Source organism: Schistocerca cancellata, chromosome 5 (genome assembly GCF_023864275.1).
Source record: "Schistocerca cancellata isolate TAMUIC-IGC-003103 chromosome 5, iqSchCanc2.1, whole genome shotgun sequence".
NCBI lineage: Eukaryota > Metazoa > Arthropoda > Insecta > Orthoptera > Acrididae > Schistocerca > Schistocerca cancellata.
Window position 1 is genome coordinate 752,706,499 of NC_064630.1, and position 72,089 is coordinate 752,778,587.

Below are 72,089 nucleotides of genomic sequence, written 5' to 3' on the forward strand. Positions count from 1 at the left end.
TCAGTACGCTGTCATCAATATCTTCTAATACTGGGCCTCGACTGTTTTGGGTGGAGACAGTTGGTTCTCCTCTGCCTGGACTGTTCCTATTGCTCTGGATATGAACGTCGGGTACTGCTTGAAGGGCATTCAGGTTCAGGTTCTTCCTGCTCCACAAATTCAGGATATCTATCCACCGTAACGTCATTTATTTCTGTGTCGTCCCAATTATATCTCTGAATTATTAAGTTATATAATACACCGCGAACTCTGTCCTCAATCCCGATTTCATTTCCGCATTCAGCACGTTGCAACATTCTCCCTAATATTTGGATCACATTCGTAGGATTAATTCCATTCATGATATTCCCGTACATAGTATACACAGTAAACCGCATGCGAACACTCCAAGGGACTCATTCGTACTGCAAATGTACCATTCACGCAAATCGAGCACTTGTTAGTGCAGTTACACCACGTCACCACCTGATGGCGCTAGCAGGCGAGTCCGGAGTTTTGCATGGAAATGACACAGACCGCTTTTGTTATTATGGTCGAGTGTTAAGTCTAAGCATGATTTCGTATGGTTCTGAGCGTTCGAGCTCAAAATTTTCCTTCTAAGAAAGAAAATGTCTAAGGATGTGATGGTAGGAATTCCGCATTGTTTAAGCGTGTATAAAAAGCTGAAAGATAGAATTTAAAGATATTAAACTGTCATTGGAATAGGTGCAATTTGAATGTAGTGTGTCATCAGTGTATCCCGTATTTGAAAATGAACACATAACGAAAACCAGGATTGCAGCTTCGTTTTGCACAACTTATGAAATATATTCGCAGACAGTACCAAGCGAGGTGGTGTACGAGGGTCACTCCAAAAGAAATGCACACTATTTTTTAAATTAATCTTCTATTCTACCTGTTTGAAAGTTTTGCAGTGTGTAGATACGTCCTTTAGGAACAATATTTTCATTTCTCCACATAATTTGCATCCCTTTCAACTGCCTTACGCCATCTTGGAACCAGCACCTGTATACCCGCAAGGTGAAATCCTGGACCAACCCGTTGGAGCCACTGTTTGGCCGCGTGCACAAGAGAGTCATCATCTTCAAACCTTGTTGCACGAAGAGAGTCTTTCAGCTTCCCACAGAGATGATAGTCTCATGGAGCCGAGTTAGGACAGCAAGGCGGGTGTGTCAGTGTTGTCCATCCGAGTTTTGTGATCGCTTCCACGGTTTTTTGACTGACATGTGGCCGTGCATTGTTGTGCAACAGCAAAACATCCTGCTTTTGCCGATGTGGTCAAACACGACTCAGTCCAGCTTGAAGTTTCTTCAGTGTCATCACATATGCATCAGAATTTATGGCGGTTCCACTTGGCATGATCTCCACAAGCATGAGCCCTTCGGAATCGAAATACACCGTAGCCATAACTTTTCCACCAGAAGATGTGGTTTTGAATTCTTTTTCTTGGGTGAATTTGCATGATCCACTCCACTGATTACCTCTTGGTCCCTGGTGAAAAATGAAGGAGCCATGTTTCATCACCTGTCACAATTCTTCCAAGAAATTCATCTCCACCATTCTCGTACTGTTCCAAATGTTCGCTGCATACCGTTTTTCTTGTTTCTTTGTCAGCCACTGTCAACATCCTGGGAACCCACCCGGCACAAAACTTTTTCAGCGCCAACACTTTCAGTATTCTGCAAACCCTTCCTTCCCCTATTCCAACGTAGCGTGACAATTCGCTCACTGTGATGCGTCTGTCAGCAGTCACCAATTCGTTAACTCTCTGCACATTGTCTGGAGTGTGTGCAGTACGAGGCCTGCCGCTGCGAGGACAATCCTCAATATTGCCGTGCCCACTTTCATCACATAACCTGCTTGCCCACCGACCAACTGTACTGCGATCGACAGCAGCATCTCCATTCACCTTTTTCAATCTCTTGTGGATGTTTCCTACTGTCTCGTTTTCACAGCACAGGAATTCTATGGCAGCACGTTGCTTCCGACGAACGTCAAGTGTAGCATTCATCTTGAAGACATGCTGTGACGGCGCCACTCACTGGAACAGGTTGAGCTAAGTTTGAAAACAAGCGGGAAGGATGTATCCACACACTGTAAAACTTTCACACATACAGAATGAGAACCGTATTTTTGCAACAATACAGCGCATTTCTTTTGGAGTGACCCTCGTAGTTGTTAGAACACTGGACTCGCATTCGGGTGGACGACGGTTCAAACCCACGGCCGTCTATTTTGTTTTCCGTAAATGCTCTAAATCGCTCCAGACAGATGCCGGGATGCTTCATTTGAAAGGTCACGGCCGATATCCTTCCCCGTGCGTAAAAAATTGTGAGCGTGTTTCTGTCTAATTATGTCAACGACACATTGAAGCCTAACCCTTCCTACTTCCTTTCGTACGAAGTACAGAGAAAGTTCAAGAGCAGAAGCAGTTGTAAATTATGCACAAAAAGGATCCTGTAAAGGAAGATCTACACAGATCGTTTTCATCATAACACGGTTAACAGTCACTAGAAATATATTTTATTTTACAAGTTTAAACCAAATAAATTACTCGAAGATGTAAAGGATAAGGATCTTACGCTGCAGTTGGCAAGAGTAATGAAAAGTACATATGGCACAACATTCACTAAAATTATAACGGAATGTCGGAAGCTGAAACAACCCAGGGATTAAAAACAGTAACCTCTAAGACAGACTCTCTTTCATTTATGTCATAAATAAAGGAAATGCAGTATCAAACACTAAAAAATACATAACACTACTATAGGCACTACGTTTTTTCTGGATGACCAAATGATTTTGGTTGAAACGCAACATGGTGGTTTACAACGTGGGTTGCATCTGCTTGTGAAAGTAATGATGAACAACACTCAAGAATCAGGCGAAGAAGTGCCTTGGTAGCCATTCGTTTCGTAGATGCGTCTAGCGTCTGCAATTCCTACTATTTGTTCTAACTAGTCGTCTCCGTTTAAGGTTGCTATGGATCGTTTAAATATTTCACGGTGTGTGTTGTTTTCAGTAATTTGTCATCAGTAGTGTAGTTGTAGGATGGTGGATTTATTTTCCTATGTATCCGCAATGTGTTACATTTATTTACGTTCGGGGTCAATTGCCAGAGACTACACGACTGAAAAACCTTCTGTAGGCAATTTTGCAAATCGATACTGTCTTCTGGCGTTGCTACTTTATTACAGATAATTGCATCATCTGCGAACAGTCCCCAAGAGCTTCGGACGCTTTCTATTAGATCATTTATATACAGTGGAAGACGTAACAGAGTGTCCTGTCATACTTCCTTCTTCGCATGCAATTACCTTGACGTCTGTAGATTTTATTCCGTCAAGATCGACATGGTGAGTTCTATCTGCCAGAAAATAATGAATCATGTCACTACTCTGGCCCGATGCTCAGTATGCTAGTTTTTTCCCCACTAATTAACAGTGCGCGACAGTGTCAAATGTCTCCCTAAAATCAAGGAACACGACACCAACCTGAGCGCCGTTGTCTCTAGGGTTATAGATCTCATGGAGGAACAGAGCGCTCTGATTTTCGCAGCACAAATTCAGCTCGAGGTCCATATTAAATGCTAACCACCACGTGGGCAAAAGAATTACGCGTACGACATAATAATTGCTTTTCGGAATGAAATAATGCCCAGAAATGTGAAAATTGAGCAAAGTTACCTGAAATTATGTTGAACATCTCAGGGATTGGCCGGTAAGTGTACTCAGCATGGCTCTGTGCACTGGGCAACAGTGTTCAACTCGACTACCACTTCACAAACAGCAAAAAATAACAGTACACAATGAAAGATTAACAAGAGACGGTATCGATAAGACATCGACAACGGAAAAGTTTGGTGGTAATTTGGTAACATGAAAGGTTCGGGAGCAATTTACAATGGTAATATCTAGGCAGCTTTCACCAGTGATGTAATAGTAATAACTTGCTGTGACATCACCTCTTGTAGTACATTTAGGATTTAATTGCTCTGTACTGATGGATGATATAACGTTTTCGGATGTTTCATTTTTCAGTCCGTGCAGTGAGTCAGAAGTAATACTGCGGCGTGCTAGAAATAAAAATATGTACCGTTGTACAGCTTTCTCTGCGGTACGTTTCGGCCTCTCTTTGGTAACTGTACTACATTATCAGTCTTTGACTGAGTGTCGTATTTGTAACTGGTGCTACTTTTTACCCCCCTTGCGTAACTCACGTGATGAAAAGTTTCTCTTTCATTAACTGTTAAAATATTTTCAAGGATGTGACGTCATGTACATTATGCATCCTGCATTATGCATAGGTGCCTTGATCACTACATCGCTGGTCAAAGTAGACATATGGTGTAGGAATAACTAATTTATCCCATTAAGCTTCAGACACACTCTGAGAATACGCGAATCCACTACATATACACCATCATGATGTGGAATAAGCAGGTTACACAAATATATTCAAGGAAGTTTTTGAACTACGTGGCAAGCTGACAGTAATTGCTGCTCTATAAAAATCTCATCGAGAGATTTACCTCCGATAGGGAGAGCAGTCAGCAAACACGTGTCGGCAACTCGCATCAGCATTGGGAAACAAGGCTTCAGTGTGCCACGCTAATTCTCTACTTACAAGCTCAAACAGAAGGTCTACGTTATGGTGACTGTAATTACATTACATTACGTGCTGCAAGGCGAATACTGAGTGACAGCAAGACTGTGGGTCATACCTGTTAGCACTTGGGTCCTCTCTTGCCCTCAAGACTGGAGCTCAGACTTCTCGCGAAGCTCACAAGCTCACAATGAGGTTCTGACAGCTGCTCTTGTGCTGTAAGAAAAGGTCTATCACTTCACAAAAGAATATCGATAGTTTCTCCTCGGTTTAAGTAAGCGCACGATTTCGTAACGACACTGTTATAGCTTCGGCAGAAATCGCAATATTGCTAGGCAACGACACAGGTCGCTCCCACCAACTGTGCATTGTTGCGAACGTTCCCAGGGATCGTTACTAAACAACATCGCTATGAATTAGAGACCACGCCGCAATTGTTTACTGATAGTGTTATGCAGACATTTTGGAATCACGACTGTTTGGAACTGTAAAACAATTCAGAACCCGAACATCACTATGCACGGGATTCTGATGATGGTGGTCCTTAAATTACGTACTATTCACTGATATGTCATTATGTAAATGACCAAACTGTTTTTTGTATAAATTTTAAAAAATTCTAATTAACGTTCTAGCGCAAATTTTAAAATAGAGGCAACATTGACGCTTTTACACAACAGATTACACGTGCTATCGCATCGTCTGACAACCTCAGTTGTGGATTTCTGTAGCCACTCACACCGTTTGGTCTTTATGCGCAGTCTTATAAAATGAAATTCAATACGATGAACACATGATGTCAGTTAAGAGTAAGGAGGTGAAACACATGGAATTAATATAAGGATTAAAAATTTATTGCTGCGCGGGATTGGCCGAGCGGTCAGAGGCGCTGCAGTCATGGACTGTGCGGCTGATCCTGGCGGAGGTTCGAGTCCTCCCTCGGGCATGGGTGTGTGTGTTTGTCCTTAGGATAATTTAGGTTAAGTAGTGTTTAAGCTTAGGGACTGATGACCTTAGCAGTTAAGTCCCATAAGATTTCACACAATAATTTATTCGTCCAAGGGCCATCTTGCATTAATGTAGCATTTGTAACTTTGTATGAGGAAAAGGCAAGTCAAATGCAAAAAAATGGCCAATTGCTAATAGGATTCGCCATCTGAGGGTTCCGTACAAACATAATTATGCATGTAGATAGTTCATTTATCTCTATAATCGAGAAACTCGATTTTTTGCCTACTATCGATGTCGATACTTGCAAGAAATGTGTCACAGAAATACCGAGACTTTCGAAAATGTTTCAAGTTTGAATTTTTTGAGTAACTTCGCAATTGACGTAATTTCTGTGGGAAGCTGGTCTTAACAGGCTGGCAGAGAGACAAACGGATAACTAAAGTAAAAAACAGTTTTTTTGAGTGTTGTAACTGCAGATTAACAATTATAGGATTTTTTTTCACTTGCTTATACTGTGAAACTTTGCGTCTTGTCAAATTTCATGATTCAAGCTCAACGGGAAGTGGGGCCTGCTCTTTCCGGTTTGATGAGAGTTTTAGAGTAAAATTGGCGCCTCGTTTCATTACGTTGACTTAAAACCTCAAAATTTTTACGCTACCAATGGACTGTGGATCTCGTATGTAACATAAATTTATAGTTTACCCCCTCCTGATAAAAAGGAGTTTTAATACACAGAATATAGACAGATAGACGGATAACGAATGACATGAAATATTTTTTCCGTGTGATATAAATACAAATTAACACCTTTCGAATCTTACATTATGTTTTCTGTGAAACTTTGCTGCCTGCCATATTTCATGGTTCTAGGTCAACGGCAAGTGCCCTGTAGGTTTTGATGTCAGTTTGCGAAAATCGAAATATGAGACATAAATGACAGTATCTTTCGATTGTATTTATTCAGAAGTTTAAATTTTTTACTCCGTCAGGGGACTATAGACTTCACTTTATACATAACTTTCATCTTTATATGTTCACCCGTTTCTGAGAAAAAGGATTCGTAACACTTTGCCAGACAGACAGACAACAAAGTGGTCTGATAAGGGTTCGTTTTTTATCGACTGAGACAGAGAACCCTAATAACGTATAAATATTTATACATTTATGTTCAAAGGAGATGGAACAGGTGGTTGGCCGAGGCCTTCGTTACGGAATGAATCTGCATTTGCCAAAAGTGGAAAGCGGAAAGACCTAAATCAACGTGACCTTCCAACCCCCCCAATCTGATGCCATTGTCTTGATAAAAAGTGCACTGCCTCAGTACTTGTATCTAATTTACAGTTCCTCTGCGTTGTAATAATTGGCACAAGTTAATTAGTAACATAAAAAAGAATAACACACCGTTTTGTCTTTCCATACTTTTCACTGCCTACAACCACACACACACACACACACACTTGGATATCAGGACCACGATCACACATATGTACCCCTGTTAAATATTCAGGTCTTTGCGTCTGCCTCTCTGAACACCTGACTGAGCATTCCGCCAGGACCAGTGAGACGTTGAGCTGAGGAAGATAGTGATAAATTAGGATCATAACACCTCTGGACTTGGGTGTAAGATGTCTCTGCAAAAAAGCATTACGTTTGCGAAATACGCTAAAAACTGACATTGCTGTATTAGTAATCATTTTTCTTATCAGACGATAACCTAATCCATTTATCCAATCTTTAGCTCTGTGGCATGTATTATTTAAGACGTAGGCTTTGTTACCTTTTTAAATAAATGTCTTTGAATTACGTGTTTCACCTTTTCGAGCTGACGTTTTAACACCACCTTTCCTTACCAAATTGGCAGTCCCCGATAATTTCAACCTTCTGTGAGGTTTTTTTGCCTGACCGTGACTTTACACCATGACAATAAATCGGACTATAATTTCGTAATCGCGAGGTACGTGAAACAGTAACAACAGCAAAGCTAATGGGTTTTGATTTGACTTTCTGCGAATACGAAACTAGACTGCAATTAAATATACACGCGGTATCCATCCTAATTCAGCAATGAGCTATCAAGTTTTATAGCAAAGAGGAAATAAATTTCACCGAAGAAAGCTAACCTCACTTGATACACTGACTAACGTCTTCTTACACAGTAACTCTCAACATTATATTGTTAATTGTTCTGGCAAGCAATAGAACAGCTAACCCTTATGCAGAACACAGAATGACCAACAAATGCAACAGTGCACATTGTCTTACAATAACACTTGCTGTTGGTAAAATCTACTATGCAGTGTAATGAACAAATGGAGAAGGACATATGAACCTACTAACAAAGTCTGACTGGAAATAGCATGAACTACCATTATTTTAAGTATCTATCACAAAAATATAATGACTGCAAACAGGGCTGATTACTATGGGCTACAGAAATTTGCACGCGAAGTTACTCTCTACAAGTTGGTGGTACAGAAATTATTAATAAGAGAATTTTTGGGACAGAAAAAATGATTGTGCTGGTTGCTGCACTTGCTCAGAAAGTACCTTTACTTTTATCTATCACATAAACTAAGTAGCTGATGGGATCCCTCAAACTGGTTTGGTTTGAAGAACCATAACCAATTGTAAACGGTAACACACAAAATTATGAAAACGGCCAGTATCTTTACTAACTACTTTAAGCATACTGTATACGGCCAAATTAGTTATACGGTTAACAAGGGACCTAGAAACAACTATCCTCTCAATGAACTCAAAGTCGTACTGGCTTTGTAAATGTCTACACAAGTTGAAAAACTGCTTTAAAACAACATATAGAAAGAAACAAACAATTAAAAGTTTACAAACCTGTTCAAAGTGAAATAATACTGCTGTCTCTTTATAACCTTTACTTACAGAAAGCTTTAAGCACTTTATAGTTTTGTTACTGATTACTCTAATAGCAATTCTTATTTAGTGAAAAGCTTTCTTCATGAACACAATTTAGAAAAGTTTAAGATGAAAAATTATATGGGGTAAATCATCTTCTACAGTGCAGAAATCTAACCAAATTTTATACTCCACACAGGTAACAAAAATGCAAAAAATGGCTCTGAGCACTATGCAACTTAACTTCTGAGGTCATCAGTCGCCTAGAACTTAGAACTAATTAAACCTAACTAACCTAAGGACATCACACACATCCATGCCCCAGGCAGGATTCGAACCTGCGACCGTAGCGGTCACGCGGTTCCAGACTGAAGCGCCTTTAACCGCACGGCCACACCGGCCGGTTACAAAAATGCAAAAAGGTTTACGGCCAGAGTTGTCAGTTTAATAAAAAGAGGGCCTTATCTAGGAATATGACTGGGGACAAATATTGGTTTTCACTCGAAAATTATGAGTTCCACAATAAGTTATTATTCAATACTTAATACCCGTTTCATTAGATGTACATATTTAAATAACAGTTCTGCTGAAGGTGGTGGCGCTTGCGGAAAATTACAGTGGCTATAAAAATTGGCTGTAGGCAACCATGGTTCTTGATGTTAGCCACGCCCTGAAGTAATTCTTCTTGGCGTCGTAAATTTAACCAAACAGTGCCAAGAATGATACCACGGTCGACAGGCCACATTACATTCCATCCAAGGCTAATTTACATGCTCGCAAGCTCTTCTTGCTTCATTTTATACACCCAAATTAACCACAATAATTGACCAAGGCTGCCGCTGACCACTCAGTGTCTCAGTCAGAACTGGAATATGGCAGTCGCCGTAAAGCAATCAAAGCCTTGCGTGCCAAGTCCAGCTTTTCCAGTCCCGCCAAACCACTTCCTTAGCGGCGGGGCTTTGATACAGGTTTTACATTTAGCTTCCCTACTTATGAACCTGTAAAATATAGTTTTCACGAATTATTACGTTCACAGACTATTACACATAAAACGAGACGTACAGATACAACATAATTTCTTGAAACACCAAAATAATTAACGTAATTATTACGTTTATACACAACCAAAGATCTTGACAATGCAGATAAACTAGTGTACAATGTCAGCAGAGTACTTATACTAAACATGCATAAATCTATCGATTATTTGTGTTACGATGTCTATAACACGTTGGTCCGCTTCAAAAGAACGCCGAACCCTAGTATTAGTTTGTGATTCAGGTCAGAGAGCATCGGAACCTTTAGGACTTTGGAAGTTATGCACGTTGTTTAGAAGCCTGTAGCGGAGTATTTGTGTAGCAACAAGATTCACTGCCTTCCTCGTCGTGAGAGGGGGCCTAGAAAATGCAAAGTAATGGTGATGTAATGGAGCATGTGGCAAGGTCCTTGCAAAGCTAAACTATATGAGAAGCCGCAGGGTTTTCTGATATGTTCTTAATTTTGTCCAAAACAAATTTTGATTATGCGCTCACGTCAATGAATGAGAATTTTCAGAAGAAAGCACAGATCGTGCACCACGGATTAGGCAGTAAACGTCCAAATTACAGAGACCAGCAAAGACTGCGAAGGGCTGCTGAACTGGGATAAGTTAAGAAGAAAGTAAAGAGAAAGTAAACCAAGCGTGAGTATAAGGAGGAAGGATTGGTGTGATTTTCATTTCCTAACACTCAGGCTCTCTCATATCTTTTATGTTTCCCACTTAATCGTTTCAATGCTCTACCTTATTCCTTACTGAGATGTGTGCTAACCCAGTTAAATCAGGACAAATTGTAAGAGAAGAGAATTGAGTTTCATAAAATGACTTATTCATGACCATGTATCTGAAGGTTAAATCATTTGTAATAAATTCATGTCCGCACGTGAATTCTTCTTTTAATGATAATACGTGCCCACAGCAATAATGAAACTTGCGTTCTATCTTCGTGTGGTCGGTCGGATCTTGTGCTTCCTTTGCATCATTCCTCCGTTCAAAGAAAATAACATCTTTCATTAATTGACACTAAACGGATATCCGCTTGATATGGTGAAAGAGACTTCTTTGTTGGGAAGTTTATAGTGCAGTACATATTACTTAAGCTATTTTACGCATTTTCCTTGAGCATTTCCTGTAAAAACAAAATCCTTTTGATCGAAGGACATTACCGAGTAACAAGCAGGCACCTCTTTTAATTTTTTTTTTTTTTTTTTTTTGGCTGGTTAATACTGTTTTCGTTCTGTTGGCGTGTTACTTATGTTGTATAAATTTTGAGTATGTTTGTCTACTAGGTTATGAATGAGACTTCGAGATGTGTGTGCGTGCGTGCATGGGTGTGCTTGTGTCTGTACCTATGTGTAATTATTAGTATGGAATGTTAATGGAAGCAATCGAATACTGTTAAATTACTATGTGAATGCATTTATTGCTGTTCTGTCACCAGGAAATTTGTGAGTATCCGGTAGTTGGGCAACCGTTGACAGTTTGGGAATTGAATATTCGTGGAACTAGACGGATCGAATTTATAAAGCAAATAGAGTGTGAAAGTGCGTTCAGTCAGCGAACTACTGTAAGGTTTATCTAGTAGAAGTGAAGTAAGGCCAGCTGACCTCTGTTTTAACGTTGTAATAAAGTAATAAAACTATTGAAGAGGCTGTCCAGATTCGTGGATGAATTAATGAATTGCTTAAATGGTATGTTTATGGAATGAGTGACTCGTTTAAAGGTTCAGAAGGCCCTTTCCTGTATCTTTTCCTTGGTCGTTTATTTCAATGAGTTAATTGCTAAATGAAAAATCGATTTCCTGTGCTACACGCTGCCCTATTTGGTACTGTATCTTCTGCATAAACTTTTGTACCAGAGGTGCGGAGGTAGTGACAGGCAGAATCATGAGGCCGGGATGCCTCCTCTCATATTAATTCATATCTTAATGCCGTTTTGTAAATTTTGGAAACTAAGTAAACTCATGCTATGTTTCACGTATTCACGGAGACTGTCGAGTGGTTGCATGATCCATACATCAATTCTGTTGATCTCTTCTTTGTGACTTCTTTAGATCAAGCGTGTCTAGAGCATGTTTCCAGTAACGTCAGCTGAATCCTAGGTTTGCAGTCTGCGTGCGAGCTGTGAGAAAGAGTGGAAGGAATAAAGTCGGCCTCTGTTCACCTGGAATCTTCACTGGAGGGCAAAGTGCAGTCAACATAGGAGTCGGCGACCTCAGGATGACAAATACCTGTAGGCCCGCACGTTACCTGGCGCCAGAGGAAATGCTATTGGCTGGTCGCCCAGGCTGCGTTCCAGAACTACTGATTGCACTTCAGTCGGCCTTTTATTGCTCTTCAGATGGCACATTTCAGCCGTACATACGCGAAGGCAGTTACTTACTACGAGCGTGCATTCTTGAGGACTGGCTGAAAAACGAGTTTTTCAGATTACATCTTTCAGTGGTAGGTGGGAAGCCGCTTTGAGTGATATGTCTGTTTCTGCACCCTGTTGGTTGGGAAACTGCCCATAAAAGGTGGAAGAATCAGCTCTGATGAAAGGCATAAGGATTCAGAATCCAATGGAAATCACTGCAAAAAAGACACATGATGTGTGTCCACAGGATATGTGTCTTTTAATTGAAAATGTGTCATGATGATCTCTCCATTGGCAAAATATTTCGGTTCAATACCCCATTTTCCAGGCGAGGACTGACAGTGGGGAGGTAACAGTGAGGAAAAATAGGATAACCAACGATGGGGTAATATTCTATGAGTCGGAATATAGAATGTCAGAAGCCAGGAAATCTAAAAAGGGAAATGCAGAGGCTCAGCCTACATTTAGTGGGGGATCAGTAACGCGAAATAGAAAGAAGATAAAGTTTTATGTTCATACGAATATAGGGCATACACACCTATGTGGCAAGCAGAAGATGAAAGTATATGAGGATAGTGGACGGGTAATTGAGTATGTAAAGGGGAATTAAAATCTAAAAATCTTGTGGAACTGGAACGCAGTTGCAGGGGAAGGAATAGAAGAAAGGGTTACGGTGGAGCATATGCTTGACAACGGGGTCGAGTGAGGAAAAAGACTAATTAAATTCCATAATAAATTTCAGGTGGTAATTGCGAATGGCCTGTTCAATAATCACTAGAGGAGGAGGAGGAATACTTGGAGAAACCAGAGAACATGGCAAGGTTGAGGTGGATTTCTTCATAGTCAAGTAGAGGTTCTGAAATGAGATACGGATTGTAAACCGTACACAAGTGCAAATATAGACTCATCACACAATTTAGTAATGGCGAAGAGTAGACTGAAGTTTAAGAAAATCACCCAGAAGAATCACTGTGCATGGAAGCGGAATACTGAAGCATTGAGGAATCATGAGACGCGTTTGAAACTCACTAAGGATGTGGATACTGCAAGAAGGAACATTACAGCAGGCGGTTCAGATGAAGAGGAATGGATATCTGTAAAAAGGGCAGTCACAGATGATGGGCAGACTAATATGGGTACAAGGAAGGTAACTGTGAAGAAATCCTAGGTACCAAAAGAAATACACTCATGCTCATAAATTAAGGATAATTGCAGCATGTGGTGCCACGCACCGTGGCACTACAAAAAACTAGCGCTAATAGCATAGGCACATAGGCAACACACACGACACAGATATGTAAGTCCATGGTATTGGTGTAAGTTGAGAAAACCGTCCGAAACACATGTGCTACAAAACGGCACTGTTTCCTGCGCATGTACCCCGACATCAATATGCGATATGATCACGATGCACACGTACACAGGCCGCACAACGGGTTGGCATACTCTGAATCAGGTGGTCGAGCAGCTGCTGCGGTATAGCCTCCCATTCTTGCACCTGCACCTGTCGGAGCTCCTGAAGTGCCGTGGGGGTTTGAAGACGTGCAGCGATACGTCGACCGAAAGCACCCGTGCTCGATGGGGTTTAGGTCTGGAGAACAGTCAGGCCACTCCATTCGCCTGGTATCTTCTATTTCAAGGTACTCCTCCACGATAGCAGGTCGGTGCGGCCGTGCGCTATCATCCATCAGGAGAAAGGTGGGACCCACTGCAGCCCTGAAAAGGTGGACATACTGGTGCAAAGTAACGTCCCTATACACCTGACCTGTTACAGTTCCTCTGTCAAAGACATGCAGGGGTGTATGTGCACCAATCATAATCCCACCCCACACCATCAAACCACGACCTCCATATGGGTCCCGTTCAAGGATGATAAGGGGTTGGTATCTGGTTCCTGGTTCAACGCCAGATGAAAACCCGGCGGGGAATCACAGTTCAGACTATACCTGGACTCGTCCACGAACATAACCTGTGACCACTGTTCCAATGACCATGTACTGCGTTCTTGACACCAGGCTTTATGGGCTCTCCTGTGACCGGGGGACAGTGGAATGCACGTTGCAGTTCTCCGGCCGTATAAACTATGTCTGTTCAGTCGTCTGTAGACTGTGTGTCTGGAGACAACTGTTCCAGTGGCTGCAGTAAGGTCCCGAGCAGGAATACCTGCAGTACTCCGAGGCCGTCTGCGGCCGCTGATGGTGAGATATTGGTCTTCTTGTCGTGTTGTACACTGTGGTCGTCCCGTACTGTTTCCCCTGGGCACGTTTCATGTCTGCTGGAATCGTTGCCATAATTTTGAAAACACACTTTGTGGCAGACGGAGGGCCCGTGCTACGACCTGCTGTGTTTGACCTGCCTCCAGTCGCCCTAGTATTACACCCCTCATAACGTCATCAATATGTGTTCTTTGAGCCATTTTCAACACACAGTCACCATTAGCACTTGTGAAAACGTCTATACACTTACTCGCTGCACCGTACTCTGACATGCACCAACACACCTCTGCATATGTTGACTGCATCTAGCGCCACCGTGCGACGACCGCAGGTCAAATGCACCGCGTGGTCATACCCCGAGGCGATTTAAACTCGCAAACCGCCCACCAGAGCGTTGTTCACCATGTATCAGCATTATCCTTAATTTATGAGCATGAGTGTACTTCAACTGAGCGACGATAGAAGGAAGCACAAAACCGTTCAGGGCATGACAAGAATGTAGCAATATAGAACACTTAGGAATGTAATAAAAAGGATATGCAGGGATTTCAAGGCAAAATGGCTGGATGAAAAATGTGAAGAAATCTAAAAAGAAATGTTATACGAAGTCCTAAGTCAGGGAGTAGAAACGTCAGTCCAACCTTCGTTGAAATTAAAAGCAGTGGTGGTAATAAAAGAATGCAACGGGAATTCCACTGTTAAACACAGAGGAGAGAGCGGAGAGGTGGGAAGTGTACTTCGAAGGCCTCCATAAGGAGGAGACCAGTCTGACGACGTGATAGAAGAAGGAATTGGAGTCGATATGATAGACATAGAGAATCCAGTATTCGAGTCAAAATTTAAAAGATCTCTGGAAAGTATGAGATGAAATAACGCAGAAAAGATAGATAACATTTCATGGGAATTTCTGAAACCATTGGGGTTAGTAAGAGCCAAACAACAAATCAAGCTGACGTGTAGAATTTGTGAGGCTGGTGACGTACCATCAGATTTTCAGTACAGTATCATCCACACAATTCCGAAGACAACAAGGGCTGATTCGTGCGAGAACTACGCACAGTCAGCTAACAGCCCATGCATTCCAGCTGCTGACAGGTATTATATAGAGAAGAATGAAAAAGAAAATTTGAGGTCACTTGGATAACGATGAGTTTGGTTTTAGGAAAGTTAAAGGCACTAGGAAGGCAGTTCTCACGTTGCGGTTGATAATGGAAACAGGACTGATGGAAAAATCAAGATATACTAATAGGAATTGTCGATATAGAAAAAAGCGTTTGATGGTTGGAAATGGTGCTAAACGTTCGACATTCTCAGAAAAATAGGTGTAAGCTGTAGGGAAAGATGATGATTAATAGTATGTACAACAACCAAGAAGAAATAATGAGACTAGATAATCACGAACGAGGTGCTCGGATTTAAAAGATTGTAAGACAGGGAAGCTGCTTTTCGCCCCTGTTGTTCAGTCTATATACCGAAGAAGCAGTCACGAAAGAGAAAGAACGGTTCAAGAGTGGGATTAAAATACAGGGTGAAAAGATATTAGTGCCAAGATTCGTGGATGATTTTGCTGTCATAATTGAAAGTGAAGAAAGGTTACAAGATCTGTTGAATGGAATTAACAGTCTATCAAGTGCAAAATACTGAGAGCAAATCGATGGAAGACGAAAGTTAACAGAATTGAGACCAGTGAGTAACTTAACGTAAGAGTTGGTGATCACGAAGTAGATGAAGTTAAGGGATTCTGCTGCCTGGACAGAAAAATAACCAATAACAGACGGAGCACAGAGGACATAAAAAGCAAACTGGTACCGCCATAAAGGGCATGACTGGCCAAGAGAAGTCTACTACTATTAAACATAGGCTTTAATTTGAGGAAGCAGTTTCTTAGAATGTACGTTTGGAGCAGTACATTGTATGGTAGTGAAAAATAGACTGTGAGGGAAGGGGAACAGAAGAGAATTGAAGCATTTCAGGTGTTGAAAATTAAGTGGACTGACTAAAACACTGACGAGAAGGAGGGACGGGATGATTGGACTTGTGTTAAGACACCAGGGAACAACTATAATAGTACTAGAGGAACTGCAGAGGGCAAAAACTGTAGCAGAAGACAGAGGCTGGAATATATGCAAAAACTAAATGGGTGATGGTGGACGTAAGGCGCAAGTTCTACTCTGGGATGAAATGGTTGGTGCGAGAGAGGAATTCGTGGTGGGCCACATCAAAGTAAGCGGGAGACAGATGATTCCGTGCTTTAGTTCAGTGCCTGTGAAAAGTTTGGGGGTGTGTTCCCTGGGTGCAGAAGCATCACGTATTGGTTCAATGTACAAAAATTTCTATAGATGGAAAAAGTAATGTTGTTAGTAAATTTTCATTGGACAGCTTTGGAGCGATCCCTCAGATGGGTGAAGAACGTGATCAGAATTGTAACACTAAGCTATGGAGCAAAGAAGTGAGCAGAGTTTCAGGGATTAATCGTTAGGCACTCTTGGGGTGACGTCGTCTTCAGTCTTGGCTGTCATTAACTCTCGTGCTACCAAAAGGGGTATTCTCACTGACCCACGTCTTTTTTTTCCTTTAATGGTTTTACCTGAAGTGTTAGCTATTTTTGTCCCATTATTTTGTCCAAAAGTTTTTGGAATTGTATTTACATTTGTGATTGTTCCATTATTTCTCATAGTTATTATTAATGGACAAATTGGTGGGGACTGTTTACTATTCCAGTTGGTATGAAATGTCTTATTTTATTATTTGGCAAAAATGAAGGTTTTACAAAATATTTCTCTCATTCGTCTTCATTATTTAATTTTTGAATTGTTGAATTCCAACAAGAAAGAAATTTTGTAGAATAGAAAGTCATTCTTCAATGCTTGGTTTCGCAGATGACTTAACTGTAGTATCCTATGTTCAAAAGTAAGCAAGTCGGTAATCTCGCTCTGTACTCAGCATCATGAGAAGCAAGTGAGTGGTGAAAAAAACGGAAACAAACCTTAAAGCATTTTCCATTACAACCAAATCAAAGGTGCCATATATAATGGAGACAAAATGACAAGAGAACACAGCTGTGGTAGAGGAACCAGCAGGTGGCCACTAAGACTTTTCATGCCGACGATGGATACTGCAGCACCGAAGAGACATACTCTGTACACACAAAGATTTCCTGAGCAGCAGGAGAATAAGTGAAGCGCTGGTCTCTGTGGCCGAGCGGTTCTAGGCGCTTCAGTCCGGAACCGCGCTTCTGCTAAGGTCGCAGGTTCGAATCCTGCCTCGTGCACGGATGTGTGTGATGTCCTTTAGGTTAGTTATGTTTAAGTAGTTATAAGTCTAGGGGACTAATGACCTCAGATGTTGAGTCCAATAGTTCTCAGAGACATTTGAACCATCTGAATAAGTGAAGCTGACAGAAAGTCTTCATGTCTGAGATGGCATTTGGGCTTAGCAGATGCAAAACGGATGAAAGAATATCGATCCTCATAAGGGTGTTCACGATGTACTGAAATTCCGACGGCAAAGATCCAGCCTCTGTGTTCTAAGTTACCAACAGCGCAGCGATGTCAAGATTTCAATAGGAACGAAGATTAGAAAACAAGGTTCTGTTGTGTCATGTGCAAGAAAATATTTCTAATACACACAGAGAACAAACTGGTATTGTCAAGTACGTGATCTGAAAAACTGTACCACAATGAACAATTCAAAAAATTTATTTGTTATTCTGAGGCGAAGTAGCATGTTACTCCAGTGGCAGCCAAATTGGTACATGTTCTATTCAATAGAAGTTCGAGCCGGATTTCTGTTGTGAACGACACAAAATCTATTTTTCTTTGCATCTGTGTTCCGTTTAAATACTTTTAATTATCTGATAAATCGCATTTCAGTACTAAATAAGGAGATTCATACAAAATAACAGAAGTTAAAATAAACATCAAACTAAACCACAAAATTTTACTGTGGAGTCAAAATACCCAGCTTGGTAAAATTAAGGTGCCGAACGGCTTGACTACAGGCAAGTTCGGTTGCAGAAAATCTCGTGCTGATGAGCACTAGGAGCACGTCACCGGAGACGAAGTACGATCTCACAGCTGATGGCGGCAGCGGCAACGCCCGTCATGCTGCTGCACTCCAGAACAAGCGGTAAGATCTTTCGGCTGTGTGAGGATTAAGAAGTAGGTGAAGTCTAGGAGCGATTGGAACATGGACAGTACCCAGCAGGTAACTGTCATTGAACATTTGTGAATGTTCGCGTGTCTCACCACGGACTTACTGTGGTATATGTGGTGTCAGCGACTTGATACAACATGGCGGATAGAATCGTGTAAACATTCACGGTGTCAGTCGGGAAATTCCGTGATTGTTACTTGAATCCACTACGTTTCCATTTAAATTCTAAGATACACATTGAAAGACCGAAGCTCCACGAGAAATTATTCGAATGGGACAGAAATCAGTAGATGTGATGTACAGGTACAGATAAACTGGTTACAACTTGAGAAAATTTGAATGATTTATTCAAGAGAAAGAGCTTCACAAACTGGGCTATTCATTGAAGTGTGGACCCACCTCTGGCCCTTATGCAGGCTCGGCTTGGAAATGATTGATAGCGTTGTTGATGTCCTCCTGAGGAATATCGCGCCAAATTCTGTCCAACTGGCGTGGTAGATGGTCAAACTCCCTAGCTGGTTGGAGGGCCCTCCCATAATGTTCCAAACGGTCCCAGCTGATAAGGGATCCGGCGACCTTGCTGGCCAAGGTAGGATGTGCCAGCGCTGTGAGCCGGCCGGAGTGGCCGAGCGGTTAAAGGCGCTACAGTCTGGAACCGCACGACCGCTGCGGTCGCAGGTTCGAATCCTGCCTCGTTCATGGATGTGTGTGATGTCCTTAGGTTAGTTAGGTTTAAGTAGTTCTAAGTTCTAGGGGACTTATGACCACAGCAGTTGAGTCCCACAGTGCTCAGAGCCATTTGAACCATTTGAACCAGCGCTGTGACAAACAGCAGAAACTCTCACAAGGGAACCTCCCCATCGCACCCCCCTCAGATTTAGTTAGAAGTTGGCACAGTGGATAGGTCTTGAAAACCTGAACACAGATCAATCGAGAAAACAGGAAGAAGTTGTGCGGAACTATGAAAAAAATTAGTAAAATATACAAACCGAGTAGTCCTTGTGAAGATATGCAACATCAAGGCGAACGAACGTCTAGGAGCGCCGTGGTCCCGTGGTTAGCGAGGGCAGCTACAGAACAAGAGATCCTAGGTTCAAGTCCTCCCTCGAGTGAAAAATGTAGTTTTTTATTTTCAGTTTATGTGCCAAACTCTTATGTTTTCATCACTTTTTTGGGAGTGATTTGATAATCACAAGAAAACCTAAATTGGGCGAGGTAGAAGAATCTTTTTACCCATTCGCTAAGTGTACAAGTTAGGTGGGTCGACAACATATTCCTGTCATGTGACGCACATGCCGTCACCAGTGTCGTATAGAATATATCAGACGTGTTTTCCTGTGGAGGAATCGGTTGACCTATGACCTTGCGATCAAATGTTTTCGGTTCCCACTGGAGAGGCACGTTCTTTCGTCTACTAATCGCACGGTTTTGCGGTGTGGTCGCAAAACACAATCACTAAACTTATTACAGTGAACAGAGACGTCAATGAACGAACGGACAGATCATAACTTTGCGAAAATAAAGAAAGTAAAATTTTCAGTCGAGGGAAGACTTGAACCACGGACCTCTCGTACCGCAGTTACTCACGCTAACTACGGGACCACGGCGCTCCTGAGCTTCCGTACTCCTAGATGTTGCCTATCTTGCACATGGACTACTCAGTTTGTATATTTTAATAATTTTTTTCATGGTTCCATACAACTTCTTCCTGTTTTCTCCATTGATCTGTGTTCAGTTTTTCAAGGCCTATACACTGTGCCAACTTATAACTAAATCTGAGGGGGGAGCAATGGGGAGGTTCCCCTGTCAGTGTGTGCTGCTGGGGGGGGGGGTTATGGAGAGGGGGGTTTTATCTTACTGAAATGTAATCCCAGGTTTGGTTCCGAAAATGGACAATAAAATGGGGCGGACCGTATCGCTCTGCTGTAGGGGTGCAAGAGAGGACAATCAAATGGGTCCTGTTATGAAAAGAAATGGCACCCCAGGGCACTGGACCATCACACACGGTTGTCTGATTGGTGGGGGAGGGACGGGTGGTAGCGATGGCCACGTTGTTTTCCTACCTACTGCTGTCCGGGGCGTCTTCAGACAGGTCTTGGGCCTGGAATCTCATTGACTGGAGTAGAAATGTCTTCAGTAATCAGTCCCATATCGAGCTGGGCCCCAATGACCAGTGATAATTCCTTCGTGGTGCGTCGCTATATGTTTTAAGCTGAATTTGTCCACTTGCTACCAATGTCGTCTTTCCACCCTTGTTGTACGTGGAGCAATTGTATCACTGTTTGTTTCACGTAGAAAGACGATGTTGTAAAATTTTATTTCGTGATATCGACTTATTGCTCACTAATGTCGTCATGTGAAGTTGAATTATAAATGAAAAGTTTAAACTCGACCTTGAATTCAGTATCAGTACTTAGAAATTTTATCCCTCATCATCATAGGTACTGTACGTGCAGGAACCAACAACACAATTCAGTAACTTGGGGCTAGCTTGATATGAAACAAACAAATATCCATTAAAATAATTGGCGTTTCCATGGTGTAATACACCTCATAGGTGGCTGGGTTCACCTGACCTCTCTGAGACAGACTCTTTTCATCGCACATGGGTTCGTAGTTCGGATGGTACCTTGGAGCCTATGTGGGAGTTTTTAGTCACCTTGCTTCACTTTACGTTACTCAGCTTACTTTACTTACTTAGTCACTTTACTTATAATACACACATCAAAAACAGTTCTGCGTCACCTCGTTTCCGAGAGTTCCCGAACCCGTACAGAAAACTGGAATGGAGATCAAAATAAACATCATTTCCGTCCTTTTTATTGCTCATGAAAACCACACATAGCCTGTTGTACCAACACACAGCGAGACCTTCAGAGATGGTGGTCTTGATTTCTGTACACACCGGTACATCTAATACCCAGTATCACGTCCTCTTGCATTGATGCATGCCTGTATTCCTCATGGCATACTATCCACAAGTTCATTTGGTCCAGACTGTCCCACGCCTCAATGGCGATTCAGCGTAGATCCCTCAGAGCGGTTGGTGGATAACGTCGTCCATAAACAGCCCTTTTAAGTCTATCGCAGGCATGATCGATAGGGTTCATGTCTGGAGAACATGCTGGCCACTCTAGTCGAGCGATGTCGTTCTCCTGAAGGAAGTCATTTACAAAATGTGTTCGACGCCGGCGCAAATTGTCGTCCATGAACACGAATGCCTCGCCAATATACTGCCGGTATGGTTGCACTCTCGGTCAGAGGATGGCATTCATGAATCGTACTGCCGTTACGGCGCCTTCCGTAACCACCAGCGGCGTACGTCGGTTCCACATAATGCCACCCCAAAATAGCAGGGCAACCTCCACCTTGCTACATTCACTGGACAGTGTGTCTAGGCGTTCAGCATCGCCAGGTTGCCTCCAAACACGTCTCCGGCGATTGCGTTGTTGAAGGCATATGCGACACTCCTGAGCAGTCCATTAGGCATGTTGTTGGGCTCTTCTGTATCGCGCTGCATGTTGTCGTGGTTGCAAAGATGGACCTCGCCATGGACGTCGAGAGTGAATCTGCGCGTCATACAGCCTACTGCGCACAGTTTGAGTCGTGACACGACGTCCTGTGGCTCGACGAAAAACATGGTGGCGTTGCTGTCTGCCATAATCTGTAGATGGCGCTCATCCACTTCAGTAGAAGTCCTTGGGCGGCCTGACCGGGGCATGTCATCGACAGTTTCTGTCTCTCTTATATCTCCTGCATGTCCGAACAACATTGCTTTGGTTCAGTCCGTCACGCCTGGACATTTCCTGGCACAAGTAACAATGCGGACGCGATCGAATCGTGGTACTGACCGTCTAGGAATGGTTGAACTACAGACAACACGAGCCGTGTACCTGCTTCCTAGTGGAATGACTGGAACTGATCGGCTGTCGGACCCCCTATAGGTGCTGCTCATACATGGTTGTTTACATCTTTGAGTGGTTTCAGTGACATCTCTGAGCAGCGAAAGGGACTGTGCCTCTGATATAATATCCACAGCCAACTTCTGTCTTCAGGAGTTTGTAACCTCCCCCTCACTTATCGACCTTAATGACAGTGAAAAATTAAACCGCATGTACTTAATGGAAATTTGGGAAAAGCAATCGTCACCGAAGTTAATCTGTCGGTAAAGAGGGAGGAAAGGGTTACATCTTAAATGAAAGGAAAAAGGCAAATGAAACTGGTGGAAATTAATTTTGAAAAGGGGGTAAAGTTAATAAAGAAAGTAAATGTGCTGCCGTTATGTTAACAATTAACTAGCGATAATTAGATATTTGAGATTTGGGGGAAATTACGGTCGCCAGTCCTAAGGACAATTACTATAGTAACTGAAAAAGAAAGGTTATTACACATATAATTAGCACTAGAAGCGTGGCAAATGAAGGTTGACACGTGTAGTGTGAAAACTGAAAGTTTGTCAGAAGTAATAAATTTCGCTACACTCTGACTTAATTTAGCAAAAGAATTAATAAAACCGGAAAATCGAAAGTTAATTTAGTGACTGAAGTTAATAGTGAGCTTTCTTTCTGAAGCACATCGAAATTCAGTAAAATATGGTTAGTCTTGGACTACCTCAACAATCATTTCAAAAGCTACTTGAATCTACGCAGTTTAGAAATAAGAGATTTAACTCTGAACGTGAATTAAATGATTCTGAACAATTAACAATAGTAAAATTTAGTACGTACCAAGCTGAGCTGCAGTGACAGGTAAGCTAAAATACGGTAACAAAACTCGCACTCTTAATTTGTGCTTGTGTAATCTAAATATTGTAGCCAGCTATGAATACCTTAACTGAACATTGAAATTAAAGCAGAGAAATCGAATGATGCTGGCGTTTGAATTTCAACGACACTCGGGTTCATTTCGGAAAAGGAAGGGACCCTGCTTGGCAATGCAATTGGGACAATGAGCAACAAATGTTCATGCTAAGTTTCTGTAATTTTGTGATGCAACAATTTTAAAAGTTTGAAAAGCTGAGGTCTGCCATACAGTTCTAAAACTTTACGTGCTTCCAGTCTTCCTTGTTGTTTGATTGAAGGTTTGAAGCCGTCGATCGAGGAGGTGGCGACAGTCATTCATTGTCGGCCGTCGCTGTTGCAGAAGCTGGATGTTGGCGCGCCTTCTTCTCGACACGGTCACCAGACGAAACGGGTTCTTGATGTGCGCCAGCTAATGCTTCCCGTCCGCGACACCATGTCAGAAACTATCATCGAGCGCAATTACATGCTGCCAAACCCCGAAAGCGCGGCAACTCGCGGGAGCTTCACACAACACACCTGCTCCAGTGCACCACCCCAGCCAGGCCCCCTGCTCAGCCCGCGCTCCACCAGGCAGAGTTAACACTACCAAAGATCCTACACACTTTCATTCTTCACACGACCTATCGATGTAATCGTTCGATAGCAGTTTTCCCTAGGCAAGACCCAGCGTAAAAATACAAATAATATTCAAAAAACAAACCAATTTTACATCGACATAAATGCATATATATACAAATAGTAAAACAATTACAATATACAAAGACACATAGATGTTATATCTTCAGGTAACAAAATAAGGAAAAAAATTTGCAGTGCAATAGATGGAAATAGGAGGATATGCATTTCCGGCGTTACAAGTTCTAGGAACCGCGGCGATGCAAACATGTTTTTGGTGTGTGTATATTGATAACGAGGAAGTCCTTTAATTGCTACAGGTATTCTGAGAAAGCTGTCTAAACTTGGCTGAAGTAGTGATGCATCTTTAGCGGGGTGTTGAAAGAAAAATTTTCAGAATAAATTAGGTTCTTCATTTTAAAAACTCACATGGCTGTGAATACACATACTGCATATTTAGTTCTACAAATCACTGTATTCGTTATTCACCTGTAGATATCTCAGTTAGAGACGAATAGCTAAAAACATATTGAAAACCTGAGATGATTAAGGTTAATTTCATATACAGGGTGGTCCTTTGATCCTGACCGGGTCAAAAATCTCACGAAATAAGCGTCAAACGAAAAAACTACAAAGAACAAATCTTGTCTACCTTGAAGGGAGAAGCCAGATGGCGATATGGTTGGACCGCTAGATGGCGCTGCCATAGGTCAAACGGATATCAACTGCGGTTTTTTTAAATAGGAACCCTATTTTTTATTACATATCCGTGTAGTACGTAAAGAAATACGAATGTTTTACTTGGACCACTTTTTCGCATTGTGATAGATGGCGCTCTAATAGTCACAAACATATGGCTCACAATTTTAGACGAGCAGTTGATAACAGGTAGGTTTTCTAAATTAAAATACAGAGCGTAGGTACGTTTGAACATATCATTTCGGTTGTTCCAATACATTCACCTTCGTTAACTTAACATTTCTGAGAACGCATGCTGTTACAGCGTGATTACCTGTAAATACCACATTAATGCAATGCTCAAAATGATGTCCGTCAACCTCAATGCATTTGGCAATACGTGTAACGACATTCCTCTCAACAGCGAATAGTTCGCCTTCCATAATGTTCGCACATGCATTGACAATGCGCTGGCGTATGTTGTCAGGCGTTGTCGGTGGATCACGATAGCAAATATCCTTCAAATTTCCCCACATAAAGAAATCCAGGGACGCCAGATCCGGTGAACGTTTGGGCTATGGTATGGTGCTTCGACGACCAATCCACCTGTCATCAAATATGCTATTCAATACCGCTTCAACGGCACGCGAGCTATCTACCGCAGATGCGTCATGTTGGACGTACATCGCCATTCTGTCATGCAGTGAAACACCTTGTCGTAACATTGGTAGAACAATACGTAGGAATCAGCATACATTGCACCATTTAGATTGCCAATAAAATGGGGGTCCTTCCTCCCATAATGCTGCACCATACTTTAACCAGCTAAAGTCGCTGATGTGCCACTTGTCGCAGCCATCGTGAATTTTCCGTTGCCCAATAGTGAATATTATGCCGGTTTACGTCACCGCTGCTGGTGAATGACGCTTCGTCGCTAAATAGAACGCGTGCAAAAAATCAGTCATCGTCCCGTAATTTGTCTTGTGCATAGTGGCAGAAATGTACACGACGTTCAAAGTCGTCGCCATGCAATTCCTGGTGCATAGAAATATGGTACGGGTGCAATCGATGTTGATGTAGCATTCTCAACATCGACGTTTTGGAGATTCCGGATTCTCGCGCAGTTTTTCTGCTACTGATGTGCAGATTAGCCGCGACAGCAGCTAAAACATCTGCTTGGGCATCATCATTTATTGCAGGTCGTGGATGACGATTCACATGTGGCTGAACACTTCCTGTTTCCTTAAATAACGTAACTATCCGGCGAACGGTCCGGACACTTGGATGATGTCGTCCAGGATACCGAGCAGCATACATAGCACACGCCCGTTGGGCACTTCTATCACAATAGCCATACATCAACACGATATCGACCTTTTATGCAATTGGTAAACGGCCCATTTTAACACGGGTAATGTATCACGAAGCAAACACCGTCCGCACTGGCGGAATGTTGCATGATACCACGTCCTTATACGTTTGTGCCTACCCCCATGAACCATGGACCTTGAACTTGGTGGGGAGGCTTGCGTGCCTCAGCGATACAGATAGCCGTACCGTTGGTGCAACCATAACGGAGGGGTATCTGTTTAGAGGCCAGACAAACGTGTGGTTCCTGAAGAGAGCAGCAGCCTTTTCAGTAGTTGCAGGGGCAACAGTCTGGATGATTGACTGATCTGGCCTTGTAACACTAACCAAAACGGCCTTGCTGTGCTAGTACTGTGAACGGTTAAAAGCAAGGGGAAACTACGGCCGTAATTTTTCCCGAGGCCATGCAGCTTTACTGTATGGTTAAATGATGATGGCGTCCTCTTGGGAAAAACATTCCGGAGGTAGAATAGTCCCCCATTCGGATCTCCGGGCGGGGACTACTCGAGAGAATGTCGTTTTCAGGAGATAGAAAGCTGGCGTTCTACGGATCGGAGCGTGGAATGTCAGATCCCTTAATCGGGCAGGTAGGTTAGAAAATTTAAAAAGGGGAATGGACAGGTTAAATTTAGATATAGTGGGAATTAGTGAAGTTCGGTGGCAGGAGGAACAACACTTCTCGTCAGGTGACTACAGGGTTATAAACACAAAAACAAGTAATGGTAATGCAGGAGTAGGTTTAATAATGAATAGGAAAATAGGAATGCGGATAAGCTTCTACAAACAACATAGTCAACGCATTATTGTGACCAAGATAGATACGAAGCACACGCCTACTACATTAGTACAAGTTTATATGCCAACTAGTTCTGCAGATGATGAAGAAATTGAAGAAATGTATGATGAAATAAATGAAATTATTCAGATAGTGAAGGGACATGAAAATTCAATAGTCATGGGTGACTGGAATTCGTCGGTAGGAAAAGGAACAGAAGGAAACGCAGTAGGTGAATACGGATTGAGGTAAGAAACGAAAGAGGAAGCCGCCTGATAGAATTTTGCACATAGCATAACCGAATCGTAGCTAACACTTGGTTCAAGAATCATACAAGAATATTGTATACATGGAAGAGGCCTGGAGGTACTGACGGGTTTCAGATAGATTATATAATGGTAAGACAGAAATTTAGGCACCAGGTTTTAAATTGTAAGACATTTCCAGGGGCAGATGTGGACTCTGACCACGATATATTTCGTTATGAACTGTAGATTAAAACTGAAGAAACTGCAAAAAGGTGGGAATTTAAGGAGATGGGACCTGGATAAACTGACTAAACCAGAGGTTGTTCAGAGATTCAGAGAGAGCATAAGGGAACAATTGACAAGAATGGGGGAAAGAAATACAGTAGAAGAAGAATGGGTAGCTTTGAGGGATGAAGTGGTGAAGGCAGCAGAGCAGCAAGTAGCTAAAAAGACGAGAGCTAGTAGAAATCCTTGGGTAACAGAAGAAATATTGAATTTAATTGATGAAAGGAGAAAATATAAAAATACACTAAATGAAGCAGGCAAAAAGGAATACAAACGTCTCAAAAATGACATCGATAGGAAGTGCAAAATGGCTAAGCAGGGATGGCTAGAGGACAAATGTAAAGCTGTAGAGGCTTATCTCCCTAGGGGTAAGATAGATACTGCCTACAGGAAAATTAAAGAGACCTTTGGAGAAAAGAGAGCCACTTGTATGAATATCATGAGCTCAGATGGAAACCCAGTTCTAAGCAAAGAAGGGAAAGCAGAAAGGCTGAAGGAGTATATAGAGGGTCTATACAAGGACAATGTTATTGAGGACAATATTACGGAAATGGAAGAGGATGTAGATGAAGATCAAATGGGAGATATGATACTGCGTGACGAGTTTGACGAAGCACTGGAAGACCTGAGTCGAAACAAGGCCCCGGGAGTAGATAACATTCCATTAGAACTACTGACAGCCTTGGGAGAGCCAGTCCTGACAAAACTCTACCATCTGGTGAGCAAGATGTACGAGACAGGCGAAATACCCTCAGACTTCAAGAAGAATATAATAATTCCAATCCCAAAGAAAGCAGGTGTTGACAGATGTGAGAATTACCGAACTATCAGTTTAATAAGTCACGGCAGCAAAATACTAACGCGAATTCTTTGCAGACGAATGGAAAAACTAGCAGAAGCCGACCTCGGGGAAGATCAGTTTGGATTCCGTAGAAATATTGGAACACGTGAGGCAATACTGACCCTACGACTTATCTTAGAAGTTAGATTAAGGAAAGGCAAACCTACATTCCTAGCATTTGTGGACTTAGAGAAAGCTTTTGACAATTTTGACTGGAATACTCTCTTTCAAATTCTGAAGGTGGCAGGGGTAAAAAACAGGGAGCGAAAAGCTACTTACAATTTGTACAGAAACCAGATGGCAGTTATAAGCGTCGAGGGACATCAAAGGAAAGCAGTGATTGGGAAAGGAGTGAGACAGGGTTGTAGCCTCTCCCCGATGTTGTTCAATCTGTATATTGAGCAAGCAGTAAAGGAAACAAAAGAAAAATTCGGAGTAGGTATTAAAATCCATGGAAATGAAATAAAAACCTTAAGGTTCGCCGATGACATTGTAATTCTGTCAGAGACAGCAAAGGACTTGGAAGACCAGTTGGACGGAATGGATAGTGTCTTGAAAGGAGGATATAAGATGAACGTCAACAGAACCAAAACGAGGATAATGGAATGTAGTCGAATTAAGTCGGGTGATGCTGAGGGAATTAGATTAGGAAATGAGACACTTAAAGTAGTAAAGGAGTTCTGCTATTTGGGGAGCAAAATAACTGGTGATGGCCGAAGTAGAGAGGATATAAAATGTAGACTGGCAATGGTAAAGAAAGCATTTCTGAAGAAGAGAAATTTGTTAACATCGAGTATAGGTTTAAGTGTCAGGAAGTCGTTTCTGAAAGTATTTGTATAGAGTGTAGCCATGTATGGAAGTGAAACATGGACGATAAATAGTTTGGACAAGAAGAGAATAGAAGCTTTCGAAATGTGGTGCTACTGAAGAATGCTGAAGATAAGATTGGTAGATCACATAACTAATGAGGAAGTATTGAATAGGATTTGGGAGAAGAGAAATTTGTGGCACAACTTGACCAGAAGAAGGGATCGGTTGGTCGGACATGTTCTGAGGCATCAAGGGATCACCAGTTTAGTATTGGAGGGCAACGTGGAGGGTAAAAATCATAGAGGGAGACCAAGAGATGAATACAATAAGCAGATTCAGAAGGATGTTGGTTGCAGTAGGTACTGGGAGATGAAGCAGCTTGCAAAGGATAGAGTAGCATGGAGAGCTGCATCAAACTAGTCTCAGGACTGAAGACCACAACAACAACAACAACATACGTTTGTGACTATTACAGCGCCATCTATCACAAACCGAAAAAAGTGGTCCGATTAAACCAATCATATTTCTTTACATGCTCCACGAACATGTAATAAAAATGGGGGTTCCTATTTAATAAAACGCAGTTGATATCCGTTTGACCTATGGCAGCGCCATCTAGCGGGCCAACCATAGCACCATCTGGTTTCCCCCTTTAAGCTAGAAAAGTTTCGTTCTTTCAGTGTTTTGTTTGAGGATTGTTTGGCCCGGTCACTGTCAATGGACCACCCTGTATATGAAATGAAACTTAATCAACTTAGTTTTCCAGTACGTTTTCGGCTGTTCGTCACTAACTGAGATATCTAGAAATGAATAACGAATACAGTGATGCAGTGCTGTAAGCTTCTTCCTGTGGGAATGTTGCAGCTACCGGAAACAAACAATAAGAAGGATGGATGCCATTTGCGAATCCCTCTCTAATCTCTGAACACTAGTTAGGGACACCCGACGGTACGGAATGGTCCGCTGCGATGGTCAGCACATCTTTTTTACAAAAAAGCCTTAAAATGACTTTCCATATTCGTTAGTGGAAAATGGTGGTGTTTTTAATTCAATATAGTTGGCTCAAACGCTAAATATTTCGGTCATTTCTCCCACTGGCCCCATTTGCCTATGACAGTAGTATTACAGGGAGCGTCAACCAGCGTCATCGGGGTGTTAGGAATATATCACAAAAATGTGAGCCATTTTCAGGCGATAGCCGACTTGGAATCCATAGCACGGATTCGGTACCGAAAAACTAAGTTTTTGGGGTTTTTCTCGAAGAGGGACAAAGATTTTTTTAAACTGGAAATGGCATTTCTAGATGAATGCTTATAGAATATACCGTTAAAATCTGAACAATTTGCTGAGGTTAGTTATGTTGACATCCGCCTCAAAATGAGAAAAAGTGCTGAAAACCCTTTTCTTTTGAGTTGTCTCAGGAATCTTCCAAGAACTGAATGGTGCCTCAATAAGCCTCTTTAGGTGAATCGTAGATCAGATGCAATGCAAAAAGAACCAACAGGTTTCCTCCATTTCCCTAAGCTGGAAGACGAGTGTGATATTATTATTTGACGCTGTACTGTAGTACAGTTACAGTAAGACGATCCTTCTGTAGGGTATAAAAATGGACCGTAGTGCAATAGCTATTCAAAACACCAACTCTGCTTACGCGCGCCAACTTGTTTCACCGCTCGGATTATGTGACCTGCCGCTGGAGCACAGTGGGCGGGCAAAGCAGGAAATAAACCTGAGAGTGAGAGGGAAGGATTTACAAGCAAGGACAAGGTGAAATATTCTCCGCCCTTGATGGACAACCGAAGCAATACGTGAGCAACTTCCAGCAACTGACTGCTCCACCAGCAATACGTCACGGCCATACCGCAATACCGCAACTCTGCTGTATATTGCACCCGCATTGCAGCAATGTTAGCGACAACAACATTGGGGCCACACAACACTGTAAAATTTGATCGGTGGGAACGTACCTTTTTAGTAGATATAATGTAACTTGTTAACGCAGAGAAAATATCTGTTGTAGTTCAACTGTGTTATCGTTAATCGGTCAGTGAAATAGGCTTACAATGTGAATCTAAGTGTACAAGAAAATGAATAATTAAACCCTAAAAATTGCAGACGAAATTACGTAGAGGGCTCATCTTAATTTTCGCAGCTGGCGGAACTACGTCGAGAGACGAGTCGCTACAGCAGTAGTTGCTGCGGATTTGAATGTATTACGTGAGGTAAGGCAAAGTTCGTGGCGGTACAGAGAGCGCCTATCAGTTGCGGCCAGAGCGCTGTTAAATAGGGCGAAGAGTCATGAGAAAGCCAGAACTGGTCATGGTTAAGCAAAGGCACACGGTTTCATGATCACAGACATTGTACCTCTAACAGCTTGAAAAGGAGAATGCTTTACTTTCGTAAAGGCCACATAACATTCAAATAATTTGACTACATTATAAGTAGCCGTCAACGAATGATTGCAAACGATCTCAAATGTTACAGAAAATCCATGAAAGTTTTAATTTTAGAAGAAAAGCGAAGTGCTAACACGACCAACGTAATACTCTTACTAGTACTTTAAAATAAGATAGGGGCAGTGATTTACTCTTGGGCTCACGAAAATGATTAGCACAATTGGATGTCTTTTTCAAAGGTGTACAAAGTCACCTTCGAACTGGCCTGCCCGTGTCTCCGCCGTAACCATTGTGTAGCTTAACCTGTCGCAACGGAGACACAACATTACACTTGTACCGAAGCACAGTGCTTAAATCAGATCTACTCGGATTTCCGCTAGCCTGGCAAGCTTCACGGGACCCGTTTGGCCTGCTGCATCTGACAACAGGTTGTGCTATCAATCCAACGTTACTAGCCAGGTATTTGTTTGCGTTGGTAGTTTCACTGCAGCAAAGTTGTCTTAACGGTGAGAACAGCAAAATGAACAAACCAAACTTAAAGGAGATCGAGGAGAAGTTAACAATTGGGGAAAACACACCAGTCACGAAACAGAGCTCGCATCCAGCAGGGGAAAAGTTGTGGTGCGTTTATGGGGCAGTTTCAAATAAATCGGTAGGTCTGAATTTAGCGACCGTATACACATCATAGAAGAAGTAATCACAACTGGTATGACGGGGGATACACCTGGCTGGAACACACAAAGGTTACAGAAACTAGACTTACAAGACCTTATTGCAGTAGGCTTTGCACTACTACAGACGTCTTAGCGTTCTTAGGTTTAAAGGATATCAATTTTCAGAGATGCTTTTGCCTACTACAGAAAATGTATAACTGAGCGAGGTGGCGCAGTGGTTAGCACGCCGGACCCGCATTCGGGAAGACGGTGGCTCAAACCTGAGTCCGACCATTCTGCTTTAGGTTTTCCGTGATGTCCATAAATCATTTCGCTGGCTGCTGCGGCCGAGCGGTTTTAGGCGCTTCAGTGCGGGACCGCGCTGCTGCTACAGTCGCAGGTTCGAATCCTGCCTCGGGCATGGATGTGTGTGACGTCCTTAAGTTAGTTAGGTTTAAGTAGTTCTAAGTCTATGGGACTGATAACCTCAGATGTTAAGTTCCATAGTGCTTATAGCCATTTGAACCGTTAATCACTTCTAGCAAATACCGGGATGATTCTTTTACAAGGGCACTCCCGACTTCCTTCCCCATCCTTCTCTAATCCGATGGGATTGAAGACCTCACTGTTTGGTTCCCCCTCCCCACCCAAATTACCAACCAACCAAAAGGTATTTTAGAGGTGACCTTGTGATGGTTCGAACTGAGAATAGCCATTACTTGTGGAAAGAGGGTTAGGTAGCAGAGAAAACGATTCATATTGAAGTAAATAAATAAGTCTGGCCCACAAATATCTCTTCTCGCGATGCTCAGGTGAAAAAGACTTTTCATCAACTTGCTAACCCTACTCGTAACACTACAATGAAGGCCCGCAGAGTAAACTGCTGTGTAGCACAGCACAGCAGGAAGAAGGACAGGCAGAAGGATTCTTTTAGCTGTCCAGGGTTTGCATTGCTTGGCTTGGGTGGTTGTAAAGCAGCGTAACCGTTTCGCTGATATAGTGCATGCCTGGCTGGTTAACAAGCGATCATGGACAGGTTGAAAGCGGAGTGTGTACCCACGTGCGCCCATGTTTCCAAACTCACTGTGCTCCGTTACAATTTGAAATAAACATGCTATTTGAGAAATTACTCTGCAAGAAACATATTTTGTAAATAATGCGTCCTGCAAGAGACATAAGTGAAGCAAACTTGGAAATATGGTATAAGCCAGGAGCATGGTAGAGATCTTTCCCCAGTAAGTGCTGGAGCGTGAGGGAATGGCAGATCAGCGTCCATACCCTACCAACACTTGGGACAGAGTGGTGTTCCTTCCAGCAGATGATGCTCTCGCTAAGCCGCTGACTGGCTCTCCCAAGGCAAAGACTTCGAGCTCCGAAAGACAAACCACGTGCAGCTACATGATGCAATGCGGCAGCGAGCTAGCGAGGGCAGCCATTCAGAACTACGACACTTTGGACGAGAGTAGGAAGCTACCGAGCACCGCTCTTGTGTGTTTATTAAACAAACCGGAGAGGCTAATCGACGTGCGGCGAGATGATGTGTTACGTGAAGAGCCTTACTCAACAACTTCCGTGAGCGCATGTTACAAACGAGTTAAGAAATCAACCACTGCCTGTCACATGAGACTCCGTACAGACCACGACGGCAAAATCAGAAAAATCCGCATTCATTGTGTTGTGTTGGCAGAAGAGCCAACACCGTGTTGCAACTGGAGGCCGAAATGCACGCGTTTTAGCTCACGCAGGCTGGCGTGAGGAAGGATGAACTATACTGACGTGAGGTCTGGAACATGACAACGAATGAGTATTCAGAAAGCGGACGTAATTAGTTTCATACTTAACTTTAATCCATTAATGATGAACGTCGCTCTTGACGGTAGATGATTCACAATATTATCTGCTCAGATTATAGTAACTAAATATGGCGCCTTGCTAGGTCGTAGCAAATGACGTAGCTGAAGGCTATGCTAAACTGTCGTCTCGCCAAATGAGAGCGAATGTGGACAGTGAACCATCGCTAGCAAAGTCGGCTGTACAACTGGGGCGAGTGCTAGAGAGTCTCTTGACTAGACCTGCCGTGTGGCGGCGCTCGGTCTGCAATCACTGTTAGTGGCGACACTCGGGTCCGACGTATACTAACGGACCGCGGCCGATTTAAAGGCTACCACCTGGCGGTGACTGTTGTGGGTTGGCAAGAGAGCCAACCCGGTACTACAAGAGGAAGCCGAAAGGCACGCGTTTTAGCTCACACAGGCTGGCGTGAGGTCTGGAACAGGTAACGGAAATTAGACTAGCAAAAAAGGACGTAACTGTGGAATACTTAACTTTAATCTATAAATGGTGAACATCGCTCTTGACGGTACATGTTTTACAGCATCGATAGTAATTGGTAATGGCGCCTTGCTAGGTCGTAGCAAATGACGTAGCTGAAGGCTATGCTAAACTGTCGTCTCGCCAAATGAGAGCGAATGTGGACAGTGAACCATCGCTAGCAAAGTCGGCTGTACAACTGGGGCGAGTGCTAGAGAGTCTCTCGACTAGACCTGCCGTGTGGCGGCGCTCGGTCTGCAATCACTGATAGTGGCGACACGCGGGTCCGACTTATACTAACGGACAGCGGCGGATTTAAAGTCTACCACCTAGCAAGTGTGGTGTCTGTCGGTGACACCACACATTCTGTGGGATATCGCCAGTCTCTCTTCTCTTGTAACATCAACGGCAGAAACAGGAAGAAATGGAAAACACTACCGTCGCACTATGTACCGTCCGCCATCCACCCTGCACAAACTTACGAGGTATCGATGTGGAAGTAGATTGGCGTCCGGTTAGCAAAACCCACCAAAAAGAGTTCCCGAATTCATTTCCCGTGCTGCTTTCGAAAGCAGTTGGGTCTACCCTCTTCTTTCTATATAAATACGTCGCCATTTGTCATCTCTGGAATGTACTAGTCTAAAGATGTTACGAAGAAAGGAACTAATTCACCTGATAATGACACAAAATGAAGTGAGGGTAGCAATGAACGGGCGCAAATTCTGCTCGTGTGTGGCATAGTGACATCTTGTTGGAAACGTAAACGTCTCGTATACTCGTTCGCCATGCGTAAAACAGGAAGAAAAATGACGTCTCAGCACTGGCGAGGAATTCTCTGGCAGCCGCTGCTGGCTCGCTCGTGCCGACCTCGTCCGAAAACTCGGCCCAGTAGTTCAGTTTCAGTCCGTTACTCTCGACACTGACCACATCTGCTGTTACAGTAAGATTAGCGTCAATAGAGAGTTAACGTTTGGTGTGGGATGCTTGGTACTACAATTATTGGCCCCTTTTTTCATCAGTGGTAGTCTAAACTGCACAGCGTACAGCAACTTCCTCAGACGAATTCTTCCTACTCTTCTGGATGAAGTGCCGGTAAGAACCAGAATGCTTATGTGGTATCAACACCATGGATGTCCAGCACATCATGACTTGCGTGTACGTCGTGTTCTGAACCGAAGGTATCCTGCCAGATAGATTGGTCGAAGAGGAACAGTTACTTGGCCTGCTACGTCTCTTGATTTCAATCCTCCGTTTGTTTTTCTTTGGGGATGCAGTAAAAACGTTGTCTATCGCGATATTCCAACAACTCCAGAGGACGAGCAGGAACGTATCGTGCTTGCTGTAATTCTCTTCAATAGGCAACACTGGAGTGCAGCAGTGTATCGGTGTCCAAGGTCACCACTTCGAGCACCTTTGAATGTTCTACTCCTGGGCCATGGTACAGGAGAGTCAAAGTCAATTTTGTGTTATGTTTTTACTTGGTTTTCATTTGTTTCATGACAAAGCCAGCAAGTGGACGAGTTTCTGATCCCGGTCTCAAAGTCATTGTTGTGTCATGTAATTCATAAAGTTGTGTTTCAGTGAATGATACACTGTGATACATTTTTGAATAGGTTTTGGGAGAAGAAAAATACAGGGTGCCATTTAAAAAAGTCATACCGCTGTTCATATATCCCCCTCACGGTTAAAGGACATTTTCTAAAAACATTTTGTAATTTGCATCTGGACAAACAGTTCTTTAGGTGGTATAGATAAATGGGACACCGCGTATACTGTCTAAGCTACTCCATACCCAAATACCTGGTGCAAGCTACATCCATGTCAACCTGCTTACTAAATTCATGACTAGGTTTCCCTCTACAATAGTTGCCACAATTGTGGCCTTAATTACCCATCTGATTATTCTTCGAAGCTTTAGGCTGTGTCCTGTCAAACGATCCCTCCTTTTAGTCGAGTTGCACCATAGATTTCATTGCTTCATTATTTTATTAAGTATCTACTCATTAGATGTACCTATCTAATATTCGCCATTCTTCTATGGAACTACGTTTCAAAAGCTTCTGTATTGTCTGAATTGCTTATCGTGTGCGCTTCTCTCCAGTACAAGGCTACGTTCCAGATAAAATAGATTCAAATAAAATTCTGTAAAACGAAAATTTGTATTATATGTTAACAAATTCCTCTTTTTCAAAACTACTTTACTTCCTATCTCCAGTCTGCGTTTTATACCCTCTCTATTTTTAGCAGTCACCAGATTTTGTTGGCCTACTGTCTAAATTCATCTATTCCTTGTAGTGTCTCATTTAACAATCAAATTACCTCCAACAGTAAGGGGTTCCTACTCAATGGTCTGAAGATGACCACAGTAGTGGTCGAAACCGGTCACCTTGTTAAATAAATCGTGATAAAGACTGTTTTTAATAGTAAAAATTACCTCCGCACTTAATTCGACTACATTCCACCACCCGTTTTACTTTTGTTGTCGTTCATCTTATAATTTATTTTGAAGATGCTATCCACTCCATGCATCTGCCCTTCCAGTTCTAAACTATTACCTCCTAAAATGTTTACAATTCCTCGTGAGACACGGGTATAGAGAAAAAACGTCCTCGTGGCTCCTCATGCAACAAGTAACGTAGCCACGCAGAGTGGCCGCGCGGTCTAGGGGGCCGTGTCATGGATTGCTCTGCCCCTCCCGCAGGAGGTTCGAGTCCTCCCACGGGCATGGATGTGTGTGGTGTGTGTTGTCCTCAACATAAGTTAGTTTAAGTAGTGTGTAAATCTAGGACCCGATGACCTCAGCAGTTTGGTCCCTTAGGAATACATACACATTTGAAGTAAGCGTATTGCATTACTTACATCTACAATAAGAATTGTTGGAAGAAACCAGTGACCACTATGAAGGAAAGTGACGCAAAGGTGCCGTCGAACGGAAATCTTTGGAATGCGTGAGGCATCGACATGATCACTTCCAACTACTTTTCATTTCGTCACAAATTATTCCTTCTAGTTTCACTGTTAGAGAAAGGGACAATAAGTCCGAGGAATTTAACCGTCTTCTGGTAGCATCACAGCTGTTTCATTCACATACTGTGTCGGGAATCGTTTCAAAAGTGAAATGGTCGTGCGCGACTAACAGACGCCAAAAGTCACTTTTTGAGCGCGGGTCGTTTATTGTACTTATGTCTCCTGAGTTGAAAATTCGGAAAAAAATACGAACATGTGACATTTTTGGCTAGGAGACCCCTGCCGGCCTCTTCAGCTACCTTTTCCTTCCTAGCGGAAAATAACACCTTTGTTTCGCGATGTGCAAGTGTCTTAAGTTCTTCCGTTCGTTGTGGGCACAAGCGGGGATTTCCTGTAGACAGCAGTATGTAAACTTCCGTTCCCACTCCATGCAATATTTCAATGACATTTGGAATCGCAAATTTATCTTACGGTAACTTTAAACTACTTGTAGTGTAGAGCTCACATACTGGTAAATACGGCAAGGTCAGGAGCTCTAACCGTAAGCTAGCCCATTCTCACAGTTTGACTTAAATTCTGTCTATCGCTTGCGCCTTGTTCCGTGTTTACGCAGGGTCGGCCACGGTTAATTTGGCATGTTAATTTTTAAGGGGTAGCCGGATGCCCTTCCTGCCGCCACCCTGTACCCCCAGAACGGAATTAGTGTACCTCAGCTGTATGTGTCGACTATAGATCGTGAAATAGTGTGAATGTGTTTCAAATGTCTGTGAATCGTGTAACTGAGACGGAACGAGGGGACCAGCCGGTATTCACCTAGAAGGATGTGGAAGACCGCCTAAAAACCACATCCAGGCTGGCCGGCACACCGGCCGTCGTCGTTAATCCGCCGGGCGGATTCGATCCATGGCCGGCGCGCCTACCCGAGTCCAGGAAGCAGCGCGTTAGCGCTCACGGCTATCCTGGCGGGTTCACGGTTTGATTTAAATTGTTCCATTATTATTATATTTTGATTTATCACTCTGAGACTGTTCAGTTCTCGATAAATCAGACGGAGTAAAACATGTGAATATAATCTCTGACTGACTGATAATCATTTCAGTCCTCGCACTCACGACTATATCTGGGCTACCATTTTCACTGTGGTCAGTGTTGTTCTGGTTTGTACGCCATGAAAACCACGAAAAACTTAAAGTAATATCGTCTGTGAAAGTTACATTTTCTTCTAGTTCACACCCGATGGTTAATTTTACCTACCTGAGCTATTTTCAATCCTGCTTAATTCATCGCCAACATTAAAGTCATATTTCATACCTATTTCTGTTACAATCCAAAATTCCGTTTCCATCCACTCGATTCTAATGAATCACTATCACAACCAAAAATCATATGCACACCCGACTGAGAAACTGCTAACTATCAACACTAAAAGCCCGACGACTGTGTGGTCAGAGCGTCACTACAGCGCATACGTAGAACTACGTTCTCTTTGTCATCCTCCTGGCGAAGAACGGATAACGTTAATCCCTTGCGTCACAATTGACTGACAGAAGCAAGCTACACTCTGAGATAAAAGAGCGACCAAGATATTATCCGATTGGTACCGAAATCGATATACACTACTGGCCATTAAAGTTCCTACACCAAGAACAAATGCAGATGATAAACGGGAATTCATTGGACAAATATATTATAATAGAACTGACATGTGATTACATGTTCACACAATTTGGGTGCATAGACCCTGAGAAATCAGTACCCACAACAATCACCTCTGCCCGTAATAACGGCCTTGATACGCCTGGGCATTGAGCCAAACAGAGCTTGGATGGCGTGTACAAGTACAGCTGCCATGCAGCTTCAACACGATACCACAGTTCATCAAGAGTAGTGACTGGCGTATTGTGACGATCCAATTGCTCGGCCACCATTGACCAGACGGTTTCAATTGGTGAGAGATCTAGAGAATGTCCTGGCCAGGGCAGCAGTCGAACATTTCTGTATCCAGAATGACCCGTACAGGACCTGCAACATGCGGTCATGCATTATTCTGCTGAAATGTAGGGTTTCGCAGGGATCAAATGAAGGCCAGAGCCACGGGTCGTAACACATCTGAAATGTAACGTCCACTGTTCAAAGTGCCGTCAATGCGAACAAGAGGTGACCGAGACGTGTAACCCACACCATCACGCCGGGTGATACGCCAGTATGGCGATGACGAATACACGCTTCCAATGTGCGTTCACTGCAATGTCGCCAAACACAGATGCGACCATCATGATGCTGTAAACAGAACCTGGATTCATCCGAAAAAATAACGTTTTGCCATTCGTGCACTCAGTTTCGTCGTTGAATGCACCATCGCAGGCGCTCCTGTCTGTGATGCAGCGTCAATGGTAACCGCAGCCATGGTCTCCGTGCTGATAGTCCATGCTGCTGCAAACATCGTCGAACTGTTCGTGCAGATGGTTGTTGTCTTACAAACGTCCCCATCTGTTGACTCAGGGATCTAGGGGCGGCTGCAAGATCCGTTACAGCCATGCGGATAAGATGCCTGTCAGCTCGACTACTAGTGATACGAGCCCGTTGGGATCCAGCACTGCGTTCCGAATTACCCTCCTGAACCCACCGATTCCATATTCTGCTAACAGTCATTGGATCTCGACCTACGAGAGCAGCAATGTCGCGATACGATAAACTGCAATCACGATAGGCTACAATCCGACTTTTATCAAAATCTGAAACGTGATGGTACGCATTTCTCCTCCTTACACGAGGCATCACCACAACGTTTCACCCGGCAACGCCGGTCAACTGCTGTTTGTGTATGAGAAATTGGTTGGAATGTCAGCACGTTGTAGGTGTCGCCACTGGCGCCATCCTTGTGTGAATGCTCTGAAAAGCTAATCATTTGCATATCAGAGCATCTTCTTCCTGTCGGTTAAATTTCGCGTCTGTAGCACGTCATCTTCGTGGTATGGCAGTTTTAACGTGCCAGTAGTGGATGATGTACATTTACAGACAAATAAAGATTTCAATTTCAGGAAAAGTGGATCATTTATTCAAAAGAAAGAGGAAGTCAATAGCGCATTGTTACACCTCAGGCCCTTACGCAAGCAGTTATTCGGCTTGGCAGAGATTGAAACAATTGTTGGATGCCCTCCTGACGTGCCACATTCTCTCGATTCGGCGCGTTAGATCGCCAAAATCAGGAGCTGGTTGGAGGGCCCTGCCCATAACACTCCAAACGGTCTCAGTTGCGAGAGATCTGGCAGCTTCGCTGGCCAAGATGGGGTTTTGCAAGCACGAAGACAAGCGGTAGAAACAGTCCCAGTGCACGCGCGGGCATCATCTTGTTGAAATGTAAGCTTAGGATGGCTCTCCATGAAAGGCAACACAACAGGGCGTAGAATATCGTCGACATACACCTGCGCTCTAAAGTGCCGTCGATGGTAACCAAAGTCTTCCTGCTTTGAAAAGAAATGGCACCACAGACCATCGCTCCCGGTTGTGGGGTCGTATGACATGCGACCATTAGGTTGGTATCCGACCACTGCGCGGAAAGCAGTCACCGGACGCGTCTTTGGCCTGCAATTTATTGGACTGCAGTAGAATTGTGATCCGTAATGAGTTCCACTTCGAAACGAGCCCTGATGACCTGCGAAAAAGTGTCTGGAGACTGCCTGGACAACAGTGAGGCACCTACGCGACTGTCGCCCGCCATTTTGTCCGACAACTAAGAGTGATGGAGTGGGATGTCATTTCTTTTGAGAGCACGACCCCTTTGATTGTTGTCCGCGACACGCTTACAACACAGTGGCATGTCGACGATATTCTACGCTTCATTTTCTTGCCCTTCATCCTGAGCTCAAATTTCAGCAAGATAATACCCGCCCGCAAACAGCGAGAGGTTCCTCTCCTTTCCTTCGTGCCTTCGAGCTTGCCAAACCCCACTTTGGCCAGCAAGGTCGACGGATCTTACCCAATCGAGAACGTTAGGAGCGATATGGGAAGGGCACCTCAACCATCTCGAGATTCTGACGATGTAACGCACTGGAGATTTTGGCGATGTGACGCACCAATTAGACAGAATTTGACACGAGATTCCTTAGGAGGACATCCAACAGCTGATAATCAGTCCCAAGCCGAATAACTGCTTGAAAAAGGGCCAGAGGTGGGCCAAGCATTATTGACCTGCTGGATAATGAAGCTCTTTTTCTGGTAGAAATCATCAATTTTTTCTGAATCATGTTTCGTATATTTCGCAACTCGACTGATCCTGGCCCATATGTCCCGGAAAACCCCACTTCCAGCAAAGATTATGTCTGCAGAAACGGAGAGGGCGACATTTTAAATGAATTAGCAATCATAACTGTCTGCAGCCAGTTTAATGAAATAGTGATTTAACGTACGGTGATAAGAAGCTGTATGAAAATCCGTACTTAAATACCATAGTACCGCTCTTATACTATGTACGTTCTAATGGGTACTATGCCTCTGGTTATTCTTATTATGATTATTATTATTATCTTGAAGTACTGCAGATGTAGTAACTATATTATATCGATAACTCTTACTATGGACGTCTGGTCAGATGTAAGAGGAAGTCTAAAGGTGAACTAAATAAATTAATTAATTAAAGATAATTCCTAGAAGAAATTGGAAGTAATGGCAGAGAACAAGATGATTTTTAGGATATGGTAGCTGAAAGAAGAGAGACTAACAAATGAAATATTCGTGATGTCGGAAGTCGACAATGACTTTGATAACAGGAGTAAGCAAATAACTGGAAAGAAATTAATATCAAAAATCGGCAATTAAGGACAGAAAATGAAATACGAATGAAATACTAAATACAGAAGGAAGCCAAGAAGACTACAGGCAGTGGAAATAGAAAACATGGGCTGTACATAAAAGTGTACTGAAAAAATTTGTAGCAAATGAGAAAGGAGTTAATATTTTCTTGGACATGGGTTTCGTCTAACTCATCGAAATGAAAGGTTGTTTGCACAGCCACATGCATATCTCTGATTAACATAACCCCACTTCCACTTACAGTAATAACAAATCTGCAGTCACTATATGATTAACATGATGTACAACAGCAAACAAATATTACAGGTCACTGAAGATGCTTCACAAGTAAAAAGAAGCTAAAAGCATGTGGCACAATACAAATAACCTTTTATTTAGTAGCATTTGATCATAAACATTATTTATTAATCACAAACCTAGTTTTTTGAAACTCACAGCGATCATAAGCATTCTGTGCACTAAGTACAGTACTAGAACGGAAGACCGAACTGCCGCGCGGGATTAGCAGAGCGGTCTGAGGCGCTGCAGTCATGGACTGTGCGGCTGGTCCCGGCGGAGGTTCCGAGTCCTCCCTCGGGCATGGGTGCGTGTGTTCGTCCTTCGGATAATTTAGGTTAAGTAGTGTGTAAGTTTAGGGACTGATTACCTTAGCAGTTAAATCCAATAAGATTTCACACTCATTTTGAAGACCGAGCTAACACACACACACACACACACACACACACACACACACACACACACACGCACACACACACACAAGGAACAGAGATACTTAGGGTTTTATTAAGATCCAGAGATATTCCAAGATCTTTCTTTTCTACAGACGAAGAGTAAATGCGATTACTGTGTGTGTGAAATCTTATGGGACTTAACTACTAAGGTCATCAGTCCCTACGCTTAGACACTAGTTAACCTAAATTATACTAAGGACAAACACACACACCCATGCCCGAGGGAGGACTCGAACCTCCGCCGGGACCAGCTGCACAGCCCATGACTGCAGCGCCTAAGACCGCTCGGCTAATCCCGCGCGGCAAATGCGAGTACTAATTATTCATATATTGTGGGATACTCCGTCAAGCGAGACTGCACACACAGCATTTGCACGGCCTTAGCTGCAGTTAACAGTCCGGCTCTCTATATGTGCTTTTACTGGTAGGGTCTCCCGCAGCAACTGTCGGTTATTCCATAGAACTTGGCCGTTGTTCGTTAGCAACTGCCAATTGTTCCTTAGCAACTGTCGAACAGTGCATAATCTTAGAATCTAAATATGCAAATAACTTACTTTTAACAGTTTCTGGGTTAGCTGCCTCTCGCTTTCCAGTATACAATTTGTACGAGGACATGCTGAAAAGTAATGCCTCCGATTTCTTTGTGTGTGTTAAAGTTATTAAAGATTTTCAAATAAAACAAATGTTGTTATCATTCTACACGTTTATTCCTCATATCTACATATTTATCTCGCAACACGGCTACCATGAAGACAAACACACTTCTCCCATCTAGAGACCAGTTTGTTGATAACGTCACTGTAGAATGTGTGACACTGCTAACGTAGTCACCTCTGCTTGAACCGCTTCATTAATATCAAAATAAAATCCTCGAAGGTGATGACAATCGGATGGGGCCAGGTCGGGACTGTAATGAGGATGACCAGTAACAGTGAACTCAAAGAGCTGGATTGTTGTACATGTCACAACACTCTACATCTACATACATACACCGCAATCCACCATACGGTACGTGGCGGAGGGAACCTCGTACCACAACTTGCATCTTCTCTCCCTGTTCCACTCCCAAACAGAACGAGGGAAATATGACTGCCTATATGCCTCTGTGCGAGCCATAATCTCTCTTATTTTATCTTTGTGGTCTTTCCGCGAAATGAAAGTTTCTCTTTTGGTCATCAGTCTACTGACTGGTTTGATGCGGCCCGCCACGAATTCCTTTCCTGTGCTAACCTCTACATCTCAGAGTAGCACTTGCAACCTAGGTCCTCAATTATTTGCTTGACGTACTCCAATCTCTATCTTCCTCTATAGTTTTTGCCCTCTACAGCTCCCTCTAGTACCATGGAAGTCATTCCCTCATGTCTTAGCAGATGTCCTATCACATGTCCTCTGGATACACGTTACGTGTCTTTAATGCAGTGGTTTCCATTGCCTTCTGCAACCTCATGTCGTTGATCATTGCTGATTCTTCCGCCTCTAGGGGCAATTTCCCACCCCTAGGACAAGAGAGTGCCCTGAACCTCTACCCGCTCCTCCGCCCTCTTTGACAAGGCCGTTGGCAGAATGAGGCTGACTTCTTATGCCGGAAGTCTTCGGCCGCCAATGCTGATTATTTATCAAAATTTAGGTAGTGGCGGGGATCGAACCCGGGACCGAAGAAGTTTTGATTATGAATCGAAGTCACTACCCCTTTTTTATTTTATTTTTTTTATTTACTTTTTTTTCTCCATCCACTTTTTTTATCCATCTTTTCTTCCAGCAATCCAATTTTTATTAACCACTTTTATTTTCTTTTTATTTTATATTATTTTTTATTTCTTTATTTTTTATTTTTTTTATTTATTGATTTTTATATTTTTTTAGGATGATCAGGGCGTGGTACACGCCGTACTAACAGTGGGGTCTGTTCACGGCACTGCCAGTGCGTCGAGGCCCAAACCCCTCCCACCCCTTTTTCATGTTCCCTGTTGGGTCATAGCACTAAGTGTGCGAAAATCTTAACACAATATTCCCATTCTCCGATGTAAGAAAGACAAAGAAATCTCTTCTCTGAGTAGAAACTGAACACTGATTAAAAACAAAAAACAAAAAAAAAAGTTCCGGAAGCAAGGTTATAATAATAAGGAACCAAGTGACTTTTATTTTTCTTCTGTTCGTTCTCGTTCAAGGTGTTGCAGTGGTTTCACATATTTAACCAACACCCATTCTTTCAAAAATGATCTTCAGCATGTTGCCATAGTGCTTCTTGTGATTGCGATACGTGCTGATTTTTGCATATTCACACTTCATGTAAACGCGGAATTCTATCTCGTTGTCCGACCCAAGTGTGTGGATGACATAACTAACATATTTTCCCAGTAACCAGCTAATGGCGTTGGTTTTTAATTTCAGAAAGTATATCATGTCCGGTCTCAGGAGGACCGACGGCGTTATATATTGCGTAGAGGATCTGGTGAGAAAGGCGATTTGTTGCCCAATCCAGTTATGTACATTGCCACCACAGGTGAATCTGTGGCTGAGTGTATCCACCAGATTGCATTTTCCACAAAGGTGTGTCTGGTTTAAACCGATCCCATATAGTCTCTCGTTGGTGCTGATGACATTATTAACTGTTTTGTACCATGCGGAAATAGCGTCTGTAGATAGCCAGGCATAGTTGATGTTCCGCCATACAGCTTTCCAGTCACAATTTGGGAATTTCGTTTCAATTTTGTTTCTACCCTAATTTAACTTCCTTTCAAGTATGATGTCGCGCGCTGTGATACGTGTGTTGCTTCTGATTTCGTCACTAAGATAACTTGCTTGGAGGAAAAAGTTCCTCACATACTGCAGACGGGCATTAATCCTTCGCACATCAATCGGTGCTTGCAGGCTATGGGGTGTCACAGCCTCAAAGAGCTTTGCGGTTATACATTGTGGAAGTTCTCTGAGTATATGGAAAGTCCGTTTGAGGAACAGAGCAGACGCTTTATTGCGAATATCCACCAAACCGAGGCCCCCGTTTCTGACATCCAGTATAACCGTAGTCGCACCAACCCTGAATATGTCTCCTCGCCATAAATAATTGGTAACAGTGGACATGATCCCTTTCGCTACTAGTTTAGGGATTGGAAATACATGCGCAGTGAAATACGCTTTAGACAAAACGTAGGAGTTGATGAATCTGACTTTTTGCACCAGGTCCATAGTTCGATGGATGTTCTCCATTACAGCACCATGAACTTTCCTCCTAGTTTCCGTTCAGTTAAAAGCAGCCATCCGCATCGGACATGCCATTAAGGTTATTCCCAAAGTTTTATGTTTGTTGTCTTGTTTTGCCCATGCCAGTCGAAGGTGATCTAGGCCCCGTAGATTCAATATTTGACTTTTGTTTTCATTTGCTGTCGCTCCCGACGCTAGACAATACCTTTGGATTTCTCTTTCCAGTGTAACTGTCTCCTCCTTATTCCTTATTACAACGCCCACGTCATCAGCATAAGCTCGTATGACACTTTTCTCACCACTCAATGTTATGCCTGTTAATCTTGCGTGGACAGTGCGGAGGAAGGGCTCTAAAGATACTGAAAATAAAAACATTGATAAGGGACTGCCCTGTGGAACCCCTCGCCTTATCTGTATGGGCTTTGATGTTTGGCCATTGATTGCTATTTTCGCATTTATACCTGTTGCAATATTCCTTAGCATGTTCACAATCTGGGGGTGGAAAGCCATTTTTGACAGCGTCGCAAAGAGGTATCTATGACTAACGCGGTCAAAAGCTTTGTTGAAATCTATAAAGATTAAAGCACATTTTACACTTGTCACTGAGGTAATTGCAATGAAGTCTCTGTATGCAGATAGACTTTCGAATATCGCTCTGGTCGGAGAACAAGATTGGTGATGACTCAATATTTTGTTGGAAAAGGCAGAGAGTCTTTTGTTGATAATACGCGAAATTATTTTGTAATCAGAATTTAGTAGCGAAAGAGGCCGAAAATTGTTTAAGTTGGTTTTGCCTTTACTCTTAGGAATCAGTACTATTTTACTTTCCTTAAACTCTGCAGGGACCGGTTTTCCGTTCAGGACCACATTTGCCATGGAAGTGATCTTGTCCCCAATTATAGAGCATTAGCGGGCATAAAACTCCACAGGGAGGCCATCAAGTCCCGGAGATTTGTTGAGAGGTGAGATACGCACTGCCTCATGCACTTCATCTTTAGTAATAGGTGACAGGATGTCAGCGTTGTCTGTTCCCGACAATTGTGGACCTAAAATAGTGAGAAAGTCCTCGAAAGCTGCATCTTCCACAGTGGTAGGGGCATATAAGGTTTCATAGTACCTGTGGACTTCGTCCAGTATTTGTTTCTGGCATGTGAGTCTCGTACCAGTATGCGTCTGGACTTCATCAATTAAAGTTAGACGTCTGTTTTTAGCATGCCGCACCAAGTGATACGGAGAAGCTGTTTCATCTGCTACGACTGATGTGGCTTTCGATTTAATTTTGAGTCCCTCCATCTGTTGCCGTTTAATGCTTAATAACTTGGCTTTTATTTTTTTTAATATCATTCAGACGTCATCATAGGCCTGTTGATATAAGTCCCTTAAAACTTTATAATAAAACTCCATTGTATTCCTCAACTCCCTGTGCCTCGCTGCACTATACTGCATGACAACTTTCCGCAGCCTTGGTTTAGCCCTCCTTGTCCACCAGTCAATGACTGTTGGGTGCTTGTCTACTTTGCGGAGGCACATAGTCCACGCAAACCTTATTTCCTGTTCCAGTTCTTCGTCAGTTAAAACAGAGATATTTAAGTTCCATTGGCCTCTGAATCGACGGGTTGGCTGTACACTTAGATTAAAGCAAGTTAAAAGTGTACTGTGATCGCTAAAATACACGGGAATAGTCTCAACGTTTAATAAATAATTTTGCAAATTTGGTGACACGTAAATTCTATCTAGTCTGCTGCGGAAGTGGCTGGTTATATACGTGAACCCGACTGACGTCGGGTGCTGAAGTTCCCACACATCCTTAAGGTGTAGATCACTTACTAACTTTTTTAACTGTGGCGAGTAGTTGAAGTTGGTTTGTTGATCTTTCTGGTTTAAAACACAGTTAAAATCTCCACCTAGTATAAGAGAACACGGAATTTTCCTCAATAAATAAATCAGTTCATCTTGAAAAAACTTCGCACGATCCAATTTGTGGGAAGTTCCTGATGGGGCGTAAAGGTTAATCACTGTCACATCGAAAATTTTTATGCCTATGGCTCTTCCTGATTCTAGTCGTTCGATTTCAGTCACCGGAATGCCTTCTCTATAAGAATGGCTGTACCGATATTGGCTGCCGTAGAAACATTAACAATTTCAAAAAAGCCTGGGATCCGAAATTCCGTTATCGCAACTTCTTGTAGCAACGCGATATCTGTTCCGGACTGGTACAAAAATTCTTTTAGTGCTGCCAATTTCAAGGGTGACTGTATTTTATTAATGTTAACAGTAGTAATGCTATAAGCTTGCAGCACAGACATACCGGAAGAAGCTATTTGGGATGAGGTTCGGTATGATTATAGCAGCAAATGTGCTTCCCTACAAGGCACGATCTTTACAAGCTGTGTGCCCATTACATGTACTAACTTCCTAGAAAAATTTGCACTGCTTTTAAACAAAGAGCTTGAGAAGAAAAATATACTAAAATCCTTACAATGCATTGCTATAAGTCACTGTGGCCATTCTCTTTCTCCTCGTCAGTGTTGGCCCTGATGACTTCATATTTAATATTCTTTTTCTTGATGTCTTTCTTCTCTGGTGTGGCTTTCGCTTGATGACGCGTGACAGCAAGACCCGGTGTCGGTCGCAGCCGCCGGCGGTGGTTGAATGGGGCAACGGCCGTGGCTTGCGAGTCGTCAATGTTTGGTTCCGGCGTGGTGTCTGTTGTGTTGTTTTGCTGGCGAAGCGGTGATGCTTGTTTATTTCCTCCTTCGGCGCGGCGTTGCGCTTCGGAGTCAGCAGGTTGTTTACTTGGTACCTCCTCGTACGGTTCGCACTGTATGGGTTGTGCACTTGATGCGGTTATTTCGGCCGTGACCTCAGGCTCAGGGTCACATTTCCGTGAAAAGTCACTACCCGCTGCGTCACTATCTGTTCGTGGCGGTGTAAGTCCTTGTGCGGAAGTGGGAGCCACATCGACCTTCATTCCATCTCCTTTTTCCACTTCCAACAAATCTTCAGGACTGGGCTTCGGCCTCCTGGCAACGGGTGTTTCACAGGAAGAGTCCTCATCAACATTTCTTTCAGTGTCCTCTAGAGAACGCTTTTTTGTGGGAAACTCGCTGTCACGGGACGGAATTTCAGCAGTTAATGCAGGTTTTAAAGACGGAAAGTCATTAACATTAAGTGCAATATTTTCAGAGGTAGTAACAGGATCCACGACCGCCGTCGGCTCTGTTGTATTACTGGCTGGCAACAAATCGTTGAGTGTTAATTTCCGGCGTTGCGTAAGGTTATTTGTTAGCACAAATACTCGGCGAGGGCAGTCCTGACGGAGGTGAGCAGACTCGTTACATACATGACATGTAGGGATTTGCCATGAGTACATAACATGCGCCTTGTGCCCGTCAACAAAGATGTGGGAGGGAATGTTTGCTTTCACTTCCATCTCCACGGAGCGAATGCCGTTAAAGCACTGCAGCTTGAAATGCGAAGCCCACCTTTCGTTGACTATTTGCCTGACAACCCCATACTTTGAAAGGACATCTTTAATTTTCGAATTGTCTACTTCTATGGGAATATTCAAAACCCTAACATTCCTAATTACAGACTTGGAATTCCGGAGTTTGACAGTACTTTTAGTACCATCACGGTGTATAAATTCCGTTTCATAACCAAATTTTGCCAGAAAGCGGTCTACACACGCGGAATCGTTAAACTTTACAAAAATGCAGTATTCATCAGAGTCCAGCTGCATGGTATGAACAGATTCAGAATGAAGGCCAAGTATTCATCAGAGTCCAGCTGCATGGTATGAACAGATTCAGAATGAAGGCCAATTACCTCGGTAATCCAGTCGTGTATCTCAAGTGTAAAGGGCTGTACTCGACGGGTGTACTTGTCGAAGGTGAAAATCACGGTGTTTTTTCTCACGGAGTTTGCCATGGTGTTCTGCAGCGAAGAAATCTCGGACAACGCCGAAATCCCAACGGCACTTCGTAGAAAGATGACACGAAAGAAGACCAAATGCTCAATTGATAACGCTTAATTCACGTGCAAAACGTCAATAAACGAGCACAAAACACGAAAACACTGGCGTAAGCACAGACCGTTCACGGAGCAAACTTGAGGAGCGTACGACCGCTGCGGCAGCTAAAGCCAGACTGACCATGGGTACGCCATGGCAGTTGCCATGGCCATGCCATGAAAGTTCGTGGCAGTAAAATTGTACTGCAGTCAGCCTCAAATGCTGGTTCTCTATATTTCCTCAATAGCGATTCACGAAAAGAACGCCTCCTTTCCTCTAGAGACTCCCACCCGAGTTCCTGAAGCATTTCCGTAACACTCGCATGATGATCAAACCTACCAGTAACAAATCTAGCAGCCTGCCTCTGAATTGCTTCTATGTCCTCCCTCAATCCGACCTGATAGGGATCCCAAACGCTAGAGCAGTACTCAAGAATAGGTCGTATTAGTGTTTTATAAGCGGTCTCCTTTACAGATGAACCACATTTTCTCAAAATTCTACCAATGAACCGAAGACGACTATCCGCCTTCCCCACAACTGCCATTACATCCTTGTCCCACTTGATATCGCTCTGCAATGTTATGCCCATATATTTAATCGACATGACTGTGTCAAGCGCTACACTACTAATGGAGTGTTCAAACATTACAGGTTTCTTTTTCCTATTCACCTGCATTAATTTACATTTATCTATGTTTAGAGTTAGCTTCCATTCTTTACACCAATAACAAATCCTGTCCAAGTCATCTTGTATCCTCCTACAGTCACTCAACGACGACACCTTCTCGTACCCCACAGCATCATCAGCAAACAGCCGCACATTGCTATCCACCCTATCCAAAAGATCATTTATGTAGATAGAAAACAACAGCTGACGTACCACACTTCCATGGGGCACTCCAGATGATACCCTCACCTCCGATGAACACTCACCATCGAGGACACCTTACTGGATTCTATTACTTAAGAAGTCTTCGACTCACTCACATACTTCGGAACCAATCTGATATGCTCGTACCTTAGTTAGGAGTCTACAGTGGGGCACCGAGTCAAACGCTTTCCGGAAGTCAAGGAATATGGCATCCGTCTGATACCCTTCATCCACGGTTCGCTAGATATCATGTGGAAAATGGGCGAGTTGCGTTTCGCGGGTGCGATGCTTTCTAAAGCCGTGCTGATGCATGGACAGCAACTTCTCTGTCTCAAGGAAATTCATTATATTCGAACTGAGAATATGTTCGAGAACCCTGCAACAAACCGATGTTAAGGATATCTGTCTGTAATTTTGAGGATCCGTCCTTTTACTCTTCTTATATACAGGCGTCACCTGCGCTTTTTTCCAGTCGCTCGGGACTTTACGTTTGGCAAGAGATTTGCGATAAGTGCAAGCTAAGTAAGGAGCCATTGCAGTAGAGTAGTCTCTGTAAAACCGAATTGGAATCTCATCAGGAGTCGTAGTATGTGGTCTGGCATTGTCGCTCTGAAGGAGAAGTTGCTCCATGTGTACGAACTCCTTGAACTCGAAGCTCGATTGCATCACCCCGCTTCTCATGCACCGACGTAATTACGTTACACACCGCCATGTTAAACGCTACACTTCGAAACCCCCTTAAGACAGAGGGCTGTAAATATGCAGATACGTCGAATAAAGGCGTAGAATATCAGTAACGTTTGGTATATTTAAAAAGCTTGAATTGTTTTCACATAAAGAATTACGAGGAATTACTTTGCGGCACGCCCTCTCAGCAGTCCTCCACAGCCCGAAACTCTGTCCTGTTTTCCTTGACTTCACTACCCTCTATGTTCTTTCAGTTAGATGGTAACAGCGTCCCAGTAACTTGCACGCTTACTGCAAGCTTTATGAAATTTAAAATTATACAGCCAGAAATATCTCACCCATTAAAATATTCTGGGCTATTATGCGTGGTCAAATGAACTTGACACAGAAACCCAGTGGATTGGCATGAACGGGTATTACGACAGCCGGAGGGGCTACAGAGATTGTTAGACACGCCAATAATTTTGATGACATGGAGGAAACGGGAAAATGAACAGTTCCTGTATTCAGGTGTTGGAGAGTCTTCAGCCGTGGAGCGATTAGCAATAGCGGACGATAGTAATCTGTTCTCGTGTTTTAAAAATACATAATTTATCGAGCCTCTGTGGAGGATCGCACGGAAGCGAACTAATGGCGCACTCAGTAGTGAACCCTGGTGAGGATCGTTTATACACTGAAGAGCCAAAGAAACTGGTACACTTCCCTAACATCATGTAGAGGCTCCGAGAGCACGCAAAACTACCGACGTGGCATGAACTCGACTAATGTCTGAAGTAGTGCTGGGGGGAGCTGACGCCATGAATCCCGCAGGGCTGTCAATAAATCCGTAAGACTACGAGGTAGTCGAGATCTTTACTGAGCAGCACGTTGCAAGGTATCCCAGATATGCTCAATAATGTTCATTCCTGGAGAGTTTGGTGGCTAGCAGAAGTGTTCAGACTCAGAAGAGTGTTCCCGGAGCCACTCGGTAACAACTGTGGACGTCGCACTGTCCTGCTGGAATTGCCCAAGTCCGTCGGAATTCACAATGGACATGAACGGATGCAGAAGATCAGACAGCATTCTTACGTACGTGTCACCTGTCGGAGCCGAATCTAGACGTATCAGGGGTCCCATATCATTCCAAATTCACTCGCTCCTCACCAGTACAGAGACTCCACCAGCTTGAACAGTACCCTGCCGACATGCAGAGTCCGTGGATTCATGAGGTAATCTCCATACCTGTACACGTCCATCCGCCAGACGCAATTTGTAACGAGACTCGTCCGATCAGGCAACATGTTTACATTCATCAACAGTCCAATGTCGCTGTTGGTGATCCCAGGCGAGGCGTAAAGCTTTGTTGTGCGGAGAGGGCCTTCGGTTCCGAAAGTCCATATCGATTATGTTTCGTTGAGTGGTTCTCACGACGACACTTGTTCATGGCCCTGCATTGAAATGTGCAGAAATTTGCGGAAATTTTGCACTTCTGTCACTTGAACGATTTCTTCAGTCGTCGTTGGTCCCGCTCTTGCAGGTTCTTTTTCGGCTGCAGCGATGTCGGAGATTTGATGTTTTACCGGATTCCTGTTGTTCACGGTACACTCGGGAAGGGGTCGTACGGGAAAATCCCCACTTCATCGCTACCTCGGAAATGCTGTGTCCCATTGCCCTTGCGCCGACTATAACACTACGTTCAAACTCAATTAAATCTTGGTAACTTGCCACTGGCAGCAGTAACCGATCTAACAACTGTGTCAGCGCCGCATTCGGCATGTTTACATATCTCTGTATTTGAATTCCCATGCCTACACCAGTTTTTTTTTGGGCTGCAGCGTAGGAGCTAGAATGGCCCTTGATGTTGACCTTCACAGATGGGGACGAAACGTTCGATCATGAGTAATTTGCGCTATTAAATAAGCACTCTCAGTGTCGAGAAAAGATTTTAATGAGACTCGTAAAGAATGACAAACCACTCCATTACTGTGCACGTTGCTATATTATCTAAGAGCGCACCTAAACCTTAGATCCTAAGATTAACGACCATTCTCAGCATGTCTATGATGTGCGATATCGTAGTCATCAGTTCTGTCCTATCATTTAGCAGTTAGTGTAGTTTGACTCGTAGAGCATTCCTGTCAAGAAGTTCAGACATCGCCTCTTTATGTTCTGAGCAGTTGGGATCGAGGACCACCTTGTCAGCATTTATTCTACCTACAGTATTTGGCTGTATATTGGATTTAGAATTTATGTTAAGTGAGAGTGTCGTACGTTTAGGATAGTGTACTCAGGTACACATATTGTGACGTGATCGGCGTTCAGAGCTGGCCACCGCTTCTAGAATGACATGAAGAAATTCGCACTAGACATCGCCATCAGCAGATTCCGTAGTTTTCTATTTCTTTTGTTGTTGTGAGACGTGAGATGAAGTTTTGTGCAGAATTTGTGAATATTTATAATTCTACATACTCAAATGCCGCAAAATAAAGCTATTTTCAATGCTTCAAATAGTTCAAATGGCTCTGAGCACTATGGGACTCAACTGCTGTGGTCATCATTCGCCTAGAACTTAGAACTACTTAAACCTAACTAACCTAAGGACATCACACACATCCATGCCCGAGGCAGGATTCGAACCTGCGACCGTAGCGGTCGTGTGGTTCCAGACTGTAGCGCCTTTAACCGCTCGGCCACTCCGGCCGGCTTCAATGCTTCAGTTACAAAATTTTAGGGAGAGTAAAATTTCATACCGTTTCAAAACGTTTAATTATAATGTGTTGACGGTGGAGGTATACTTCGTTGGCCGTGCACCAAACTTGTATCCCGAAACGGAAGAAGTTCTTTTATCTAGGGTCACGTGATATTTGCAAATCACCAGAGTTCTTTCAACATCTTAACAATTTTACCTGTCTTGAAAATGGAAATTTGTTTTACGATATTGTAGTGCCTCTGTTACTCCGAATTACGATGCAGCGTTCCCTTAGACATGAATCCACGTCCGAAAGAACTTTGCATCATACTCTTAAATCGGAATAACGTTGGAACTGCAATATCGTGTTTATACGCTGGCACCGGGCAAGCGACTGTCATTACATGGTTGACGACACGCACAGGAATGCAGGCGTGCCTGCCTGGCCAAAAGGAAAGGAAACCGCTCGCAATGAACGAGAAATCTGAGTTCAAGTCCCCGTACGACACGAATTTTCATTGTCGTCATTCCATTATACAGCTCATGGTTGGCCATATTCGCAACTACGAATACATTTCTTGTACGAGATTTCTTTTAGTTTTCAATAGCTTCTGTTGCAAAATGTATTAAACGTGTAACTGTCTTTACTGTGATTTCAGTTAATGATTATTAATATGTAGAAGAGTAATAACGTAACAGATAGACTGTTAAATACAGCGATGATAAGGTTTTTTCGACTGCAACCATTTTAAATTTCAACAGTATATTTGTTATTAGGTGTACTTAGGAAAATCTTTCCACATTTGGACGACTCCCAAACAAGCTGCGTGCCTATGGATTATCATCCCACTTGGGCGACAGAAATCGTGATTCCCTGTCCGAGAAGGTATAGTTCGTAGTAATTCACGAAAAGCAATCTAGTAAAATAGAAGTAGTACTCGTGTCAGGCGTTCGCCAAAGAAGTGTTGAAGGCCCTGTGCTGTTCCTCACATACATAAACGATTCAGGATACATTCTAATTAGCACTGTTAGGTTTCTTGCCGATGATGCTGTCATTAAACGTCTCATAAAAGCGTCACATGATCAAAACAAACTTTGAAACGATTTAGACAAGATGTGTGTATGGTGGGAAAAGTGGCAATTGACTGTAAATAATGAAAAGTGTGAAGTCTTCGACATGAGTATCAAAAAGAATCCGTTTGATTTCGGTTACAATATAAACCTCACAAATCTAGAGGCTACAAATTCAACAAAATACCTAGGGACTACAGTTAGGAATAACTTAAGTTGGAACGATCACATAGATTGAAACAACACAAAAACTACGATTGCTGGAAGAACGCTGAGAAAATGCAATCAGTCTACTAAGAAGACAACTTACAAAAACCTTGTACGTTCTGTTTCGAAGTATTGCTGTGAGATGTGGTATCCGTATTAGGTAATATTGACGGAAGACAATGAAAACGTTCAAAGAAGGGCAGACAGTTTTGCACTATCTAGAAATGGTGGCGAGAGCGTCACAGATATGACAGGTGAACTGAGGTGGCTATCATTAAAACAAAGGAGCAGCATTTCCTCCGAGAGGAAAATATTTTGTTGGAGCCCACGTACATAGGAAGAAACGATCATAGTAATAAGAGAAATCAGAGCTTGCAGAGAAAGATTGAAGTGTTTGTTCTTCCCGCACGCTGTTCAAAAGTGGAACGGTACAGAAATAGCTTGAAAATTATTCGTTGAAACCCCTACTAGGCTCTTAATTGTGGAATGAAGAGCTATTATGTAGATGTATATGAACTTCAGTTTCCAGGAGCAATTTTTGTAATTGCAGAATATGTGTTCCTAGGTACGTGACAATGTAGTACATTGGAACATTTTTTCACAATTGGAATAACCTTATTTTCCTAGAGTAATTTTTGTTATTTCTGAAAGAGATTGCAGCACCGAAAAAGGGAATGTTATCATTTAAAAATTGAGTTAAAATAGGTGTACGTCATACTTCTGCCTAGAGGTGAACGTCTGAAAAGTGTCTCAATCAACAGCACTCTCTTGTACATTAAAAACACGCTCATGTACATACGAAAGGGAAAACCGATCTATAGTTTTAGACAAAACATTTGGCAGCCCTTTAATACTAGGGGTGCCCAAACAAAACAAAAGAAACATGAATAACATTACCTTGGGCGGAGCTTTGTAGTATGCATTTCTGCCGCTAGGCGTCTACAGCACAACTTTGTTCTGTTGACATGCAGTGATGGTTTTTGCTAGCGCTGTTTACTTCTTGTTTCTTTTTTTATTAAAAAAAAACGTTCAAATGTGTGTGAAATCTTATGGGACTTAACTACTAAGGTCATCAGTCCCTAAGCTTACACACTACTTAGTCTAAATTATCCTAAGGACAAACACACACACCCATGCCCGAGGGAGGACTCGAACCTCCGCCGGGACCAGCCGCACAGTCCATGACCTCGCGCGGCCTTTTTTTTATAATGACATGTTTAACTGAACAAAGTGCAGCTGTGAAATTTTATTTTGTACTCTGTAAAAAGGCTGCTGAAACTGTTTTAATGTTGCAAACAGCTTACCAAGATGACGCTATGGGAAAAACTCATGTGTACGAGTGGTCTGCTCTATTTAAAAATGGCGATATGTTGAGTGAAGACAAACCTCGTTCTGCACGTCCATCAGCTGCCCAAATCGACGAAGATATTGAAAAAATTCAAGAGCCTGTACTCACAGGCCGTCGGCAGATAATTGATCAGCTCTCAAAGATTAGTGGGTTACCTTGGAGCTCGGTTCAGCGCATTTTAACGAAAGATTTGGGAGCGAAAAGGATTGCAGCCAACTTTGTTCCTCGCGTTCTGACAGGCAATCAAAAGGAACGACGAGTTGAAACATGTCGTGCTTTGAAACAACAGCTTAAAAGTGATCCAGGTTTTCTGTCAAAGGTCATTACTGGTGATGAGTCATGGTGCTATAGTTGCAGTCCAGAAACAAAGTAATAGTCAAACCAATGGAAGACGTCATAGTCACCTTACAACACTCCCGTCTGCTACTGCTATACCATAACCTCAAAACTGGAGGCAGTTTGCAAAACAGAATTATTTTGTTAGAGTAATAATGGTATAAAGCAACAGATCAGTGTTACCCTCTGAGAGGAATTTTGATATGTTGACCGGGTTGTACCTAACGGAAATGGCTTATCGGAAATGAAAGAATTGCGTAAATATTTGAACAGTACGAACAAAATTTTGCATATCTGCACTGTTTAACGGATAAAGAAAACGGTCGCCAGCCTAACTTAGGCAAGAGACTGATTAACATTCTCGTTCAAGAAAATAGTTATTAGTAACTTTAATGGATAAACACAACCTATACTTTGTCACACGCGAGTGCAGTGAACTCTGACACATACATATGTTTACGGTAAGATTGAAACTAACAGAGCAACAGAAACAATTTGCAAAATTATAACAGATACCGAAACACACTATTACTTTCAGGGCTTACACAAAGTGAATGGTCTTTATAACATTACTATTAATATGCACTTCTAATACACAAGAGAGACAAACACTTAGCAAACATGAGTATATAACGTTTCACAACTGCAGCTTTCTCACTTTTACTACAGCGAAACACAATGTTGACAAAATTGCAAGAAACTGACTCACCTTTTAGAATTTACTACAGACAACAATGTGATCATTTACTTTATAAGCCTCAGTCTTAAGAACTTTTAATTTCGAAGTTAGCAACAGCACTTTGATAAGCAGTTTTAATAGGAATGTTTTCAGCAAACAACATTTACTTTAACTCACTCTCTTGGCACCTTAACTTTAACTTTCTTTTTACTATGTTGAAGAGGCATTAATGAGCAAAATATTGGGCTTTAATGTTCTTTTAGTAAGGACACTCGGATATCACTTTAGCTCAAACGGAGAGGAACCTGAGAGGTGTTATGATGAGGGGAAAAATCAGGGTAGGTACATAAATTCAGATATAAATTACCTTATATTTGACCACACTAACACATCCATTAAGCTGATCCTTCACTGTACCTCATTGTAGTATTCCGATGTAATGATTGCGCAATGTGGTGGCAACTGCATGTTGTTTGGTGGAATTTCAGGTAGAATTGCTGGACTCTGTCATTTCTTGGTGGCGATGATTGATACCAATCCCAGAATATTTCCAGCTATTTGTCCATTCTTCCGAGGCATTGGAAAGCGGCAGGAAAAGCCTCTCTCGGAACCAGCACAATATGCATCTTTTACATGGCAGTGCACTGACGCGTAGCTCTTCCCCGACTATCAGTTCCACCTTTCCTACCTGGGCCAACCACAATTTGCGCGCGCTACACAGTTCCGTTCCCGAGGGGAACCACTACACCTTTTACATACAAACTAACTAAGAACCCTAAGTGAGGATCAGCAGTTTACATAACAGCAACCGAATACATCAATTAAAACAGAACATTTGCACATATTGACATTTCTACCAAAAATTATTCACACAAAATTACAATCATATACAGTGAGTTTTGTTCCCTCCAAATGGGACAAAGCATTTAAACAACAGATATACTACATTGCATAGAATCAGACCATGACTCAAAGTTTTTACAAAGAAAGGAGTATACAGTTTTGTGTTATCTATTCAAACAAACACATTTACAGAAGCACAGCAATGTAACATTAAATGAAACAAAAGCAAAATAAATCAGTACAGCATTAGAGTTATCGTGTTACAACCTGTCCAAAGAAATGTTGTCAAGTCAAATAGAACATCGAAACAACGATGACCTGTTTTTTTAATCCCAAGGGCGTAGTCCCATCAGAGATGGTTCCCCCCAGGGCAGACCGTCAATCAAAGCTTTTATTTGGAAGTTTTAAGAAGGTTGCTCAACAGTGTTCGTTAAAAAAAGACCTGATTTGTGGCAGACAGGAGACTGGTTCTTGCCCCATGAGATCGCACCTCCACACACAGTCATCTCTGTTTGACAATTTTTTTGCAAAAAATGGCATGGTTCCGCTGCACCACGCACCGTAGTCGCCTGACCTGGCTGCGTGCATCTTTCTCTTATTTCCACGCACGAAAAAGGCTCATGGAACAACACCGATTTGACAACATTGAAGAAGTCAAGAAAAAAAACGGTGGCGGAACTTTCAGCCATTTCTGAAGATGAATGCAAAAAGCGTTTCGCACGGTGGAAGCACCGGTGGCACAAATGTGTTGCTGTAATGGAAAATATTTGGAAGGGTTTTTGTAAGCTATTTGAAAATATGTTGAGCTGTGCGTGGCTCGAGTTTGTTCCATATCTCATTTGACATCCTGCTTTTACTGTCCTATGACCTCGTTACGTTAATTTCAATTACTGGTGTCACTGAGTTGCTGCCTTGCCTGCCTGTGAGCGGCAGCAGCGGCGCTTATCGATATAAACCCTGGCATATTATCTTTGCTGATGGCTATTACTTCCCAGTTGTCGTGTCTTCGGATTTAGTTGGGATCTGCCAGGGAGTTCCGACCTGGCAGTGTTTGACTTAGGACGCTGCAGAAGTTTGGGCAGGACGCAGCTGCAGTGAGGTCCGGACAGCCATGACTCGCTTTACAGTTGCTGATACATATCACTTGAGTGTGGACTACTTTGAATGTTCGTCGGTCGGTCGTCTTGTCAGATGACGTCTATGTTGGCTGGCGATCGCTTATGGGTTGCCAGTGTGTGCCGACTCGTGATTCGTTCTTGTTATTGCACAATTGCTGCCGTTAGTCTTGTCTAGTCCTTCGTGCAAGTGTTTGTGAAACCGTGTGTAGCTTGTGATGTCAACTGCTGAGTTATTTTAGTGCTGTCTCCGTGCTGCTGTGTGGCAGTCGGTCGGTTGGTGTGTATCAGCCAGGAAATCTCGGTGTGGCGCAGTGGGCTGGGCCCGCTGGCGGTCTCTCTGCAGTGTCGGAATGTGTGGGAGCTGTTCCGATTGCTACGAGGTTCGTGGCTCACCGACCCAGCACATCAAAGTTGAGTGGTGATTTAATTACCGAAGCCAGTCCGTTCACATTGAGCCGTTAGTTTTCATGGTTGGCTGTTGGGGGTATTGCCATTAGCAACAGCCAGTGTTCGAGTTGGCGAAAATTTGGCCACCATCCGGTGGCGTTTAACTGTACTTTGGTTATTTGAAGTGGTTCGCTGTTGGGGAGGTTTTTCCTGTGAGCAACACCGAGTGATTGTATTGCTGAAATTTAGCCACCATGTGGTGGAATTAACTATATTGGTTGACTACAGTTCTAGTGCACTAGCGGAATTTTCTGCCTTGTGGCCATTAACGTTCTGGTTACCTGCCCTGGCTGCTGACATTAAATTCAGGCAGTGTCCCTTCCTCGCTGTGTTGTCGCTGTCCAACACATGTATGTAGAGGGTGTTTCAAAAATGACCGGTATATTTGAAACGGCAATAAAAACTAAACGAGCAGCGATAGAAATACACCGTTTGTTGCAATATGCTTGGGACAACAGTACATTTTCAGGCAGACAAACTTTCGAAATTACAGTAGTTACAATTTTCAACAACAGATGGCGCTGCGGTCTGGGAAACTCTATAGTACATTTTCCACATATCCACCATGCGTAGCAATAATATGGCGTAGTCTCTGAATGAAATTACCCGAAACCTTTGACAACGTGTCTGGCGGAATGGCTTCACATGCAGATGAGATGTACTGCTTCAGCTGTTCAATTGTTTCTGGATTCTGGCGGTACACCTGGTCTTTCAAGTATCCCCACAGAAAGAAGTCACAGGGGTTCATGTCTGGCGAATAGGGAGGCCAATCCACGCCGCCTCCTGTATGTTTCGGATAGCCCAAAGCAATCACACGATCATCGAAATATTCATTCAGGAAATTAAAGACGTCGGCCGTGCGATGTGGCCGGGCACCATCTTGTATAAACCACGAGGTGTTCGCAGTGTCATCTAAGGCAGTTTGTACCGCCACAAATTCACGAAGAATGTCCAGATAGCGTGATGCGGTAATCGTTTCGGATCTGAAAAATGGGCCAATGATTCCTTTGGAAGAAATGGCGGCCCAGACCAGTACTTTTTGAGGATGCAGGGACGATGGGACTGCAACATGGGGCTTTTCGGTTCCCCATATGCGCCAGTTCTGTTTATTGACGAAGCCGTCCAGGTAAAAATAGGCTTCGTCAGTAAACCAAATGCTGCCCACATGCATATCGCCGTCATCAATCCTGTGCACTATATCGTTAGCGAATGTCTCTCGTGCAGCAATGGTAGCGGCGCTGAGGGGTTGCCGCGTTTCAATTTTGTATGGATAGAGGTGTAAACTCTGGCGCATGAGACGATACGTGGACGTTGGCGTCATTTGGATCGCAGCTGCAACACGACGAACGGAAACCCGAGGCCGCTGTTGGATCACCTGCTGCACTAGCTGCGCGTTCCCCACTGTGGTTCCCGTACGCGGTCGCCTTACCTTTCCAGCACGTTCATCCGTCACGTTCCCAGTCCGGTGAAATTTTTGAAACAGATCCTTTATTGTATCGCTTTTCGGTCCTTTGGTTACATTAAACCTCCGTTGAAAACTTCGTCTTGTTGCAACAACACTGTGTTCTAGGCGGTGGAATTCCAACACCAGAAAAATCCTCTGTTCTAAGGAATAAACCATGTTGTCTACAGCACAGTTGCACGTTGTGAACAGCACACGCTTACAGCAGAAAGACGACGTACAGAATGGCGCACCCACAGACTGCGTTGTCTTCTATATCTTTCGCATCACTTGCAGCGCCATCTGTTGTTGAAAATTGTAACTACTGTAATTTCGAAAGTTTGTCCGCCTGAAAATGTACTGTTGTCCCAAGCATATTGCAACAAACGGTATATTTCTATCGCTGCTCGTTTAGTTTTTATTGCCGTTTCAAATATACCGGTCATTTTTGAAACACCCTGTAGATGCGACCGCTTATGCATATTTGGTTCTGAGCAGCTACTCATTTTACGTTTTGGCTTTGGAGTTGCTTGTGTACTGGTTGCGTGGAAAGCAAGTCGTCTTCTCAGTGGGTCCGTTGACTGTCTCTTGGTTGGGTTGCTGGCGAACGTTAATATTTCAGTTGCAGACTGACCCCCGCAAACTTCTGAGTGCCACTGGCTGTACTGCCTTTTCGTATTGGTATTTGATTGTGTATTTTAATGGCTCATAGCCGATGGTTTGAATTTGTATGCTTTTAGTTGGGTTTTAAATAATGAGCCTTCTGCCTTTTGAATTGAGTTTTTCAGTCATGGGCTTTCAGCCGTCTTAAAATTAAAATTCCTTACTTGTTAAGTCTTAGATTGTTTGGGCCTTCAGTATCATTTAAAATATTTTTGGATAAGGCTTCAGGCCTTCTGCGTTTTGAAAATGTATTATAGTCTGTTTTTCAATCATGGATCTTCAGCCGTTTAAAATTTAAAATTCCTTACTTGTTAAATCTTAGATTGCTTGGGCCTTCAGCCTCATTTTAAAAAAAAAAGTTATTTAACGATAAACTCTTGGGCTCTCTGCCTTGTAAAAATTATTGTAGTTGTGTTTTGAATCATGGGCCTTTAACCGTTTTAAAAGTGACATTCTTTATTGTTAAGTCTTAGATTGTTTGGGCCTTAAGCCTTCAGCCTCATTTAAATTATTTAAGTATAAAGCTTTGGGCCTTCTGCCTTTGAAAATTTATTGTAGTTGTGTTTTAAATCATGGGCCTTCACCCATTTTAAAAATTAAAGAGATTGTGCCCTTAAGCCGTAAGATTGTCTGACATATTCAGTCGATAGTTAAGCTCGGAAATTTGCGCTACAATGTTTGTGTAATGTTTGGTCAACTTAATAAAGTTATATTATGTGTTCCAGTGTAACTGACAGCCGTTCATTTTCTTCCCCTTTCCACAATTCCAACTACCTGTTCTAACCTGCGGATTTAACCAGGCGTTTCATATATAGATTTTCAAAATAATTCCGGTTTCTTTGGGTCCCACTCGCATATTAATTTTAGGAACGCTTCTTTACATTGTGGTAAACAGTAGTACGAACGAGGTTGTCTCGGAATCTGTGCAACTGATATCGTAAAGGTCGTGTGAGGAACGGAAATACCGCGCAGAAAAACAGCTGGTAGCATTTTTCCGCGAGCGCAGCAACGTCACACGAAGCGTTTTGATTAATGAACTGACCCCTCGCGCGAGCGAATTTCCAGAGCTTAGGCTCCGGATCAGAGGCGTGGCGTATCCCGAAATAAGTCTCCTTTGAGCGCGGCCACCTCTGCGTGCGTACGCAAGGCGAGCGTACTATTTATTCATCCGGCGCGGAGTAGCAAGCAAACATTTGCCCTCTGGGCGAAAGTGCGTAAGTGTTGCCAGTGGCTATAAGAGCTCCGGCAGGGTCCGGCTTATGGGTCGGCGGACGGGCCGCTGCTCGCTCGCTCACCCCGCCTGTTTTCCGAGGCCGCCCGCCGCGCACGCGTCATAAATTTCCCGCCGGGGGTTTTCCGCGCGCCGCGTCACCGTTTATATCCCGGCACTAAACAAACGCGGCCTTCCTTACAAATTGCCGGAGCGCTCCGCTGACACAATACAGCGCCATCGGCGGCGGCGGCGGCGGCGGCTGACACCGGGCAATACCGCCTCTATCAGCAGACAGCACACAGCGTGGGGCCGCTGAGGCAGACCACAACCGGATACATCCAGAAAAAGTAAACACAGGCTAGCAAATAAAATTGACCACGTCATTTAGAAAACTGGCGTTCTACGGATCGGTGCGTGGAATGTCAGATCCCTTAATCGGGCAGGTAGGTAAGAAAATTTAAAAACGGAAATGGATAGGTTAAAGTTGGATATAGTGGGAATTAGTGAAGTTCGGTGGCAGCAGGAACAAGACTTTTGGTCAGGTGAATACAAAATCAAATAGGGGTAATGCAGAAGAAGGTGTAATAATGAATAGGAAAATAGGAATGCGGGTAAGCTACTACAAACAGCACAGTGAACGCATTGTTGTGGCCAAGATAGACACGAAGCCCACGCCTACGACAGTAGTACAAGTCTATTTGCCTACTAGCTCTGCAGATGACGAAGAAACTGAAGAAATGTACGATGACATAAAAGAAATTATTCAGATAGTGAAGGGAGACGAAAATTTAATAGTCATGCGTGACTGGAATTCGACAGTAGGAAAAGGGAGAGAAGGAAACGTAGTAGGTGAATATGGATTGGGGCTAAGAAATGGAAGAGGAAGCCGCCTGATAGAATTTTGCACAGAGCACAACTTAATCATAACTAACACTTGGTTAAAGAATCATGAAAGAAGGTTGTATACATGGAAGAACCCTGTAGATACTAAAAGGTTTCAGATAGATTATATAATGGTAAGACAGAGATTTAGGAACCAGGTTTTAAATTGTAAGACATTTCCAGGGGCAGATGTGGCCTCTGACCACAATCTATTGGTTATGAACTGTAGATTAAAACTGAAGAAATTGGAAAAAGGTGGGAATTTAAGGAGATGGGACCTGGATAAACTGAAAGAACCAGAGGTTGTACAGGGTTTCAGGGAGAGCATAATGGAACAATTGAATGGGGGAAAGAAATACAGTAGAAGAAGAATGGGTAGCTTTGAGGGACGAAGTAGTGAAGGCAGCAGAGGATCAAGTAGGTAAAAAGACGAGGGCTAGTAGAAATCCTTGGGTGACAGACAACATTCCATTAGAACTACTGACAGCCTTTGGAGAGCCAGTCCTGACAAAACTCTACCATCTGGTAAGCAAAATGTATGAGACAGGCGAAATACCCTCAGACTTCAAGAAGAATATAATAATTCCAATTCCAAAGAAAGCAGGCGTTGACAGATGTGAAAATTACCGAACTATCAGTTTAATAAGTCACAGCTGCAAAACACTAACGCGAATTCTTTACAGACGAATGGAAAATCTGGTAGAAGCCGACCTCGAGGACAATCAATTTGGATTCCGTATAAATATGGGAACACGTGAGGCAATACTGACCCTACGACTTATTTTAGAAGCTAGATTAAGAAAAGGAAAACCTACGTTTCTAGCATTTGTAGACTTAGAGAAAGCTTTTGACAATGTTGACTGGAATACTCTCTTTCAAATTCTGAAGGTGGCAGGTGTAAAATACAGGGAGCAAAAGGCTATTTACAATTTGTACAGAAACCAGATGGCAGTTATAAGAGTCGAGGGCCATGAAAGGGAAGCAGTGGTTGGGAAGGGAGTGAGACAGGGTTGTAGCCTCTCCCCAATGTTGTTCAATCTATATATTGAGCAAGCAGTAAAAGAAACAAAAGAAAAATTCGGAGTAGGTATTAAAATTAATGGAGAAGAAATAAAAACTTTGAGGTTCGCCGATGACATTGAGAAACGTGAAACGTCCCCTTTGAAAAATTATGCAGGACTATGCTTAAACTGACACACAATATTTTTAGCGCAACGCAATCTGACTTTCAAAAATCCCTACAAAAGAATGGCCCTGACTAACATTAACCTATACGTTTCACAAATCACTTACCTCACCAAAAATCTTCGTTACTCGAACTACCGGAATACAGCGAGCGCCACTACTGCCAGCTAAATAAAAAATTCAAACTACGGAATGCACTAATTACTGATAGGCATAGTTAGCAAATGAAAGATTTTAATAGAGAACAAACAATGTATTTACCTCAATAGTGTTCAAAAGTCATAATATATATAGCAGTTCATGATATCCAGTATTACAAATTTCAAAACTCCGCCATCTCTCTCCCCACATCCACCACTGCTGGCGGTTCACTTCCAACTGCGCAACGCTACGCGCTGTTCACATCCAGCTGCCGCTGCCCAACACTACAATGGCAGACAACAATGCAAACTAGCCACAGACTGCACACAGCACAGCCAGTGATTTTCATACAGAGTGCTACGTAACGTTGCCAATAAGAAAACATAAACAGCCTACTTACAATTGTAATTCTGTCAGAGACAGCAAAGGACTTGGAAGAGCAGTTGAACGGAATGGACAGTATCTTGAAAGGAGGATATAAGATGAACATCAACAAAAGCAAAACGAGGATCATGGAATGTACTCGAATTAAGTCGGGTGATGCTGAGGGAATTAGATTAGGAAGTGAGACACTTAAAGTAGTAAAGGAGTTTTGCTATTTGGGGAGCAAAATAACTGATGATGGTCGAAGTAGAGAGGATATAAAATGTCGACTGGCAATGGCAAGGAAAGCGTTTCTGAAGAAGAGAAATTTGTTAACATCTAGTATAGATTTATGCGTCAGGAAGTCGTTTCTGAAAGTAATTTTATGGAGTGTAGCCATGTACGGAAGTGAAACATGGACGATAAATAGTTTGGACAAGAAGAGAATAGAAGCTTTCGAAATGTGGTGCTACAGAAGAATGCTGAAGATTAGATGTATAGATCACACAACTAATGAAGAAGTGTTGAATAGAATTGGGGAGAAGAGGAGCTTGTGGCACTACTTGACTAGAAGAAGGGATCGGTTGGTAGGACATGTTCTGAGGAATCAAGCGATCACCAATTTAGTATTGGAGGGCAGCGTGGAGGGTAAAACTCGTAGAGGGAGACCAAGAGTTGAATACACTAAGCAGCTTCAGAAGGATGTAGGTGCAGTAAGTACTGGGAAATGAAGAAGCTTGCACAGGACAGAGTAGCATGGAGAGCTGCATGAAACCAGTCTCAGGACTGAAGACCACAGCAACAACCTCATTTATACATAGTCTAATTTTATTCGTGTTAAACGCTCAGCCACAAAAGTGAAGTAGTAATACCGGAGAATAACATACATTGTCTGTTCTTCTTGAAAATTACAGATAAGATGTACCGAGCCCTTAATTCCACTAATGACAATCGCTAGAGAGGAACAAAATCTAGATTAAAAATTACGTGGTGCTCCAGGTTGGAGGTTCAGGCGTCGATCTCCTCCTCATCACTTGGAAAATTTCAACCCACAAAAATTCAAAACTAAAACATCGGAATTAAACTGAAAACATAGAACAGGAAAGGCAAACGTGACAATTAAGCAGCTGCAGTGTCATTCTTTTAATTACAAACAGGGCTGACGGCGTCCCAAAACCATAACAGCACTCGAGGTACACTGGTAGTCCAAACTGGATTCGGGGTCGAGACGTTGAGCCGGCTGCCCTCCCCTCGGAAAATTCCAACGTAAAATAAAGAAAAAAAAAGAAAGGGTGACAGGAATAGAGAGAACCAGAGTGAAGCTTCGGAACTTGATCGGAACTCAACGGAAAGCACACAGTGGGAAAGGTGGGAATTAAGCAGGTAAGCTCAATTATTTGCAATAAAAGTACGTCAAAAACTATAGCTGAGGGCATTGATCTGTATGGTGCCGAGCTGTGGGAAGTCATAGAGAAAATTTAAAGGCAGTGGAAACTGAGTTTCGAGGATGAAGTTGTGAAGCAACAAGAAAAGACAAAATACGAAATCAGTTGCTACGCAAACAGATAGAAGTTAGGAAGAAATTTGTAGATACAATTGAAATCAAGCCACTTACGTGACATGGACGTATTAGGACAATGCAAGAGGAAAGACGGCCTTCTTAAACATAACACTGAAGACCTCCACGCCACAGTGAAATGAAGAAGACCTCGGCTACATAGGAATAATAGAGTTAGGTGTATGATGCACGAAAGAGCCATCCAAGAAAGGAACTGGCAAGACAGAAGGAGATGGAAACTTGGATGTGATAGACGCCACATCGTCTGTAAACCTCGCAGAAAGAATAAGAAAACAGTATTTAGGTATCTTCCATTGAACTGAATGCATTTGTAACTACGAAATGACACCTCACCCTCAACTCTTGTGTTTCATTTGATATGAATGGAATTTCATTTCATATGGCGTATTTTATATCCACTGAGTCGTTTGGTTTCTTGAGTTTCACTTTCCATTTTAAATAACCCACTAAGGAGATCTGGAGCAGTTAAACCTGGGGTATGGTATGTCCATTCAGTATCTCTAAACTTCAAAATAGCAAATATCGATTGCAATAATTTTCTCGTTTCAAGCTTTGTGTAGCTTTTTGAGCCATCTTACTGAAAGGACGTGTCCACAAAATTGCGGTTCCAACGCTGTACGTGAGGAATAAAAAACTATCTAAGTGTTTCTAAGCATCGCCATCAACAGTTACAGTATGTTTCCAAAAAAAAAAATGTGTGCCTGTTATCCAGGATCTTGAAACTGCGCACGATATAGTAACGTATGTAGTACGTAAAGGGCATTCATGAATCTCACATGGGTTTTGTTCCGTCCACACTCTCACTTGCTGTGTATTCACGTAACCGTCATCTGTCTTTATTAATATCTCTGCGTATGTCTTTGATTGGCTAAGTTAAATCCAAGCATAGTGATGAATAGCGACAAACGAATTTGAAAATAATCTGGTTTCAGCTTGTGCCACGCCTGAAGTTTGCATGGAAAGAAGTTCAGACTTTTTCTTAGAATGTTGAGCGCTGTTTCTCTGTTGACACAATTTTTTTGTGACAACAGTGTTATATATTTCTATAGACTGTTTGTGACTGCAGCGCAGCCCTTTGAGTGGTTTCTCCATCACATGCAAATCTATGCCTGTGCCGGCCGCGGTGGTCTAGTTGTTCTAGGCGCTCAGTCCGGAACCGCGCGACAGCTGCGGTCGCAGGTTCGAATCCTGCCTCGGGCATGGATGTGTGTGATGTCCTTAGGTTAGTTAGGTTTAAGTAGTTCTAAGTTCTAGGGGACTGATGACCACAGCTGTTAAGTCCCATAGTGCTCAGAGCCATTTGAACCATTTTGAATCTATGCCTGTATCAATTACACCGCCTCTAGTTCTGTGAGATTCAACACGACGCAAAATTACTTTCATGAAGAACACGCATGCCCACCAAACGTAGCGCAGAACTTTCTTCGAGGTACAACTGAGTAATTGCAAGAACATAAAATTCCACCTTTCCATGATACACCACTAAATGTCGCAAATGTTGGGCTTAACCTTCAGTTAAAAAGAAACACAAAAATTAATGTTTAACACAAAATACCCAATGTAAACGTGGTCATTAAGTTATTGTCACCCTGTTTATCAAGGTGCAGTCTTCCCTAAGTTACAACGGAAAATGTGGCGAATATTCTGATGCACACGAGATTTATCGGTCATTCTTCCGCCGGTGTGATGCAGCACGGGAGGCCAACGAAAGGAAATATATTCGTAAGTATATTACGGAGAATTAAAGGAAATAACTGTTTACACTAAGTCTCACTTAGTATTGTCGTCTGAAGATGCAAACTGAATGTGTACTCACCTCTGCCAAACTGAAAATAGGGTATAATCATGTGCTTCATCCATGGACACCCATCTTGTGTAAGTTAATCGCAAGGATTACAGTTTACACGTGAGAACTCTACAACTGCATCAACGAATCAACGACTACCATGCCAGTGACCAGAAATAATAATTGCTACAAACCCAGTTGCCATCGCATGTCAATCTACATCCATAGCGGATAAAAATTACAAAGTGCGCAGAGCACGCACTTCGGCACGAGAGAGACAATAACATGAGGTGGACACTCATGTAAATAAAGAACGTTAGCAACCTGTATACTATGCTACAACCTAAGAGAGACAGTTTAATTTGAAATGACGTATCAGAGCCAGTAAACAGAGTTACCAACTAACAAACGAAGACAAATTTAAGTCGGCAATGGCTGCAGATCTTATTAATGTGCACCGAAGTAAATTAAAATTTTCGGACCCACCACATTAGCCAAGAGCACTAATGCGCTGCTCCCTGGACTTGGGTAGGCGCGCTGCCCCGGATCGAATCCGCCCGCCGAGGGCAGGCGTGCTGCCCAGCCTGGATGGGGGTTTTAGGCGGCCTTCCACATCCCACTACCTGAATACTGGGCTGGTCCTCATGTCCCACCTCAGTTACATGACTCGCATACATGTGAACACGTCCGCACTCTTACATGGATCACTCTAGATGCAGACAGTTGGGGTACACTAATTCTGCCCTGGGGGGGGAAGGGGGGGGGGGTACGGGGTGGCGGCAGGAATGGCACCCAGTCACCCCTTAACATTAACCTTGCAAAATCCGATTCTAACAATGCCGACCCTGCGAAATTTGGGATAAAGGCACAAGTGAAAGAAGAAAAAGAAGTAAATTAAAATTTTCTCCTAAAATGAGTGTATTAACCAGGGTAGCAAAGCATATGCCACATTTTTGTATTGCACTGATATTACCCTGTCGATTGAATCATGCTTTTTTTTTTTTTTTTGGTGAGCTATTTGAAAAGAGAAACAGGAGCTGCTAGAACGACTTTGTGACTGTCAGCTGTTTGCTGCTATATCAACTCCCAGCTTTGCGCCAATCTGTGAAAGGGCATCGGGGTCTATCAACGTCAGACTTGCACCCACGTCACCATGTTACACATTCGCAGCCAATGATCCACCAATGTTGATAAAACTTTGCCTTGTATAAAATCATAAAGGAACTCAAATATTAAAAGAAAAAAGGTTTTTCTTACAAATGAGTGATGTCGTTACTCTCAGTTATTTGACATATTTTTAAAAATACAAATTGTGACTTGTCAAATGAATTTTGTAAAAGTTTGCCAAAAATACTCACAGAAATTATGTAAATTCATGGTCTAAACACATTCATGGGATTCTGCTATGTACATCTACATGTATATGAACAGTCTGCAGATCACACTTAAGTGCCTGGCAGAGGGCTCATCGAACCACCTTCACAATATTTCTATACAGCGCGCGGAAAAAACGGACATCTGTATCTTTCCATTCTAGCTCTGATTTCCTTTGTTTTATTAGGTTGATAGTTTCTCGCTGTGTATCTCGGCGTCAATAACATATTTTCGCTTTTGAAGGAGAAAGTTGGGGACTGAAATTTCGTGAAAAGACTCCGCCGCAACGACAAAGTTTGTTTTAATCATATCCACCTGAAAACCTTTACTATATCATTGACACATTCTTCCCTATTTTGCGATAATACAAAACGTGCTGCTCTTCTTTGAACATTCTCGGTCTACTCCGTTAATCCTATTTGGTAAACATCCCAGAACGCGCAGAAATACTCCAGAAGAGGACGGACCAGCGTGGTGTAGGTAGTCGCTTTAGAAGATCTGTTACATTTTCTAGGTGTTCTGCCAATAAAACGCAGTCTTTTGTTTGCCTTCCCCACAACATTTTCTACGTGTTCTCTCCAATTTAAGTTGTTTGTAAGCCAAACTCCTAGGCATTTAGCTGAATTTGTGGCCTTTAGGCTTGACTGTTTTATGGTGTAACCCAAGTTCAACGGATTCCTTTTAGCGTTCATATGGATGACCTCACACTTTTCATTATTTAGGGCCAACTGCCTATTTTCGCAACCTACAGATATCTTTTCTAAATCGTTTTGCAGTCTTTTTTCTTCTGGCGACTTCACTAGACGATACACGACATCATCAACTGAAAACAACCTAAGACAGCTGCTCAGATTGTCGCCTAAATCATTTATATAGATAAGGAACATCAGAGGGTCTATAACACTACCTTGGGTTAGGTTGGGTTGGGTTGTTTGGGGAAGAGACCAAACAGCGAGGTCATCGGTCTCACTGGATTAGGGAAGGAAGTCGGCCGTGCCCTTGCAAAGGTACCATCCCGGCATTTTCCTGAAGCGATTTAGAGAAATCACGGAAAACCTAAATCAGGATGGCCGGACGCGGGGTTGAACCGTCGTCCTTCCGAATGAGAGTCCATTGTGATAATCACTGCGCCACCTCACTCGGCCACTCCCTTGGGGAACGCTAGACGTTACTTATGTTTTACGCGACGAGTTTCCGTCAATTACCACGAACTGTAACCTCTCTGACAGGAAATCACAAATCCAGTCACACAACTGAGACGATATTCAATATATTCAATAAGATTGCAGTTTCACAACAAGCCGCTTGTTAGACACAGTGTCAAAGGCCATTTCGAAATCTTTAAATACTGTATCAGTTTGAAGTCCCTCGTCAACAGCTCCCATTTCGTGACAATGAAGAGCTAGTTGTATTTCACAGAACGATGTTTTCTAAATCTTTGTTGACTGTGTGTCAATAGACCGTTCTCTTCAAGGAAATTCATTATGTTCGAAC